The following is a 67,550-nucleotide window of genomic DNA, read 5'->3' on the forward strand; positions in this document are numbered from 1 at the left end:
GATGGGTAAGTGTTGGCATTAATGTGGAAAAGGATGGCTATTTGAGTTCTTAAATGGGTTGGAAAAGAAGTCTGCGTGACTGATGTGTGGTAGAATTTCACATCATATTTTGGCCTTGGATAGTTGGATGGTGTATGAGTTCACAGTGTCGCACCAGTACCAGAAATTCGAAACACCAATTTGGTAAGTCTGAAGAGTGAATCGAGGTTCTTGTTGGCTAAATAGCCTGGAAAGAGAAACAGATGGTAAGCACTCTCTTTTTCTTGGTTCAACATTCAAGCTGGTGCTCATGAATCAGGAGTGGCTATGGCTTACTACAATAGCTGTTTATAGACTGAGCTTAAAAGAGTAAAACCCATCTTGAAGCCGTGAAGTAGTTTCTTTTCGAAATTATTATTCATAGGTGAGTATTACTGATTGTTGTTGGTGGTGGTTTTGGTTTGTTCCTTTTTTAACTAGCTACCAGTTGTATATTAAAGTTATTTTTGTGTTAAGGGTTCAATGCTAACTTAGAGCTTAGAACTATAAGTGTAATGGGAAAGAGTGATGCCATAAGAGGATGCTGGCCATCTTATAGGGACAAGAGGGATACAATGCAGTATTCTGTGCATTTGATGCATGACCATGAAATAGACAGTAGATTTTAAATATTTGTATACAGCTAGTCAAACTTTTTCATAGAAAGGTATGGGGGTGGGCAATCAAGAAATAACCCATAAATAAAGTAGGATGGAGAGATAAATGAGTGGCGAATTCTAGAAATGATGGAAGAAGAATTTTGGTGTGTTTAGTGGAATTTAGCGATTGTGCTGATGCGGAGATAAGATGATGGTAGTTTTAACTCAACCAATAGTTCCTGCATATTGGAGTGAAAAAGCACTTGGCACCTTTCCTGCCATCACATCCTGTGGTGAGACATTTTGTATGCTGTATATATCCTTCCATTCACAAAATTAACAATTTAAATGATTGCATGTGTGACTTTTTACTCAAGTGAATTATTAAAGCGCTTTTTTTTTTTTTGGATGAATAAATAATATATTAAAAGCAACAAGCAACACTACAGGAGAAGGCTACATAGGAGCCGAAAAAAGGGGGGGGGGGGTGGAAGCAAGAAGCTCAAGAGGGGGAGATGAGAGAGCAGTTGAGACCCCAAAAACTAACAATTAACATATTTCTAGGGTTGTCGGCAACAGGGGGATGGGGAAGGGAAAGCAACCTAGAAGAAACATCAAAGTATATGGCTTTCCAAATCAGGTCTAAGGATCGAGATTTGGAAGTCCATTTTCTAAGGTTGTGCTCCCACCAAATGTAATGGTTGGTGGCACTAAAGACTAGCTTGCCTAGGCAATCGCAAATGGAGTGACCGGCAAAATTCCTCGAGATCCAAGACCAATCACTTGTTTACATTGAAAACTTATATTGTTTGGATGCCTCTTTTGTTGTTGGTCCCTTTATTTGATGGGATCTGTCTGTAAACTTATAGAGTACAAATGATGGTATTCCAGGAAGAAGGTTAGATCAGTGTTGTCTTTTGTGCTATTTTAATCAGACATCATGTAGTACAAGTGAGTTGCCCTTTTTGCAATGGAGGGTTCTTGAAAGGAATTTGAGAGAGAAATCTTTGTTAGGAGCATGATCTCTTTGGTAGCATCTCGGTCATCTCGAAATTAAAGTTGCCTGGATTTAATTAGCTTGTGCTGGATTCTACTTCAGTTGGTAGCTTTGAATTATCTGTTACAACCTGCAATTACTAATATGTGGGTGTTGCTTTCTTTCTATCCATTCCTAAGGACCATGTTGTTTTGTAATATTGTTCCTTGGGGAGTTAGTGTCGATTGCATCTTCTCATACTGTCACTTTGTTGGGGCCTTAGCTCTTTCTTTCGGTTTTTTGCTTAAAGATCTTGTATTCTTGCTTCATTGTCGTTAATATATTATTTATTCATTAAAAAAAAAAGATTATTAATTATTATTATTATTATTTTGAGTTGAAGATGATCAACATTATTTTTATAGGTTTATGGTTTCCATCTTGCTCATAATCTTTGGTGGCCTACTTATAATTGTTTATCTAATACTGATTTATAAGTTTATAAGAGGTACCAGAACAGAGTCGAAATGGAGAAATTATCGACCAGATTGTTGTGAAGATCAATTGAACAAGGTCAGATCAGAACGTAGGTCAAGTTCTCCTTTTACTGTATAACATATGCTGAAATTCAACTCAGTCCAAGAGTTGGATCTGATGTTACAGGGAAATTTAGTCATGTGGGAACTGTATATCAGCCAAAGCACAAACCTGAATGCTAATTAAGCAGCAGAACTATTATCTCCAATTGAACATTAAATATTAGAAGAATCAAAACAACGGGTGAGTGAACTGAATTCAGCCATTAAATTATTGAAATTCAAACCCAGAACAAAGAGCAGAATTGTATTTTTTAGATATCTCCAGATCAGCAGACCTGATCTACACAACTTCTTGGTCAAAGACCTCTTTTAGGAGTATCATGAATGCCCTAAAAATGGGGATGATCTGCTGGTCGGATCTCCTTTAATAGCCAGTGTCCATATCAATGAGAAAAAGAGTTACGTGTATGGAAATTGTAGGACTGAATACAAACTCTGCAGAAAATGAAAGACTATTTGAACAATGATAGAAAATATGAAGGAATAAGACTAAGAGCAAGGGCTAGAGTAAGGTTAATAGTACCGAGGCTTCCCTTCCCACTGCAAGGTGTTTGGTTGGATCAAACACCAGATGAACCTTGATCAGACCCAAGGAAAAAGCACACTACGGGGAAGCAAAGACAAAGCATTTATTTAATAAAACATCGTGTCCAATTCTTGACTTCCTTACAAACTTATATAGAATACCCAACAGAAAACTAATAATTTGGTGAAATGAACATAGACTGCTACACTAAAAGAGAAAGGTCTACCTGAACTCTTAACTAATCAAGTAACATAAACTGACTAGGAAACTGAAATTGTTATGGAAACTTACTCAAAACAGGACTAGACCTTTTGAATCCTAATCCAGCTTAAATAAATACACTTGATAGCAATTAAAGAATATAGAAATAGAGACACTTAGGCCCATTACAATAAAAGGTCGTAGGCATAGTTTATATTCAATTAACTAATCCCATATGCCTTGTCTCTTTCCATGTTATAGGCCCATTACAATAAAAGGTCGTAGGATCAAACGCTCAAGTGCTCAACATATGCATAACCTAATCCAAAGCCTTTTTAAATAATAACTTTGCTTTCCATAGGTGATAAACATTTTTTTTTATTTTTTTTTTATTTCTTACCTATATGAGTTGAAGACTTTTAGTGTTCACTAAGATTAGCAAAGAAATGAATATTCAGTTGGACATAATTTAATGTTTAAAAGAGCCCTACCAATTTTATTTGCTTGAATTTAAGATAACTATAGTATTTATATATGGTATTTTTGTTTTTATCTTCTGTCTTTTATTGCTTCGTATCTAATTGAACTTCTGGCTTTACTAGATATGAACACTGCATAGTAATGCATATGCTTGCACTTGTAGGGGCCATATATGTTACATCCAAATTATGTAGCTATATTTTTCGACGTGTCATTTTTATGCATAACGTTACAAGATAACAGTTCAAAGCTGAAGGTTGGCTTTGCCTTTTAAAAAAAAATGATATTAATAATAAAATAAAGAAGAAAGTAAGATTCTGCTTGTGCAGAAGCCTTCGGCACCGGGTTTGCCTTATACGTAAAGTTTGAAGTTCGTAAGTCGTGTTTAATTTCTCTGTTGCTAAAATGCCTTCTATTTTTTATTTTTTTAAATCTCTCTATGGAAATGGCTATTTTGACCCTTTGTTTCGCATCTCAGTGATTAATGTTCTATCTTATTTTGGTATCATGTTTTGAAGGTGCCTACCGGTGGTATACCATTGCCTGAAAAATCCCAGCCTCTTGGTACCATTTCAGCTGCACCCTGGGGTTCTGCCCTTATTCTTCCAATTTCCTACTCCTACATTGCCATAATGGGATCAAAGGGACTGACAGAAGCATCAAAGATTGCAATCTTAAATGCAAACTACATGGCAAAGCATTTGGAGGTTATAAATCATCCTTGTGCATTTGCGTTTGATCTTTGAAATTTGCTTAAGGTTTCTGACTAGACAGTTTTCAGTATATTATGCATCCCTTGTTAAGAAGATTAGAGCAAGTTGTAATTGTTGTTTATAATTCAAATGAGACAAATACCTTCAGAAGGTGGTGCTAATTGAACCAGGTCTTTACCTGGAGATGTTTCTTGAATGTTACCAACATGAAACAGAAACAATTAATGGCTACCTTCAGAAACTTCGGTATTTACTCCTCCATATTGGAATTTGTTGTTGCATTCTGCTGTACTGATTGTGCTTTTGGATCCCGCAGGATCACTATCCCATTCTTTTCCGTGGTGTTAATGGCACGGTTGCCCATGAGTTTATCATCGATTTAAGAGGTTTTAAGGTACTTTAACTAGAATGTTCTGAGCTTTTTGTTCTATTCACTCTTTAAGATTATATGTTCCTTAAATCAACACTTTGTGGTGGTTGGTTCAGAATACTGCTGGGATAGAGCCTGAAGATGTTGCAAAGCGACTTATAGATTATGGATTCCATGGACCAACAATGTCATGGCCAGTTCCAGGCACACTTATGATAGAACCGAGAGTGAAAGCAAGGTATACTGCTTTGTTGAATAAGTACATCGGGTCATCCTCCTAATGTGAAACTATGATTAAAGATGACTTAGCCCCAATTAAATCCACAAATCAGAAAATTAGAAATAACAAAATAGAAACAAAGAGAAATGAGAACAGAGAATAGGGATCGGTGGATTTAGCTCTTGACAAAAAGGTTCCTTAAGCTCTAGGTGTTTGGCTCTCGACATCAAGGTCCTCACCCTTCTTATCACTCAAGCAAAGAGACAGAAAATAAACTCAAAGCAAAGTGTCAACTTAGCAATTCATTAACATTTGTTTGTGACTGAGAACAGCTAATGACATATATACAGAGCATAGACTTTTAAAGAAAAATAAGAAACTGCTAAATTAGAAAATAGAAACTACTTTTTTGAGTTAGCTAAGATTCTCAGAAACAACAAAAATGGAGACTTCCTGATTCTGATTTAGTAATTAAGAGAATCAGAAACTAAGAATAACATATTTAGAAATTTCTGTAAAGATTTTTAGTCTTCAGTCTTCATAAAAGTTCTTCAAATAATATTCCTTAAAGACCCAAAAAGGGATGTGACATTGTTTGCACTACTGTTCATATGAAAAGTGTTTTGGCCTCTTTCTGGTCCTTCTAGACCCAGCTGGGTTGATTTGACCTCGTCCAGTTGATCCGTTTGAAGCTGGTTCAGTGCAGTCCAAGTTCAACATCACCTCCGTTCTTGTTCACCATCTTTTAGCTTGAAGTTAATTTAGTTTAGTTTTTACTGAAAATGAGAAGTTAATTTAGTTTCTTTTCCAGGCTGAGCTAGACAGGTTTTGTGATGCTCTTATTTCCATCAGACAAGAAATTGGACAGATAGAGTCTGGGAATGCTGATATTAACAACAATGTTCTCAAGGTACAAAGAAGAAATTATTTTTATTTCTGACTGAAAGTAAAGATATGAATTACTGGAACACATCTTCGTGCATGAATTCAATTTAACGCATCCTGACATGATTTGATTTCTTTGACTAAGTATTTAAAGTGTTAAAACTAAGAAATACATGTGCAGGGAGCGCCTCATCCACCATCATTGCTCATGGCCAATAATTGGACAAAGCCATATTCGCAGGACTATGCAGCTTTCCCTGCTTCGTGGCTCCGTGCTTCTAAGTTCTGGCCTACAACAGGTATACATGTTTAACCTCTCCTTATCCCATTGATGGCATAAATTAGCAAATTCTTCTATTGGTGAGGATTGTACAGGTTTCCCTATAACTCTTGGGTGTTTTTTCCTCTCACCATTTGAATGGCTAATTGGAACTACTATAGTTGTGTTTAGAAATTGTATTTTTGATTGACCCTAGTTTTATTCCAAAAAGTTCTTAAGTCAAAAGGTTCAAAAAGGGTTCCTCAAAATAATGAAAGTGACTCATTTTACATTAAGAAAAGGTAGTGCATGTTTGCAGACATGTGAAATCACAGGATGTAACCTCATTGGGAGAAAGTTTGATTGGAGAAGTGGGAAAGATTAGGTTTACAAATTATTTGACACCTTAAGGTGTTTCAATTAAAAATCCATTGAAATTTGTTTAGCCTGGACACCTCTGCTGGTTTAGAGAGAATCTTGACCCAATTTAAAATGGAGCATATTTGGTTTGGGTATTATAGCCAGGTTCTTTGCTATTCTTACTATCATACCATTCATGAAGCTTGATGGCGGCAGCAATGAACGCTTTGACTGTTTTTGTATATTAGTTACTTTCTGCTACTTAATGTTAATGGTGGGGTTTGATGTTAATCAGGACGAGTGGATAATGTCTATGGTAACCGGAATCTTGTCTGCACCCTTCTCCCAGCATCAGACGCTGTTGAAGAGCAAGCTGCAGCAATTGCATAATCTTCAAGATGCTCTGTATATTACTTGATTTCATTACAGGAAGGAAAAGCATTTTCAAGACGCTCTTAATTGTATATAGAAGGTTCAATATTTATACACTGATGCCAGTGGCCGACTTCCAAGCTTCATAATATGATATCTGATCACCTGCTTCTTATAACATTTGTTGCTGATTGCAACTTAAGTTTCTGCAATTATGAATTTACGGGTTCCCCTTTTTCTTCAGTTTCTTAGGTTTTGCAGCCACTCCAAAAATTCTTTCAGCATAAATCACTCGCATCTCCTCTACAGCTTCTTAGTTTTTTCAAACCCAAAATTTTTATGTCCAGACGTCTTGCAATCATACAGTTCCATGACACTCATCTCTTACAGACATTTTTTTTTTGGGTCAAAGGATTAGAGCTTTATTAAATAAAACAGTTTAAGCAAGGAAATCTGGACAACAACAATGACTAATCAATCATGAAAATAGGTGGGGGCATTCCACCATCCCTAAGCAAGAAAATCAGCAAATCTATAACTGGACTTATTGATGAAATTAAAATGAACATGGTTGAACTTTGAGGAGAGTCTCAAAATCTCAAAAACTAAATTGGAATATATCCCTACGGAATCATAGGCTGATAAGCACTTGATGTGCCAAAATTGCAGGTAGAGAATCTGAATTTCCTTGGAGATGGAAATTCCTAAGATCTACCCAAGAAGTAAGTCATCTTTAATAGCTTGGAGCTCAAGAGTTGTTTTTGAGCTACCCAAGCAATCAAAACACTGTGCTATTACAAACATGCCAACCGAACCCCATGAAATGCAACTCCTATCGCCCTTGCTAGTGTCTCCATCCCAAGAACTACCCACAGATACTTGAAAATACTTCACATCTTCCATAGGAGGAATTATAGCAATCGGTTGCCTTCTTCTATCATCACAATTCCTTATGTTGAGGATTTTGTATATTTGCACACAAAAAAGAAAAATAATTCATAATGCAAGTAACTGAAGCATCAATACCACAAAATAGACTAGCATTTCTAGTATTTCAAATAAGCTACTAAGCTAAAACACTCCAAATTTGATTGATTATCTAAGTCATTGTAATCCTTAAATTTTGTGTGGATAAAAGTCATTCAATCATGAATATGACTTCTTCTAAATTCTAACGTGTCAATGCGCAAAGGAGAGAGCTCCCAACAACATTTTACGTGAGAGCAAAAGAATAAGACATGACTAACACTTTGTTTCCCACAACAACAAACTTTCCTTCCCACAACAACAAACTAAGCAAAAAGGAGCTAAAGTGAGATGTCTAACGAGTAAAGAACTGCTTGTGGCAACTACTTCATGAGATGATCTCCCTAGAAAATGCCAGAAAATGTCTGATTTTGGGGAGGGAGGAGATGTGTCATATTTGCTCCCAAAATATAGAAGAGGAGGAGGTTGAAGCAATGCTACCTCAAGAGTCTACCATAGAAAGGATGGGGACACAACGATCAGGTACAAACTCAGTTTCAGCCATGGAATTCCTCCAATTCATGAAGGGCAGTATCCTTCACGGATATCACCTCAGCAAGCTCTTTGCTTTCCCATCACCGATCTCTAACAGACATTTCATCGAAAACTTGCGTAGCGTCAACGAACTAGGACATAAGGATCAGATACGAACCCAGTTTTTGTGATGCAGCCAGCAGCCTTCAGCCTTGGACTTCCCTCAATTCCATAAACATGAACAAGTGCTCGACGGTGCAGGCCAACATAAAAAACGAGTGCTTAACGCTGCAGGACGAAACGCCAAGGCAAAAAAAAAAGACAAGAACGCCGTTGCCGGGGATCGAACCCGGGTCACCCGCGTGACAGGCGGGAATACTTACCACTATACTACAACGACCTCGGATGTTTCAAGGAACACAAAAAAGTAAGAATTATACTGATAAACCAGGACGTACCCCTTAGGCTTGATCCATAGCGTACACACTTATTCTAAGAGCATGTCGAGTTGACTGTACGAAGGTACTGGGGGGTTAGAGGATCTGAATTAGTTATTCAAATTTATGGGAAAAGAATTTTCAGGTTTTATGATAAGTGAATGTAAGTGAAAAAAAATTTGTGATGGGAGACTGTTCTTGTAAAATACTTACAATTTGTAATTAGCTGAATCTGAATTCATTAAAATTTCCCAAGTCGTGTGTATATGTTGAGTTTATTTGAGAGGAAGAGTTCCCACTGGCATTATTCAATAATCCATCTAGAGGGACATATGAGAGTTCGATCATTTATGTATGATTCCTCGTCCACTGAACTTTTCAATACAAAGGGTTTCGAGGAGAAAAAACCGTTCTTGGCCCCTAGCTGACCTAGGAAGAATCTTGTCTTAGATAAGGTAAGTTTATCATGTTTATCTTTCATGTTCTTCCTTCTACGATAAGAAGACATAGAAAAGTTCAGTAAAATGGTGTGTTTGTTTTCCTTAACCTCAAACTAACGTTTTCAAATTGTTTCTTTTTTGGTGTAAACTTGTGTGCCTTCAATGAGCAGACAAAGCGGAGCCCTGAATTAGAATGTCGAAGTTAAAATTTTCCCAATCAGTATGTTTAGATCATGAGAACTGTTGCATTTTGGATTTTATAGGTTTTTTTATTTGTTTCTTAAACAAGATCTTTTTTTTATCCCTAGACCATTTTCATTTGTTTACTGCTCTTCGAAGTTGCATGGTGAAGAACCAAATACGATGAATGCAATTTTTTAGTCATCTTGGATGTTAATTGAATCTTTTTAATGCTTCAGGCTTCATATTTAGGTAGTTCAATGGATACCAGAGGTGTTGGTTTGAAGCAGTCAGTCCAAATTTTCTTGGAAATGTTGAGAACTGTTTGGTGGAAGATATCTATGTACATTTCCCTATTCTTTTCCTTAACGTTTTCTTCAATTGTCATCCAAGGGTTTTTATTAGTATCCATTTTGGTGTTTTTTTGCAGCTATACGTACATTGGCATGTGAAGGTGCTAAGCTTAACCTCTTTGATAAAAGAATTGGCTTTGTATTGCTAAACACCTTGTATAGTTGTTTAGAGTCTTTAGACCTAGGATTAAGTCTAGCATTTTAAGTTTCGTGTTTTACTCCTACTGTATCGGGCTTCAAGAATTGAGGCTTTGCAGTTACTCGACTTGTATTTTCAAGTAAACACACATTATCTTCTCATTTACGATCAATTGTTTTCATGTTTGGTTGTTACTTTTTAGATTTATGCCTTCAAAAAGATCTGAAGCCTTAATCTCAATTTTCAGTCAAATGTATTGTTGTTTCTCCTAATCTGCTCAGAAATCCAACCAATCCAACCATTAGTCTACTCTTGTTGGTTCCTCCTCCTGGTCTATAGTTAGTTTCTAGGAGTATCCAGTTGAGGGTTGTTTGTTCACCAGTTTCTGATAAGAATTGCATCACAACTGGTGACTATACTATTTGTGGTGGTAGTCTAACATATGCATGAATGAGGGAAGGCAAATTCTGTAAAATTTATAACTCATTGTCAGCAAAATTTCATGAGAATTCTTGGAATGGAGAAGGAATGTTGATCTAATGTATGGTGTAACTTTGTTCTTGAGCTCTCACATGGGGGATTCTTCTTCTTGTTCTTCAACTCTCATATGGGGGATTCTTTTACGATACCAATAAAAACTCTTATGTGGGGATTGCTTAATTCTGTTTGTAAATTATATTTTAATTTCTGTGTCTTTATTAGAGTTTGACATCAGAAAAACTTTTTTGAAGTCAAAGTTTCTGTGTTAAATGCATACTTACATCCTAAGATTTCACACGTTAATTGATCTAATCAGACAACATATATTCAGTCATATATTATCTATGTGATGTTACTTTTGTCTGTCGTCAAATGCTTGAATTTTAATTAACAAATACCTTGTCACCCTAAAACTTTCAAGAACAATTGAACTCTAACATTCAGGGTGAAGTAATAATTAGATTGAGTCTTATTGGGACCAACTGAATTGGGGAATTGTTTCAGATAGGATTAATGTCCACTCTCAGGCAGGTCTTATTGAGGTAGGGATTTTAGCAGTTTAATTAGATTGAGTCATCTCTTGATCTCTTATTCATTTTGAAGTTGGAAAGCTGATTGTCCATACACATTCCAATTCCTTTCATTTTGAACAATATGCATACTTGAATATGTTTATTGCTACGTGTTATGTTGATAGTGAATGTGATACTTCAATGGATGTGTAGGCATGCTTTAGAGAACTTTCAAATGGGGTGCTGGATTCTCACCTGGTGCCAGAAAGAAGAAGGCTCTTTCCCCCAGCTGAAGCTACTCTGCTGGATTGGGCCATCAACCTGATGTTGAGTATTCAAGTTTGAAGCAAAGTAATGAAAGAGTAGAACCATATAGGTGTAATCCCAGGAAAGATCAGATTGCAAAGGGAAATGATAAAGGAAGTAGGTTCAAAACCATGCATGCATGGTTTAAATCATCACACTAAAACAATATCAGAGAGTAACCAAATCATATTCTCTTCTTTTTTTTATTTTTCTATTTTTCTATTTTTTGGTGTGTTGTTTGTCTCACTTGGTATTAAGTACTGTATTATATTGGGTCATTCAATATGTAGCAATACTACAGATATGTGTGTGAAACGTTTTGTGAGGACAATTGAGAAAAAAGAGAAGTCCTAATGCATTTTGATCAGAACTTGTAAGGAAACCAGTTGCCATTGGCAGCAGTTTTCCATTTATATTCACCTGCAAGGCTTCAAAATACAATGATCCATGAAGTAGTTCAGTTGCATTACGAGAGAAACTCCCACTGAAATATTGTAAAAATTTGAAAGCAATCCACAACATTTGCCTTAATTAATAGGATAAAATAAAATAAAAGGGAACCATTCCGTGCACATAACATAAGCATAAAAATATAAAGAATATAAATAGCATTAAAAAATAGATAAGCCTCTTCAAGAATTGTAACTGTCCCTGTCCACCATGATCCCTACCAAGCAACATGTGCAAATCAACAGGTGCAAACCAGACGGGTCGAGACCCATGGTTATGTGAACAAGTTCGGCAGAAATTGAACTCAATGCTGTTATCTTCCAAGTGAAACACACCCAAATTATAATATGCACTTATGTCCCCAACTTTGTGAAAGTAGTCATAGTCATCTGTGAAGTACACGGAATTCCCTCTAAATCCATCATAGTGAAGTGCTGAGAGAGAGAAGCCATTACTTGTGCCAATAAATAGCATTTGATCACCCAAGTCCTCAACCTTAACCCAATTTCGATGTTGGAAGTCTAACCTGAATATCCAGAACATGTCAATCATGGGAGGTAAAACACATCTCCGTCTTATAAGCATTAGCAACTCTCCACAAGATTCCACCAAATAAAGAGACCTCACATAAGGAGACTCCACTAGATCAATATCAATATCTACTTCTGGAGGAGCAATGTTACAACTTGTTTCCTTTACTTGAGGAAGTAATTCCAAGAGTATAAGATCATAGCTAAGCGTGATGGCATACAGTTTTCCTTCATAGACAATAAAGTCTTCAATTTTACGTCTTCTACGAGGAATCCACGCCCCATCCCCGGGCCTACAGAAGTTTAAACGACAGGTAAAAGAAAGAGTTACGACCAAACAATCATCCATTGATGCAACCTTGTTTTCATCCAAAGTAGAATTATTGTTAGTAGCAGCAGCTGCTGACAGCAACATAGCCTTGCGAATGTAGTTTACCTGAAGCGTAGATTTTGGCGGAAGTTCAATGCGAACCCTAGTAAATGGATTGTAAAGAAACATGCATCCCTCCGTAGCACTCAACATAATCAACCATCCCCAATTAGACCCACAACACCGAGCACCCCGGACTTTAGGCATTTCTAACTTATAAACTTTATCATGGAAGGCATTGTAAAACCCTTCATGATCAGAATTAAATAAGGTACTGAAAATCCCATGATGACATTTGGATTCTGTGAAGGGAAGCATCAGCCACGGGAATTCAGGTTTAAGGAATTCAGGCTTAAAGATAAATTGACGCCATAATCTACAGACTGCACCGACACGATGAAACTCCACCAAGTCTAATTTGTTTAGTATTAGCATCAAGATATCATCCGGAAGTGCTGCAATCGTAGTCATATTAGGAATGGATCGATATGCCATGGAAGGAAGCAGATGGGATATCTATTATATAGAACACAAACAAACAGAGAAACTATCGAGGAGGAATGGTCCGGTTATCTGCCTCTGCCTTGTTCTGATGAGTTCCAAACCATCTCCTCCCCATTTATCTGTGTATAAATAAATCTCAAACGTAATCTTCTCGTTTCCGTTTCCAAGTAAAGTTCAACCCCCGATATATTCTCACATGATAAAGTTAGAATTTCATTTGAGAGACTTTTTCAACAATCAAATTAGATATATATTAACAGTATTTGAAACAATTTCCAAGATTCCACTCTCTTAATCCTTCATACATGGTCACGTGCATTTGCACATGTGTAAGTTTGCTAGTATATATATATATAATAGAGAGACTTTTTCAACATGATAAAGTTTGAATTTCATTTGAGAGACATTTTCAACAATCAAATTAAATATATATTAACAGTATTTGAAACAATTTCCAAGATTCCACTCTCTTAATCCTTCATACATGGTCACGTGCATTTGCACATGTGTAAGTTTGCTAGTATATATATATTTATAAATATATATTTAGTTTTTTTTTTTTATAATATTTGAGGTTCATCCGAGCCAACTTGCGCGCACCACGAACTGTTCTGTAATGCACGTTTATGACTCTGTATATTAGACTCCTCCCAACCCTTCTCAACCTACCCACCACACCATCTTGGGGCCTCTCTCCTTGCCCCTCCTATCTAGCAACCTTGAGTTGGTCTTCCCCTCTGCCTAATTCCCACCCTTTTTGGTGGATGGACAATCCTTTGTCTTTTGCCCAACCAGAGCTCTTGACGAAGAAGTCTCCCTTTGGAGTTGTTACATTGTAAGCCACTTCCTTGGCTCCCGCCCCTTTTCCCCATCTTCAAATCATCTCTTACCAAGTAATGGAAATCGTTCATGTTGTTTGACTCTTTCTTGTTCAATCATGGCTTCTTTCTCTTCAAATTTTCGGATGAAGCAAATAAGACTAAGGCCCTTTGAAGGAGGTCCCTAGATGGTGGGGAAGAAACCCATTTTTCTCCGACAATGGCATTGTGAGCTGCATCTTACCTATGACCATTTCTTCTCCCTCCCTCTCTAGGTCTCTTTCCTAGAGCTTCATCTCCATTATTGGTGCTCTAAGGGACTAAGTCTTGTTGGTTCTGCAATGGGCACTCTATTGTTATCAGTCACTAGAAACTTGTTGAAGGACCATCTATCCTATGCACACATTTGTGTTGAGATTTTAAATCAACCTCTCCCCCTTCAACCACTCTCGCGTATCTCCCTTCCCTCTTGACTCATCTTTGCCTCCTCCTTCTAACATGATTCACCCATATATGTGGCAAGGTTCACTCTCGACCACTCTCCCTTATCTCTCTCTCCTCTTGGCTTGTCTTCACCTCCTGCTCCTCCTTCTAAAGTGGTCCACCCGAGCCCCACAGCCAACCACTTCGCTTATCGCCCTCTCCTCTTGGCTTTGTAACCCACCTACCTCTTCTCCCTTATGCCTCCAACTGTAGCCTTCTTCCTAATCCCACAACTTCTAGGCTAGGCTTGCCATCCTTCGACTGGGCTTTCTTCTCTCTCCCACCCTTATTCATCTGGGCCAATTCCTCCTCCCCCTCCTCCACTCTCTCTTGGGCCTTTTGCTAGGCCTACCTATGCTTGGCTTCTCTCCTCTTCTATTGGCCCTCTTTTTGAACCTATGTATTGTCATCCTCTCCTCTTTTCTCCTGCCACTTCTTGGCCCACCTCTTGCCGAGCCCTTTGTCCCTCTAACCCTCTAGTTTCTAGATCAGCCCTTTGTTCCTCCTCCCCTCCCCCTCCTTTGGAGCCTATTCATCTCCACCTCAATGAATGCAGGTCCGGATCTGCAACCCATCGGGGGAGCACAGACGGCTTAACCACCACAAAAACATGTAGAGTCACCAATCCCCGTGGGCCCCACATGTTTTTGTGGTGGTTAAACTATCGGGGAGCACATAGTGTTTCCCGACGGGTTACAGATCCAAACTCAATGAATGCAAGTGACTAAGTGAGCATGGGGTTCTTCTGACATTGAGATCCCTTCCCCACATTTTTGGGAGCAAGAGAAGTATACAAGAAAAAGAAAAATAAGAAGAGAAAAAAAAATTAATTTGAGCCTTAGGTTTGTCTTGGCTTTTTGTTCTCGGTCTATGCTTGTATTTAGCTTTTCTTTAAGCCTTGTTGGCTTCCCTAGGGCCCTGGCCTTGTTTTCCTATTGTGCTCGATCTCCCCTCCCCTTCTCTCCTTTCCTTCCCTTTTCTCCTTTTGACTAATGAACTATTTATTCATTCAAAAAAAAAAAAAAAAACGATTATAGTCAATGGAAATCGGGATTGTAAATTAGTTGCAGAGTTCAGATAGAAATATTAGGTGTAGTCTATACAGATTTTAAAGATATGAAGAAAAAATGTTAGCTGCTTTGAAATCTTAGAATGGCTCAAATCTTTATTTATAGTCCGTGAAAAACATAAGTGCAAGTCACAGAGGCTTATTAGTCAATGTTTCTATATGTGTTAGGCCTTATGGGTGACCCGAAATGATATTGTGTTTCACAAGAGATCCTGGATCCCTAAGCGTGTAGCTGAATAGGCCCAAATGGCCACTGAAGAATTAATTCTTTGAAGCCCAAGATTGTTTCCTTACCAATATGGATCATACAACGAAGAGAGATGACATAATGTCCATTTCAAGCAAAGCTGGGCTGGGTTTTGTCATAAGGGATTGTATAGGTGTACCTACTCTGGGCTTCACAGTTTCAAGCTAAAAGACACCTAGCCCAAACACGGTCTGTTAGCAAAGTAACGGTTTAGGGCCTGTTTCGATTTGGTGCGGTTTGAGTTTGGGCTAATGGTTTATACTTGGGGCTGACTAACGATTTGGGCTAACAATTTATGATATGCAAGAAAAAGAACAAGAAGAAATAGTTGAGTATCATGCAACAAGAACCAAAATTCTATGAAAAACAAAATTGCTATTGATCAATTACCAATAAAAAACGAAAAGTCATTTTACATTATAAAAATTCTACCCACCTTATAAAATCAATAACTCTTTTTTTTTTTTTTTGGTACATAGACGGGTCAAAAGACCAAAAAAAAAACAGAAATAAGATTAGCTAGCTTGAAAATCAACACGGAGAATCTCCATCAAATCCGGAGGAGGCTTCCGAATAAAAGACCATGAATTTCCTGGATCCATAGAGAACCTAGACAACCAATCTGCAGCTTGATTATCATCTCTTCCCACATGACTGAAACAAACATGCCCTCTAGAAACGAATAGATGGTGAATTCCTTCAATTATCTTGCCATACTTTCCTCTCTCTTTATGACCTGGATCGAGCAAAGAGACTGCTTGCTGGGAATCAGACTCAACTTGGACTGGCCAAGCTCCCATATTTAATGCTAGTGACAAACCTTCTTGGATTGCCAATAATTCTGCTTCAAGAACTTCACAAAGGGAAATCCTTTTAGTGAACCCGCCTTTAAAATTACCATCCTTGTCTCTAATGAGTCCACCTAGTTGGGCAAATAATTGTCGACTATTAATAGCAGCATCAATATTACATTTAAACCAGTCCTTTTGGGGGGCTTCCATCCTATAGTGTATTTCATCCGCATGGGTATTTTAACCGAAGAACAACAACTTCTCCATGCATTTTGTATTCCATCAAAGTATTCTTCAATAAGAACTCGACCATTCCCAGGCCTCACAAAAGATTCATCATGAACATCTAATCAATAACTCCTATACTAAGGCTCTTTTTGGTCTCAATTCTCATTCTCTATTATGCCTATTTAAAAGAAATAAGTACAAGAATTCATTATTGGTCAATAATGAAAAATGGTTTGGTGAATTTTGTCAAAAATAAATTATTGAATGAAAAATAAGTTTGGTGTCAAAATAAAAAATTATTAAAGTTATAAAAGAGGGAAAAAGTATGATTTATAAAAAAAAAACATGTGTATTGACTATTTTACCCTCATCTTAACTATAAAATTTTAAGTAAACTTTTTTTGATAAGAAATTTTAAGTAAACTTGCGCATAAATGAAGAGAATGAAATTCTCACCATAATTCATAATTGACAAAAAGTTCGTTATGGATTTTGGAAGATTTTCTATTATTTTAAATAAAAATAAAACTGATAATAGATGCCAAACAACTTAAAATAAAATAAAAAAAACCTCATAATAGAGAATGAGAATTGATACCAAAAAGAGCTTAAGTAATAACTAGAAATTGCAAACTCATTTCTCAAGCTTCACCAGATAATCCTCCTGAAATAAATCTTCAAATTAATAACTCTTTTAAATTCCAACTTGTGCTATAATTGATTGTTTTGAAATTGTGTCCTTGAAGTTTGTGAGCATGTTGGTTTTTTCCCCTTCAAAATGAAATACGTCTCTTTTTTGAGTTGCAATTTAAATTGATGTGCAAAGAAATATCTATAGATTGGATAAATATTTACTTAATTTAAATAAACTTAATACATTTGATTGGGCATTCAAACAATATTTAATGTAAAACTATAAAACGGGTTGTAAAATAATTTATAACGGGTTGCAGTTTGGGTTCGGTTGGTGCGGGCTCTATCGCCTTCAGCCCAAATAAAACCCATTAAGGTTTAGTCCGAGCTGATTAGGGCTATGCCGGTGCAATTCGGTTTTAACGGTTCGGACTGCAAATTGACACCCCTAGTCCTACACATGCATAAACTCATAAATTGAGGAATGCCACTTCTACTTTGTTCTTAGGGAGATCAACTAAGTTGCTGACCACCTAACCCAAATGGCCAAATAGATTGCGAGTATGACTATTTAGCCTTTATCCATTCCTTAGTTACAGAGTCTTTGTTTATCTATTTCCTTGGCTTTGCAGCTCGAATAAGGAATCACCCTCCCCCCACCTCCCAGAAGAAGAAAAAAAACAAAAAAAAAAAGCATCATGACCCCACTCCACCGAAAAAAAACAAAAAAAGAAGAAGAAGCAGCCTGAACAAAATGGTCCTCTCACATTACACTCTCATCCAATTACTCCAGAAACTCACTGGAATCAATTTTTTTGTTGGGTAGAACTTAATGGAGTCATCTTATGGGTACTACATAAGAAACCCCCTCGTCCAGTTACTCCAAGAACATTATGGAATTAGGCAAGAAAAACAGCAGCAGAAGCACCAACTTGGTATTGAATCGCTCTTCCAACCCTATGTTTTGTGTTTGTTCCTTTTGATCGATCTGAGATTTTTAATCATATTCTACTGGTTTTGCTTTGTTGTTGGTTCTTCTTATTTAGGAATTGAAGAAGTCGCACTCTCTAACGATTGGCGAGAGGTTGTGCGTGGTGATCTTCCCTTTTGTGGTCTTAGTCGAAGTTGTAATATTCGCTGTAAGTAGTTGTTTTGATTGCCGGCCAGAGCAGAGAAGATACTGCTTACCAACCCCTGATGATATTGCCCAACTCGCCAAGAACACTCCATGTACGTTCTTCTCTGTCTTATTTCTTATCCAGGTTTTAGGTTATGCATTTGTTTGATTTCTATTCTCAATCTTTCTATTGGGTTTGATTTCTGAAATTGTTTATCTGCCAAAAGATTTCTGAAATTGTAATAGGTTTAGAAGTTCTTTCATCAATAGGTTGGAAGCAATTCCAATTCCAATTATTATATTTTTATAGGGATTTACGTTTTATTTTGGTGCAATAAAGACTCTTTAATGAGCACGCCTTAGAATGGCCTAATTATAAGCTCAATAGTTTAAAATCATAACCAATATAACAAAGGTGATCGGTTCTTCTTTTCTATTTCTTTTCTCTAGTTTTTTTATTTTATCCAAAAAAAAATTAGGATATTGTTATACATTTCCTCTCTGGATCTTTTGCTTTTTTTTTTTCTTCCCAGCTTTTTCTTTCTTTGTAATTTTTTGTTTACTTTGTGTTCTCATTTTTTTCCTATTCTTTTCTATTCTTTTGATCTTATCTAAATTTCGTCTTTTTGACCATTTGTTGATGAAAAAAAGGAAAAAAAATAAATTTAATGCTACTCCTTTTGCATATATGAATACAAGGTGGTAAAGTTAAAAAAAGTTGCAGAAGAGAGGCATGGGTATTGATTTCGAGTGAACTAAAATATATATATATATATATATATATATATATATATATATATATATATATATATATATATATATATATATATATATATATATTGATTTGGATTTTTAGTTTTATTTTAACCTTTACTGTTGGTGAATGAAATCAGTTTACTTATTCACCCACTTCACAATGGCTACTTATATGATATATGGTATTTGAAAATAACATATATCATAAAAGAAAGAAAAGAAAACCAAAACAAATTTCATTTATTTAGCATTGAAATTTAATGAGTACATGCTCACAAAATCCTAAACTCAGGAATAAATTTGATATTTATCGTTTAAATTAGAATCATAAGCCTTAACCTATTTACTTTTTCCTTTTTTTTTTTTTTTTCTTTGTTCAAAATCACAAGTCTTCATCACTTCTTTTGTTTCTTCGTTTTACAATCTCACCTAAGTCAAATCTATTTTTCCTCTTACAAACCTACCCTCCTAAATATCTTCTTCTTCTTCTTCTTTCCACGCCATTGATTGCCACCATCAAATTTGCAGTGGTGAAGTTTTCTTCTCTTGCTCAACTTTTAATGCTTGAATTCTTATCAAATAAATAAATAAAACTTAGGCAATCTATCTAAAAATAATTATTTTCATCAACAAACTTATAGACCAATCGCACCAGATTAAGAAATATTTAAAGAACTAAAAAAAGATACATTCTAAACCTCAATCCTTCAATAAGCCAAAGCCAGCCATTTGGCATGCAGTTTTCTTTTGATACCCACTCCCTAATTGTACAAAAAATTATAAAGTACACAAAAATTATGAACTAAAAAAATGGATCTCTTCATATTTTAGTTTTTTAATTTTTATTTGTATATGACTAATTAAGATGTAAATTCACCTTCTACATAGTCCTTGACCAAAGAAATTAGAGATGAGATGAATAGGGAGTGTTAAGGGAATAGAGTGGGTGTAAAATATTAATATCAAACAACTGATCAGGCTCATACAATTAGATATTTCTTTGCTTATTCTTCCTATGCACCGCTAGCCTAGCTAGGTTCCCATGCTCCCCTTTACATCTCTCTTTTGGGTTATTTAATTCATTTAAAAAGAATTTCTTACATATGAAAATTTTCAATTTCACTCTTTAGAACATGGAAGAAGAGCGAAAAATTCCCATTTTCAGCATATTATTGTTTTAAATTGATTTGAGAAAGATTTTCTCCAAAAAGGATTTGGGACTCTTGAATGAGAAATTTCTTTACCAACTTTCAAAGAAATATTTTATACTATTCATATATACTAAATTATCAAACTTGCTTTTCATTTTATAATCACTTATGGACAATTGTAGCAAAACATTTTTTAGTCAAAAATGGTTTTCAAAATTAATTTTTCAAAAGTAAAAATTGAAATGAAAATTGATCAAAAAATAAAATCTCAATCTTTCAACTGTAAAATAGAAATTTAATTTTTATTAAATATCAGAGATTGGTGCAAAAATTTAAATTTGATGTTTGAAATCAATCCAAATTTAAAATCAAAATTTCATTAAATCATTCCACTTCTGAAGAGTGAAGTCTAATTTGTTCGTCTGAGTTATCTTTGTAGTTACCATCAATGAAGTGGAAGCACTCTATGAGTTGTTCAAGCAGTTGAGTAATTCCATCATCGTCGATAATTTAATACACAAGGTACTTTCTTCTCAACAGAAGATTATATTTCTATTCCGATCTATTATGATCCACATGGATATGATTCTAAAGCTGATCCAGGCCAATTCTGGAAAGAAAAAGTATATCACGAATTTTCAAAAAGGGTTTTTAAAAAAATTAGAATCATCAAGAGGTCATGAGTTTAAAATCTCTTGAGAACAAGTCCTCTACTTAATATACAAAGCTGGGCCAGACACATTAGGTCATCCTGAAAAAAAATGTCACTATATTGAAATGCAAACTGTATTCATCATAAGCATACATGTGACAGGAAGAGCTTCAACTGGCATTATTCAAGACTTCAGCTGGAGAGAATCTTTTTCTAGATAGGGTAAGTTAGTGCCATTTCTTTCAAGTTCTTACTTCTACTTAAAAGGGTTCTGCTAATTATTCTTTCTTTTTTATGTCACAGGTTTTTCTAGATAGGGTAAGTTGTGCCGTTTCAAGTTCTTACTTCTACTTCATAGGGTTCTGCTAATTGTTCTTTCTTTTTGATGTGATAGGTTTTTGATCTTTTTGATGAAAAGAAAAATAATGTTATTGAATTTGATGAATTTGTCCATGCACTCAGCGTCTTCCATCCCTGTGCTCCACTGGAAGACAAAATAGACTGTAAGGGTTTCAAAAAAAAAAAAACCATGTTTTAGTTGGCTATACAGTCAAAATGCATTATGCCCATAACTTGTTTGTGTTATTTTATCGATTTCCTCAGTTGCATTCAGGATCTTTGATCTCAGACAAACAGGGTATATTGAAAGAGAAGAAGTAAGTCTCTTGCCTTTTACCCTTTGTTTTTAGGTTTTGGTTTTATAAGATGGAAACAGATTCTAACACAAATTATTGGTAATCTAATTGGGTTTTGCTCATATAACTTATGGTGCAAATGCTTGCATTATGCAGAAAGATCAGAATTTATTATTGCCTATTCTCCTGAAGCCCCTTGCTCTTGCATCAGATGTGCCACATGCACAGCATTGCCCCTTTTCTGTAGTTTTCCCTCTGTAGAGAAGGTCAGAAGTGCACAGGAGATAGCTTAGAATGTTGACTAGGTCCTCTAGCTTGATAGTAGATACTTGAACATGAGACTTCTGACTCTAACAAACCAATTCAGCAAAATCAGATTTAGCAGTAATTCTGTCCTCTATTTAGGAGGCAATAGTTTCTGATTTTTGGTCTGTTCTCTTCGAAAATTGCTTCAGTCCTGCCCATTAAATGTGTAGGACTGTCAAGCCAAATTTCGGATCGTCGGGTCCTAAATTTCGGTCGAGATTTCGATCGGGCGGTCGAAAATATTTTGCTTGACAGTGCAGACTGAAGCAAGGTCCGTTTTCTTCTCTCTGTTGAGAAAAGTATCATCTAAGCACTAGCTTCTTCCTGCAGGTTAAGCAGATGGTGGTTGCTGTTTTGTCAGAGTCTGGAGTGCATCTGCCAGATGAACTTGTAGAAACCATCATTGATCAGGCATGGGTTTGGAGAACTGGGTTTTTCAAAAAGGATATTCATTTGTTATTGCTTCATCTTCTGGAGGATCATTTCTTATCACACCCTCATTCTCTGTGCAGACTTTTGCAGATGCTGATGCTGATAGGGATGGTAAAATCAACAAGGAAGAATGGAAGGATTTTGTTACTCAACATCCAATTCTTCTGAAGAACATGACTCTTCCACATTTGAGGTAATATACTTTCTCAGATCTAGAGAGTGTAAAGGTACCAGAGATTTTGAACTTATCATAGCCTATGCTTGTGTATCATCTTTCAGAGATATCACCACGGCATTTCCAAGTTTTGTGTTCAATACTGAGATGGAGGACTGAATCGAATTTTTCTTGCCCAATAATATCAAGTAACCAGAGTTGTTCCTTCTCTTTCTGTAATCTTATCCTCCTTGAACTGAGAATTGTTCCTAGATCGAAATGTTTTCTCCAAGGATGTGAGGCCGAAGCAGCTCTGGGTTGATGAGGAAGAGAAGAAAGGGGGAAGCCATCGTCGTCTTCATCTTTTCTCCCAACCCACCACCACTCCTACTTCTCTGCAGCCGGCGAGATCAGAATATCGAAGCTATATTAGAAATAAAATTACACTCCTATACATCCTTCTGCAAATTTCTGAAGGAGTGTTATATTCGAATCTTCAAGAAATAGCTATCTGTTTCAAGACTTTTGCTTCAACGAGCTTTCTTCTTGTTTGAGAACATCAACTCAACAGTGGAAGAACTTCAATCCATTAAATTTTAACTCAATGGAATTTGCCGTAGGGCAGTTTTTCAGACTATTAATAACATCATTTCCCAATTAATGCTAGTTTTATATTCTTGGGTAGAAACCCTTATATATTAAAAGAACTAGGACAAACCTAAGAGAATCTTAAGAGAATTGGTCAAAAAGGATATCTATAGCTTTGATCAGTCCATTGGAAGACAAGAATTCATGTAACTAACCCTATTTAGTTGGGAGTCACGGGGCAAAGGTTTTTTCTTGTGGTTATTGTTGTATTCTTAGGGTAAAATTCCTAATGTATTGCACCTTGAAGATAGCATTTTGTGTCATTCTTACGCGCTGAAGTATTCTCCTTGTCATCACCACGAATCTAGATAGGAAACAAGTAATTGAAACCTTAATTATTTGAAGCGAAAGGAATGGGGGGGGGAAAGATGGGGGGAAGGGGGGGGGAAAGGTGGGGAGGAAAGATCATGATCCAAAGGATCGATAGTTCAACTGACAAGCAAATGACTTTCTCAAAGCATAGGAGTGGATAGTTGAAAGGCAAAAGAGTTAGCGATCCTTTGTGATGCCAAAGTTGGTCTAATGATCTTCTCTAGCACAGCACTAGAAAGCTACATGATTTTGCAAGTACAAGATATTCTTCCTTGTGCTTCTCGATTTGCTATTCTAGGGTTTGATCTACCATTCTAGGGATCGATAGTTCGATTGACAAGCAAATGACTTTCTCAAAGCATAAGAGTGGATTGTTGAAAGGCAAAAGAGTTAGCAATCTTTTATGATGCCAAAGTTGGTCTAATGATCTTCTCCAGCACAGAACTGGAAAGCTATATGATTTTGCAAGTGCATGATCTTCTTCATTGTACTTCTCGATTTGCCATTCTAGGGTTTGATCTACCATTCTAGGGTCCTGTTTGCTATTGTAGGGGTCAACGCCCCCCCCCCCCCCCACTCCCAACCAAAAAAAAAATGAGAGGGAGTGATGGAGATGGTTGTTTCTGTGAGTTGTACGGTGCTTGGTTCAGGATGGATGGTTTATTAGTCCAACTTAACATGATAGCATGAGCAACATTTGCTAGGATGGAGCATTCTAACAAACTCCAACCAAAACCAACCTAAATCAAAACTGAAAACCCAATCAACCTTGTGGTGCCAATGTGCAAGATTTGGCTGGTTTAAATGGTTTAGTGTGAGGGATTGTGGCTTAGTTGGCAAGTCACGAATGATTGACACTTCTTTGAGGTCAAGGTCCCTCATTAAGTCGATAATTCTAAGCCGACTGCTAACTTAGACTTAAAGTATCGGTATTGATTATGGCATCAGTCATGTGTTTTTAAGAAACATGTTCCTCACACATGCCCTTAAGAAAAATGAAGAAAAAGAAACATATAGGTATTATATCGTATCATATATGCTTCAAAGTTCAAACCTATGCTTTCATTACAAGTTAACCGAGAAAAGGTTTACAAGAAATAAAATAAACCTTATATGGGCTTAGGGTTTGAGGGCGAGTAACGAGCCCAGAAAGACCAGGAGCTTAGGCCCATTCTCCTAGAACCTAGTGATAATGGTATGGTCACTAGTAGAAATACCTAAAATCGTTTTTCTCAACACTGAAACGATCGGCGTTAGGGTTTCTACTGGTGGTAGGGAAAGGAAACCGAAAAGAGAAGAAGATGATTAAGCCGACGAAAGCTGCCCCAAGGGGCAAGAAGAAGGGAGCTAGCTTCGTTGTTGACTGTGCAAAGCCCGTTGAAGACAAGATCATGGACATTGCATCTTTGGAGAAGTTCTTGCAGGAGAGGATCAAGGTCGGAGGCAAGGCTGGTGCCCTTGGTGATTCTATCACCATCACTCGTGATAAAAGCAAGGTCACTGTTACCTCTGACAGCTCCTTCTCCAAGAGGTATAGTGTAACATTTTTATTCATGCACTTTTTAGTTCCTCTGCAGATTTATTCTTTTCGTCTGCTTTGCGTTATAGATGAATAATCGATATGATATTGGTGTGGGTTGGTTGTAAATATATAACTTTCCTCCAGCCACGCTTTAATAACATTATTGTGTGGATTTGAAATGGGAAATCTTCGTTGGATCTGCTTAAAAGCTGTTTCAATGGTTTTTCTTGCAGTTGATACGAATTTGGAATCGCATTCAGAATGTAGGATTTGCTAATTTTTGTTGTGTCGTTCCTTGGTTTCTTTTTCTTAGTTAGAGTGGATGATGTTTGTGTTCATTTGTTTCTTGCTCGTTGGGTTTAAGATTGTGATGGTACCAATCCTCCTGGATGTCGGCATAGCATGTTAAAATATAGCTGTTGAAGTGTTTTTTCTTGCTCGTTGGGTTTAAGATTGTGATGGTACCTAATTCCTTGGATTGTTCTGGCATTAGCATGTTAAAATATAGCTGTTGAAGTGTTTTCCAGGTAATGCTTTCAATTTAGGATTACAATGTTATCCCCATTTGCCATGGCCACGGTAGAGAGACTTTTATTCAGCCGTGGTTCTAAGAGGAGTAAGATTTTTCTTTATTTAGATGGGAGAGAGAGAACACAAACCTGCTTGGCTACTTACTCGATTAAAAAATCATCATTGAGGACATTGCTTCGATGCTGACTTGATGTTAAAGCATTTTCAGTTAGAACATGCATTAGATACACTTTGATTTCTTTTATTTTGTTGACTGGACTTCTCCAGTATCTGATTCTTTTCAGGTTGGCCTCGTAGCAAAGAATACTTAGTGGTGAAATATTATTCCTGAAATATTTTGCCATCCTATATCTAATTTTATCTGCCTAAGCCGATTTGCCATGTTGGGTTGCATTTACATGGTGGGGAAACTCGGGGTTGGTTGGTTGGAGGTGAGTAGTTTCTAGGTCCTTGAGAATTGAATTCCTAATAATGAAACAGAGGGCATGCCTTCCTCCCCTGGTTTGATTTCGTATTAATCCCGATGCTATTTTCTCGCCAATTTCATAACTTAAATGACTTGAATGGTAGACGATGTGAAATTTGGGCTTAGTTCTCACAATGTACTAAGTGGATGTTTGCTTCTTCTTGTTGTTTATTGTTAGTAGTTTATTAATACTTCTTATAAGTTCCTCTTTTGTTTTGTTTTTTGGGAGGTATAGATATAGAAGTTTGTTTGAAATTGATTTGTCGTCTTGGTAAATCTTGGTTATGGACAATATTTTTTGTCTTTTATTATGAAATTGTATTCATTCTGGTCTCATTTAATTAAAAACAATTGAATTTTCGTGTGTATAATTCCAGATACTTGAAGTATCTAACAAAGAAGTATTTGAAGAAGCATAACGTGAGGGATTGGTTGCGGGTAATTGCATCAAACAAAGACCCAAATGTCTACGAGTTACGATACTTCAACATTGCTGAGAATGAGGGTGAAGAAGAGGACTGATTTCTGTGTTCCTTCTCAATTGCTCAGCTTTTGTAGGGACATGGTACGTTGTCACCAGTTTTGTTTGAAAGAAATTATCAATACTCCTGATTTAGCTCAATTATTCCATTATTGTTGCACTAAGCTTGTTACATTGAGTATAGTAAGCCGGTATGTATCTTTTTGTTTCATTAATTTTTTGTGATGCTATTTTATCTTCTACTCTTTAGGTTATAATGAGTGGATTGGAAGGGTACTGAACTAGTGAACAGCTGCCTAATAAATTCATCAAACTGTAAATGGCAAAAGCACTTGTTTCACTTGAACACAATCTTACAGTCTTGGTTATATTTGGGTAGTTTTAGTTTATGTTTAAAGGATGTGATTTCTGAGTGGGATGGCTCACCTCTAATGGGGTATAGGTCTCATCTATGAGTTAGATGGTTAAGTTATCTTGATTACGATTGTCAGTGTGTAGAACTTTACTGATACTCTATCAACCTTATTAGATCAATGAAGGTAAATGATGTAGAAAACTTAAGATGTGTTTGGTGACGTTTTCATTGAACAGTTCTGATATTCTGTTCTTCAAGAAAAACCCGGTTTGAAAAGTGTTCTGCTGAAGGATTTTTGCAGAACATGTAAGATTTGTTTTTTTGAGTGAACAGAAGGTGAAGGTCTTCTAGGCCACTCCAACTCCTGCTCGTGAAACCCCCTCTGCCTTCTCTGACCCATGCCCTTGAATTGAGAATTGAAAAATATTTTCAGAATCGATTTATCAAATGTTTATTTTTAAACAAAGAATGGTCTCCAAATAGGTGACATGAAAAACTGTTGTACATAAGAACTGGCATCATAGAAAGAAAACATTACCATGGATGTATAAATTCAGTTCAGTGACGATTCTTTCTTTTTCCCTATCAAAAGTTGATATTTGACATTCAATAATGTTGCTGGTGTTTTTATAATGCATTTAGCAGTGTTTAAGTTTAACTACATTGGTACCCTGCACAGTTGGTAGCATTACATTACTAATCCCTAGTATGGATGAATATGTACTTTCTTTTGGTATTCCAAAGTTCATCTTCAAATTTGGAATTTTCTTTGAAAACTCTTGCTCGAATGTTTTAACTACATGGTAATGGGAACACTAGAGTCCAAGACACGAAGGAAAGAATCATCCTCGGTTGATTTGAATGATTTTATAGAGTTAAGCTTTCTCAATAATCTGTTTCACGGAATGATAAACAAACAATTTCAAAGCCTATGGTGCTCGATATTAGATGGACATCGTGGATTCCACTAAATCCCAGTCGCTTGAACTATAGTTCAAAGAAAAATCAGTTTTTCACTTAATTTGTGTTGATCGTATACGTGATGAAGAACAAGAACAAGAAATGCATAAAAGAAGACAAGGAGATACACAACATTGATTACGGAGTTTGGTCATAAGACCTACGTCTATGGGACTCTAGATTGAGTTTGATTCATTATGAGAAAAGTTTGAAAACCTTACAGATCTTGGGTAGAAACAATGCAAAAAAAAGGGTAATCAAAGAGAATCAAACTCCGCCTCTGATTGCCTTCAAATGCACATCAATCGCCGGAAAATCCTTTGAGTTGCAACGGCAATGCCTTCCATCGGAGCAAGATCGCACGAACAATAGGAAGAACAGAGAAGAAAGAAAACCCTTAAATTCGAACCCACGGTGATGAGCTTCACAATTCCTTTCAAACCAACCCAAATACATATATACAAAGGAATGAACCAAACCGGTTCACCAAATGGCTCACCCGAACCACAAAATGACAGATTTAACCCTTACAATTTGGTTATATGTGCACATGGTGTTTTGAGCAACATGGATTTAATAGAATCCATGTGGTGTCCATCCAATGTTGGGCACCACAATGTCAAGAGCACTAGCCTAGCAAAATCCCTAATAAAGCCACGCCCTCAATGGGAATAGGATGTTGGGTTGATGGATTGCGGAACTAAATCTAAATCCGTCATGACCAAGCTCAATTTTCAATTCGGTCCAAGCGAAAGCCGTGATCCTAGATCCAAGACGAAATTTGAAGGAATATCTTACTCCCACTTCCTCCTTTCTTCCTCAAATGCAAGAGTTTGGATCACCTCCTTGAAAAGGGAGAACAATGAGTTTTTTGATATTTCTTAACCATATAACCACGGAAGTGATGGCGACGATATCGCCCTGTCGCTATCGCCCTATCGCTAGGGGGCATGTCCCCCAGTGATACGACATATACCAAATATCGGTGATATATTGCGAAAAGTTGATTTTTCGGCGATATATAGTCAAATTCACCATATTTAACAAAATTTATTTTTGTTTTTCGCCGATTTTTCATTCAATTTTTTGCCAAAGTGATGTAAAACCCCGTGTCTGTCGGCAACAGAATGTAAAGCATGAATCATACTCAACATAATTGTATAATGAATTGTAGACATTAATATTTCTCTTCACCAATTGTGTATTTGTGCTCTTTACATGTTTACATTAGTTTATATGAGTTTTCTAAACTTTCATTTTTGTTAGCATATAGTATGGTATGTGCCAATAAAAAAACATTAGATTAAGTGATGTTTTAAGCCAAAATAATGCTTCCAATGTGTTTATTAACCTCAAATTAGATTACATGCAACAAAATTCAAAGCAAAATAACCTTAAATACCCGCCAAAACCAGGGGTCAAATTTTTATCGACCACCCTACCAAAAATCGACAACATGTCGGCAAAATGTCTTCGTGTCGATGGTGTCGCCAATCACCAACATGGCAACACTGTCTGATATTTTGGACCTTACATACAACAAGGGTGGGACCCACGTGGGACTCACTAGGGTATTACATTTGATCCATTTTATTATCATTCAAAGGTAGGTTTTAAGTTTTAACGGTTTTGGGCGATTGAAAAACGTCAAAAAAGGGTACATTGTTGTTTCTAGAAATGTGAGCTGACCCCAAACCCAAATGCCATTCACCAGAAAAGTGGGAATAGAGCTTTTTACCCTAAAAAAAATGAAAAAGGAAAAAAAAGAGAGTTGATAGAAGATAGAACCCTCCTCCGAGTCATCCGCGTGCACCTCACTCTAACAAGTAACAACGCAACGTAACTATCTTCATATGTTTTTGGTGGGAGACAACGACGTCAATACAAATTCTTTCTTTCCACTCAAAGCGAGGAAGATTTGTAGTTTTGTACCCTGCTTCCTGCATTCCCTGTGGAAAACTTGTGTTCTACTCCAATCGGACCAATCGACGTTCTTCCCTCTCGTCCAGAGCATAGCTTGAGCCCCCTAATGGTGCTCTGCAAGAGAAGAGACTAGTAGAGGTTGGCAGAGATCCAAGACGAGAAGCTTCTTTAATGGGTTCTGCTACGCTTCCCGTTTTTGTCCCTTCAAAGCCCACCTCCTCGCCCAAACCAGACGAAGATCCTCCTAACGCTTCCACTGCCCTCCTCTCCCTCAACACCGACTCCTCCTCTTCCTCCCAAAATCACCCTCCTCAGAAACCTACCCCTGCAATCCTCTTCATTGCCCTTCTTTCCATCACTTCCATCTCCCTCGCTGCCACTGGCGCCTTTGCCTTCCTCTTCTTCTCTTCATCTCGCAGCCCCAAATCAGAAACCACCGCTCGACCCCTCACCAAGCTCGATCATCCCATTGTTCTCCTCATCTCTTCCGATGGGTTCCGATTTGGGTATCAATTCAAGACCCCTACACCCAACATGGGTCGTCTGATCGCCAATGGCACGGAGGCTGAGTTGGGTCTCATCCCTGTCTTCCCAACTCTTACTTTCCCTAACCATTACTCCATTGTTACGGGTCTCTACCCAGCTTATCATGGCATCGTCGAAAATTATTTCACCGATCCTGTCAATGGCGATGCTTTCAACATGCACAGTCACGAAACCAAGTGGTGGTTAGGCGAACCCTTGTGGGAAACCGTAGTCAATCATGGAAAGAATGCTGCTACCTATTTCTGGCCAGGCTCCGAGGTACACAAAGGTTCCTGGAACTGTCCTTCGAATCTCTGTAAATATTACAATGGTTCCGTGTCTTTTGAAGAACGAGTTGATACAATTCTGGGTTACTTCGATCTCCCCAGTAATGAGATCCCTGTGTTCATGACTCTGTATTTCGATGACCCAGATCGTCAAGGTCATAAGGTTGGACCTGACGATCCGCAGATCACCGAAGCAGTTGCCAGGATTGATAGAATGATTGGGAGATTGATTGAAGGGCTGGAAAAAAGAGGGATTTTTGAGGATGTTTCCATAATTATGGTAGGTGATCATGGAATGGTTGGTACCTGTGATAAAAAGCTCCTCTATCTGGATGATCTCGCCCCCTGGGTGGATATTCCGAAGGAATGGGTTCAGTCCTATACTCCTCTGCTTTCGATTCGGCCTCCTGCAGGTGTTTCACACTCAGATGTTGTAACCAAGATGATGAATGGCTTGAGCTCTGGAAAGGTTGACAATGGGAAGAATCTCAAGGTTTTCCTTAAGGAGGATCTTCCTGAACGACTTCATTATGTTGAGAGCGACAGAATTTCACCCATTGTAGGACTAATTGCAGAAGGGTTCAAGGTGGAGCAGACTAGATCCAAGAGGAAAGAATGTGGAGGAGCGCATGGATATGACAATGCATTCTTCTCCATGAGATCCATCTTCATTGGTCATGGACCTCAGTTTGCCAGAGGTCGCAAGGTCCCATCATTCGAGAATGTCCAGATATACAATTTAGTCACTTCTATCCTGAAAATACAGGGAGCCCCTAATAATGGGTCAGCTTCGTTTCCAGAAACTATTCTTCTGTCCAGCCCCTGATATCCAGTTAATTAATATTCTTAGAGGGATGCCTGTTTGAACAGTTAGGGTGAACACAGAGCAACATGAATTATCACGGACCTAATGCATTATATCTGACTGAAACACTGCAGCAATGGGTTTTCTGAGCTTTTAAAGTTAGACCAGACTGGGTTTTGCAGCAGTGAAATATTGTTGAATCTGTTGATAAAGGCATCCTTGTAACTCTCTTCCATCCATCTTTGATTGTTGCTGAAGGGGTCAGCCGTTGGAAGATTGTAACCCAGCATTGTAGTTTAAAATTTGAAATTTTGTAAAGTGATATATTGGAACTTGATATTCTTATGTTACAACATTAATGTTATATACCATTCTTTCTGCAAGACTAATGGAAAACCTAGCTATGTTAGTAATGATTTGGTTGCACAATGCAACAGTTCAGTATCTATGGACTTTTAAAAGGCCAAAACCTGTGAGGAACTATCTTTGATTTTTGACTGCGCTGCTGTGGTTTTGGGTTTTTGTACATTGCTATTGTATGTTATTAAGTTTGCCAGTAGATGACATGTTGATGGAAATGTCCCAACAAAATAGTCTGACTTGGTTTTCTCTGTTACTTGGTTAAATAGAGGGCTGATTTGATTATATTGAAGGGTGTTGTATCAGAAGGGGAAAGGGGAAAGCACAGGGGAGATTATTGTTATGGTCATTTCATATCAATCTAGTATATGAGCAATTTGTGCTGTCAAACTAGGGTCAGAAGAATGGTTTTCCTGTCATATCCTCTTGATCAGGCTTGATGCCTTCGCTTTGTTCTCCAGATATGTTGTAGTTACACTTTACACAGGAAATGTTTGACAAATTCCATTGATTTCTGGATTGTGAAATAAGAGATTCTTCATTGTATAAGTCAATGCAATGTTGAATGGTTTCTGTGATCTTTAACAAACAAAAGCATTGACATATTGATGCCTTTGTTCATGGTAAAGTTACAAAGGTCAGCAATTAGTTTCAGTTTGCTGGTTGGAGGGTTGTCTGACTCATTCGCATGTTAATTTATCAAAATTTTATTCAATCAAGAACATCTTCCACTTCCACACCTCTATTCTGTTCGCAGTTTATCCTGGGTTTCCCGAACTATTTTATCTAACTGGGATGCAGATTGTCAATCTAAATTGCCAAGAGCCCTCCTGGCAAGGGTTGATTCTGAAATGATCCAGATGTTGTAACTGAACTTCTTGCATTGTGGGAGCTTTCTTAACTAAAATATCTCTAAAAAGGAAAAGAAAAGCCCCTACATGACTTAGATCTTTGGTCTGCAAATTGTTGGTGGTTCACACAACTTGGAGAACCACTAATTCCTTTCGTGTGAGCTAGGAAGTCAAGAAGTGACGAAAAATGTGACCTTTGAACAAAATCAAGGGGCTGGGAGTTTTTTCAACACTTGTTTCATCTGAAATGCTTTTTAACTGCTATCCGTTTTCTAAAACCTTTCTGCCACTGAGCTCAGTCAAGAAAAAAAAGAGGAAATATTTCACTTCCTTTCATAAATATTGTCTTAAATTTTTTGACCTTTTAGAATCCCATCGAGATTCCATTTCTGTATCTGCGAACGCGTGGCGGCAAGTTCCTTTATTGTAATTTCCGGAAGGAGGAGGAGTCAAAATTGTGGACAGGGTTCCTCACACGATTCCCACACAACGCAGTTCGCGAGATAAAACCCAGAGTCACAGAAGGAGACGTGGGGGCCTGGGAGTTTAACTTCGGCTACCTTCTAATCTCTCCCATGGCCGAACTTCTTCGGTTACCTTCTTATCTATTCCGGCATTCCTCTCCTTTGCTACACTCCGCTTGCTCTTTCCGACTGAACATCAGATCGAAGCGATACCCAGATGGCTGGATTTGCTCCGCTGCAGATTCTGCCGCTACACCTGCTCCACTCTTCTTCAGACAGACAAGGCGACTACTTTCTTCTAAGGTGGGTGATAGGTCTGTCTCAATGCCTCCCCACTCCCAAATTCTCTTTTAATTGAGATAAAACCTTACCCGTTGGAAATCCTCTTCTTCCTGCAACAATTTTACCCAATTTTACCTACCCTCTGCCGTTTTAGTAGAATACTGTGCACCCATTGCATTTTTTTTCTTGGGCTTCTGCAATTTGCTGTAAATAGCTCTCTTAGAATTATGAGCACCCATTGAAGCTCTTCCGCTTCTGCTATAATTAGAATTTACTTTTCCGGATAATTTGAATGGATGATTAGGTTCCCATGTCTTCGTTCTGTTATATTATACTTCTAGCCACTTGATATGCAATTTCAGAAATTCTGGCTTTTAGTCCTGTTTTGTGTATGATCTGGTGCGTAACTTGTCTTTCGCCAATGTGAGTATCTTTTTCAACGTATTTCGTTGTTTATTACGTGTTTCATCCCCTTTCAAAAGCATACACTTTTTATTTTAGTTTCTTTATAACCTCCCGCGAACTCTACCATGATTTCTTACCCCCAAAGAATATCCTACTATGGTATTATCATGCTTGCAGAGGCTTGGTCAATTTGGGTACTTCTTAATTCATCGTCAAAAAAAAAAAATGAGTACTTTTTTCATTCTGAGCCTGTATCTTTGTTGTGTTGGTTGTGAAATTAAATTTTGGTTTTATTTAGAAATTTCTACCTTTCCTCAGAATGACCAGGATTGACAATTTTTTTTTTTTTTTTTTAAACTTCTCGTTTTTCTCCTTCTGAGACTTGATGTGGTCGATTGTTTTTTGCTCTTTCTTCATCCATGTTTCTTTACATATATCCCATTAATGAGATAATAATATGGCATGACTGTGTTACATGGGGCATGCTTTTCAGTGCCAGACAATTTTAGCCTTAAACTTGTTGATGAATATCTGAAATTTACATTTGTTGTTTCCTTTGATTTACGATGCAATGCAAAAATATGCACTATGCTATTATCTTCTCATTTCTCATCATGCATATGTTCAATATTTCACTGCAGGTACATGCAACGATTGCTGAAACCGATCAGCCTAAATGGTGGGAAAAGAATGCTGGCCCAAATATGATTGATATTCATTCGACAGAAGAATTTTTAAGAGCTTTAAGTGAAGCTGGAGAAAAGTTGGTTATTGTAGAATTTTATGGCACTTGGTGTGCCTCTTGCCGAGCACTGTTTCCCAAGGTTACCACAAATTCTGTTTTTCAGTAGACATAATTACTTCATTTAGTGTCTTCATAGTATCCTTTTCCTTTTATGCCTACATCTGCCCCCAATCTTGAAAGCAGTAACTTCTTAGTTTCCAACATGGAAAAATCTCTAAAAACCAAGAAGTATCATACGAAAATGTATTGACGAATAAAACTTGAAACATAATGAGGAATAAGAGGGTGGGCAGTGCATTTTTTATTTTTTGGATGAATAAACTATCATTGCCAAAACCCTCTAAAGGGGAAGCAAGAAAATATACAAGGAGGGAGAAGGGGGGAGGAGAGATAGTCTTTAGCTAATAGGCTGAAAGGTTGAAGCTGAACCCCAGGTAACAACAGTGAGCTTATTCGTTAAGGTATCCTCAACTGGGGATGGGGGGAATAATTGGAGCTTGTTGGAGAAATCAAAGCAGCTCGAGTCGAAGGACCTACAGTTGGAGGTCGATCTCCCAAGGTTTTGCTTCCACCATAAGTGATGAATGGCAGCTCTGAAGACCAACTTACTGACAAGATCACAAATAGAAGAGCTAGGGAAGGATCTTAGGATCTAGAACCAGTCTTCAGCAAACCCTTTGGAGTGTCTAGAGCAGGACAAATGGAGGACAAGACCTTTCCGCAGATGTAGCAGGAGAAGGCGGCAACGAAGAAAAGATGGTTTAGGCCTTCCATGCTATTCCAACAGATAATGCAATTAGGGCTACTGGTGACATGGTGGTGGATAAGGAATGACCAGGTGGGAAGGCAATGATTGAGATATCTCTAGAGAGTGAAGGGGTGACAAGGAATGTGACCTTTGAACCCATCCAAGAGTATGTTAGGGACTGTTTGAGCAAGGGTACGGAGGCTAAGGAGGTGGGTGCCAAATGATTTTTTCCTAAGGGAGGGTGCAGAGGGTGGGGAGAGAGTTCCAAACTTGTATGAGACCCAAAGGGGAAGGAGTCAAGGGGTCCATGAGCCATTAGTGATAAAGGCAGAAAGAGTGATAAACTTGGGGTTGCGGTTGCGTGAATCATAGACTATAGGCAGTCCAAAGATGTTAGAGAATACCAAGCGGATGTCAAGGGTTGAGCCAGGAGATTGAGGAACCATTTGAGACCCAGGTGGAGATAGCCCAAAGAGCAAGAGGTCTAAAGAGAAGAATTTCCTAAAACCTAGAAAGGATAAGAGAGGAGGGAGATAGTCCAGATGGAGTCAGATTGGAAAACATGAGAGTAGACCCAATTAACCCAAATAGAGTTGTGTTTGGAGGAGATTTTCCCGATTCGTTTCATCAAGCTAGCGAAATTACAGTCATAAATTCGGTCCAAGACCTCTTTTTGCTTTGAGTTGATAGATAGCCAACCAACTGGTGGGTTGGGTTGGCTCATGGTCTAGAGAAGGCACAAAAGAGGGCCTCCATGACCCTAATGGTGGCTTTACCGATGGAGAAGATGCCACACTAGTAGATAGAGGAGGATTGGAGGAACGGTTTGATGATGACTACCCTACTAGGGAAGGATAGAAGCTTTCCCTTTCAGAGTTGGAGTTTCTTCTGGATATTGTCAAGCATAGGGGTACAATGATGGTTGGTGAGTCTCCCAAGGAAGAAAGCCCCATGTAGACAATTGGAATGGAACAAAGAGAGAAACCTATAAGATGGTGGAGGGTGGGCTTTATAGATTCCAAGACACCGGCCAGGAAGAGGGTAGACTTTTCTAGATTAATGTGAAGATCAGAAAGGGATTCAAATAGGGATGGAGAGGAGAGAATGGAGAGGAGAGAATGGAGGAGATGGAAGAGGAGGAAGCTTTAGAGAAGCTCAAGAGGTCATTCACAAATGCGAAGTGGGTTAGATTTAGGGATTTGCAATTGGGAAAGGGGAAGAATGATTCTAGAGAAGACTTCTAAGGCCAGAGAGAAGAGGAAAGAGGAAAGGGGCAACCTGATGGTTCTCCACACACACAAAGGAAAAACCCTGCTGGGGAGCTATTTGTTAAGATGCAGAAGTGAGGGGTTAAATACCTCTACAGTCTACTGTTCAATGGTAAATGAAATTCATTTTCTTCCCCTCAATTTCCTACCACCCTGCTTCTTTACATCCTCTCTCATGTCATCTCTTGTTGAGTTAATTCCTTCGTCTTAGGTGTCCTTCCACTTTTACAATATTTTTTCAATGAATAGAGAATATCATTACCAAGAACCCCAGAGGAGGAAGAGAGAATGTGAGAATAAAAAAGGCAAGAAGAGAGCTATAACCAGAAAGCCAGAAAAAGGGAGAATCTGGACCTAGGATTAACAAACTACCTATTCGCCGGGGTAGCCAAAACTGGGAAAAGGAAAGGGGGAGGAGGAGAGAACGAATAACTGGGGCCAATAAAGAAGAACCGAGACCCATGTAACAATCAATTTGTTCCTTGGGGTATCCAAGACAAGGGGCGGGGGAGCATCTGGTGTCTTAGAGAGGTAGAGGGTCTAATTTGTCTGTCTGATTCTTGAGTTCAAGCCTTTTAAGCATGACTTTTTAATTTGGACAGGCTAGATAAAAACTTGTTTGATGTGATACAGTGAAGTGTGTTCTGACATGTTGGAGCTGGACCATTAGATTGCAATTGTTGTTGGGATTCTGTACTTTGACCCCCCCCAAAAAAAAAAAATATTACTATTCCTCCTTGGTTTGTTTCCGCACCCATTAGAAAACCCTTTTTTTATGGCTTTCTAGGACAAGACGGTTTATTCAGACTGGGGCTTTCAGGGTAGAGAATCGTGGGAGGAAAATCAAGTGGAAAGTAGGAGAGAAATAAAGCAGCAAAAATGGGGGAGAGAGAAGGATGATGGGATTATTTTTGGTTGTTTCTCTAGCCTTTTGTACTTGGGGACTTGGAAAAACTTTTCAAAGTTGCAACTTGGGATTGTAAAATGTAATGTGCATCTGCCAGCCTTGTAACAGTTTTGATATCTGTGGTAGATCCAGGTAATTCTTGAATGAACCAAAATTTTCTTTTCAACCGTTTAACCACTGCCATCTGAGTTCACAGGCTTCAGCAAAAGACAAGGAAGAAGAAAAAGGGGGAAAAGGCAGAAAAATAAAAGGCAAGGGAAAGGGAAAGGGAAAGGGCCGCACCAGAGGATCCCGGTAAAGCTTGGTTTGGTTAAAAAAGTGTGACAAGCCGCTGTAAGGCTTAATGCAATCTGAAAAATCCAGATTATGATGTGAACGCAAGCAAGTCCAATAATCAAATCTGTGATCAGATCTGAGACAAAAGAAGCAATTACATTGCTAAGGAATAAAATTGCATCAATGGAAGTGAAGCAAAGGAAGATGAGACTGATCCTCTTGGGAGGGAGAAGAAGTAGAGAAGAAATTGTGTATGGGATACCAATCCTCCATGCACTGATCAACAACCCCAGAACACTTAAAATGAACTCACATTCCTTACTCATCTGTCTTTTTCATTCTGAAAACTGAGTTTGTTGGTTACAAATAGATAAAGAGAGAAAACAAGGATTCCCATATTGGAATATAAAACCCAAGCCAGACTAACTCAGACACTATCTCCTATTTTTTATGTAGTCTATGCAAAGCAAAACATGATATATAAAATAAACCACTACTGGATTTTTTTTATCAGGCCAAATATCCAGAGTTTCGTTTAGTTATGTTTGGGTTTGGTTTTCCAAAGCTGGTTGTATTGTTCCAACCACTCTGGGGCCAGTGCATCATTTCTTAAAGGTAGGTGGATTCCTTGGATAGGTTATTTTTTCCTCTTTTTCCTCTTCTACTTGCTACTTTCTAGTTCTGATACAGTAAGTCTTGAACTCCTAAAACTGTTTCTTTTCCACCATTAAACAACTTACACGTCCACCCAAGCACTGTCAGGAACCGTATCACATTTTCATCAACCATCATAACTGGTCCCAGTTTGACCCTACACTTTCCTTTTTCTGTTAGTACTGTCATTAACTAAGCTGCAAACTATCTCTCCCTTAACCTGGGGTTAGTTGGAATTCACCCACCCATTGAAGACGACTTCCTTGAGGAACCTTGTCAATTTCTTTTGCTTCCTTAGGTTGTAAAGAATTTTGGGTTGTCAATCACTTTCCTGTTGGAAGACAATCCACTTTTATATGTCGCCTTAGAATAGTTTTCTGAAAATTGTACAGTACTAACAGAACGCTTTTGCTTTCATACTATTTTTCTATGCGTTAGGTTACCGTGCACCCTTGTGCCAAACCCCAATCCAACACACCATTGCAGGGTCGCAAGGGGGAGAGAATTTCAGTTGGTCTGTTATGCTTCTCTATGTGTGCCTTCTTTCTTATACTTCTATGTGGTGATTAGATTAGGAGGCTCTAATATTTCTTTTCCTTTTCTCTTTTTAAGCCAAAATTTCATTGGTTTTGGTGGATGTTAAGCTTTTTTCTTCTCCACTTTTTTCTAGACAAATTGTATTTGTAGAGTAATGGTTGTTAGTTTTGCATCTCTTCTCAACAAAGGCTCTGTTATTTGTAGGTTACTTATCCTCATCACTTCCTATAGGAATTTTTTGATATTATCTTCCAGTTACTGGTGATTTCTTGTCCTGACTTAACTTCATTTCCCTGTCAGCTCTGCAAGACTGCTGCAGAACATCCTGAAATTTTATTCCTAAAAGTGAATTTTGATGAGAACAAGCCTATGTGTAAAAGCTTGAATGTGAAGGTGCTTCCTTATTTTCACTTCTATCGTGGTGCAGATGGGCAGTTGGAGTCATTTTCGTGCTCACTTGCAAAGGTTAGACTTAAATGATTTCGTGGGTCTTTCATTGTGAATCGCTTCAGCACATCTGTACTTAAAATTATGTTTAACATTTCCATCCCCAGCCACTTTATTTCATGCATTCAAATTATACATCCACGTCTGTCTTGAGAGCTTGAAATGAAAAATATAGGAAGAATAAGCATGAGAAAGACCTTTGGAGGTTTTGCTGGGGTGTCTACTTGGACACGTACACATTACTTCTCTCTTCTCTTTCCATTTTCTTAGTCCATGAATTAGATAATATTAAATTTAAGAACTAAGATTTTCTTGTCTTTCCATTTTCTTAGTTCTTGACTTAGATAACAACTAATTTAAGTACTATATGACTCAGTTCTCTTTAGGTTTTCCTGGTCTTTAACTCAGATAACAATTAACTTTAAGATGTTCGACTCTATGGAATCACGGGTTGTACTTGATACTAACTTAATCCAAATTATTCTGGATTCTGAACTGAAATTTCTGTCCTTCAATGAACAAAAACATTTACTCTTCATGGTATGTTAGTTTTACACTATCAGTTTAAGGAAGGGGGGTGGGTGGGTGGGTTAACACATGAGAAGAAGGAAAATAAGGAACATCATCCCCAATATACAAGGATATTCTGTGTAAGATCATCTGCAAGGCATGTACCTTTTTTGTATGTGTCAGACATGCCAGCCTAGTCACTTATTTTTTCAACTCTGAAACCGAATTTTTCATGAAAACTTAAAAAAAGCCTGATGTAGAAGCTAACATTGGACGAATGAGATGCACTTAAAAGAAGGTTGTAACATGTGACTTTCTGTGAGTGGGATTGGGAAGTTACATTGGATCTCCCAGACCGTGCTGTAACATGAGCCTCGTGCAGTGGGATGCTCTGTAATCATATAGTGACATAACAAGTTGGGATACACTATTGAAATTAGAGGGATGAAATGTACATAAAAGAAGGTTAAAACACGAGAATTTCTGAGGTTGAGCCATCTTCTTATCTACGTCTGCATCTGCTTACATTTTTTTGTTGATGTACACTAGTTACAAGAATGTAAACTTGGTTATGCTATTTCATTGATCAAGTTATCAATGCATTCTGCAGTTTCAGAAAATAAAGGATGCCATTGCAACACACAACACTGATCGGTGTAGTATCGGTCCACCCAAAGGCGTTGGAGATCTTAATGTCGCTGGGACTTCCAGAGCTGCAAAGGACAAGACTCTAGATTCTAGTTCAAGATAATCCTTTTTCCTCTATCCTCCAATCACTGGTCTTGTTTTTGTACCTTCTGCTCCAATGCTGATACTCCATGCTCACTGTATGGTGAGAGAGAATTTTTCACTCTTAACTTGTATATGCTTATTATTCTGCGCAGTTCTTTCCAATTTGCAATGTATTATATTTATTTCTTGGCAGAAAGATAAATTCTATTGTATTGAATATTCATTCAATTTACTTCTTTTTTTCCCTACTTGGTATTATTCTCTCCTCTCTTCTTTAGGAATGGAGAACTTTTGGTAGTTACTTCTAGAGTGAAAACAGTTCTGATTATTGAAAGAACCATGCACTGGGTTGTTTCATGGTAGCTCAGCTACCAAACACCTAGTGATATTTGGGCACCAAATGCTTTAGGTGCTGAAATGATTGAATAAAAGGTGATGTGTGGGGAGCCACTATCAGTCATGATTTCTGGCTGGTGGGTCTGACTTAAAAACATACATTGAACAATGTACAGACCAAGTTGTGAAAGATGTATGATCTTAGCCATTCTATCCAGTACTGAATTGCAATCCCCATCTCTTCCTCTTTCCTACTTTTTCTTTTCCTTGTGTGTGGTGTATGTCATTATGCTTTTGGTTTATCTCTGTTGGTGAGCGAGATTGTAGGGAATTTCTGAAAGTCTGATCCAGCACAAGCTGGTTCCTTATGGGTGGGGCTGTATGAGTCCCTGCTCTAACTTGTGTATCAACTTTGTATGAATAGCTCTACATTTTCTTCTTTCAAAGCTTGACAATAGAGTAGGATTGAGTTCCAAACTGTTTACCATGGCCCTGATTTTTTTATTTTTTTTTTTGGTGTTTTTCCTTCAAGAAAGGAATAGGTAGAGAGGTAGGGGTGTGGAAATAGAAAATGATATTTCCTTGTTTCATTCTTCATTAGACTGAGGTCTGATGACAAAGGGAGAAACCATCACCTTTGTTGTTGTTGGTTGGGACTCCTAGGGCACCAGAGAGGCAGATTTAATTCCATATGGAATGGTAAGGAGAAACTTTCTCCTCCATTATTTTCTTCCTTTTGTCCACTTCTCTCGAACTCATTCTATAGGTCCAAATTGATGCGTTGTTTTATTAGGTTATAATCAAGGACAGGAGAAAAGTATCTATTGAATTGGTATTTTCTTGTTGGTTACCAACAAGAACATGTGGCTGCACAATTCAGGGATTTAGTGGATGCCATGTCTTATTCTTTACTTCAAATTTTTTATATTCTTTACTTCAATTTTTTTATTCTTTACTTCAATTTTTTTTATTGAAAGAAAATTTTTATATACTAAAGAAGGAAAAATGCTCAGTCCACTGTCACAAGAGACATGTAGCCATTAATAGGGGGGATTTTATTTTTAATTTTTTATTTTCTATTTTATAACAAAACACAATAGTCACTTTAAAGAGAGGGGGGAAGCGTGGATTCTGCTTCTGTTGAGGGTAGTGTAAATAAAAAACTATCTTAGTATATTTCATTCCCATCGCCATACAATTAAGAGGTAATGCTAATTTGAGGTTTAAAAAAAAAATCTCTAACTTGAGGGAAATGAGAGGATAGGTTTTCTAAGCACAAGGTGTGGGTGTGGGAATTAAATATGTTGAAAGTGATTTTTTTTCCTAAGTTATTAGGCAAGTAGGATACATTACCATCATCATATCTACCTGCTTTAGTCTCACATGGTTTTTATAAGACGTCGTTGATGTATTTTTCTTTGTTATTTGAAATATAATTCACTTTTTTACTATTTAAGAAATTTGTATTAGAAAAATTTATCATAAAAAACTATGTGAAAAGATGATCATATAAAAATCTAAAAAGAATGAAGAAAACACCAACTGGATGAAAATCATCTCATATCGAAGAGAGTTGATGCTTAGCTATGAAGATATTGTAATAACAAAGATGCATAAAATAAGTCATGAAGAAAACACCAATGCTGGAGGGAAATCATCTCATATCAAGAAGAGTTGACACTTAGCTATGAAGATATTGTACTGACAAAAATAAAATACATTAAAATCATGAAGGAAGCCGAATATATGTGTCAAGAAATGGCCTACTTTGAAGGCATGGTTTGTCATTGGTGTCAAACTAAATAGTAAGCTTACATTTGTAGCCTTTTCACACCTTTGCACATAAAAAAATAAAATCATTTTATCATAGAAAATTGTATAAGTTTAAGAACCTTCAGTTTTAGTCACAACTCCTAAGATGTTATTGAGAAAATCATGAAAAAGAATTTCTCAATTTTGTATTTCCATAATTACATAGTATTTGATAGTTATCAATATCAATAAAAAATATCAATGAGCTATCCTAAATAAAGATTTGCCTTTGTTTCTTCATATATTTAGGTATTTCTTGTTGTTCTAATTGTTTCCAACTTTAACTTGCATTGTTCAATCGGTCTTTTCTCTAAAGGGTTATTATGTAACAAATGCATGATATCTACTCAAACACTCGTGAATTTTATCATCAACTAATGATATTAATTTCACAATACAACACTTTCCTATCCGAATTATTTGAAAAGAGCTCCCATTTTTCCATCACATAATCTATCGTTTCCGAATACTCGAGTTCAAATAGATATGTCATCAACATGGTATTATATCGAAGGTGACTAATGATATCAACATGAATTGGTGATAAAATAAATGAAATACATGTACCTCTAATTATGGGAAAAGTAAGTACGTGATCAACACTTCAAAATATAAAATCAAAAGTTCAAATTTCTTTAAAACTAAGATGAACGCTTGTATATATAAAATAGTTATCTTTCTTAATAAACAATTATCGACTTGTAAAAATAAAATAAAAATTTATCAACAACCTTGAAGATCTCAACTTTCTAGATTATTTTGACATACCCTATGCTAACTAGACAGTTGGATTTCCTTAAAAATTCTGAACATGGTCATGTGAAACGTCCTGTGGCTGTCGGTTGAAGAAGGTCTTTGTAATCAGTTATTATAATGGCTTTTTCCTTTTTCTTCTTTCGCATGCCTTTTGGAGTTTGGACCATTCTTCATTATTGACTCCATCATTCCAACTCCTTCAAGAACGGTATTTTTTTAAACTTTCCCAAAGCGTTCAGGGAAGGGAAGCCGTCATCATCATCATCACCCATCCTCCTCGTCCACTGTACTACACCATAAAAGACGCGTGACCCACCGCCGGACGCCAGTTAGGAATTAAATTCCATGATCTTTCTTGCTTGTTTTCGTCAATCTCTATAAATCCATGGAGGCGAACCAGACCTAGTTTCCAATCTGATCTACTCTGTATATCACTGTTTCCTCTGTTTCTTGAAAAACCCATTCATTTACTTCTTCGATTAATACTCCATAAGACTCGAAATCGAAATCGAAATCGAAAACCCTCTTGTTTTTCACTCTATTTGGCACGAAATTGACAGAAGATGGCATCGTACGGCACAATACCAACAGGGTCAACTGGGTCTTCACGCATGGAGTTCATCTCCACGGCCAAAGAGCGAATTCGATTAGGGCTTGGAACTCGACGTCCATGGAGCGAGATGATCCACCGTCATGCCTTAGGAATCCCTGCGAACATGGGTGAAGCAATCTTGCGTGCAAGAACTAACGCTGCTTATTTTCGGATGAACTACACCATCATGGTTCTCTTGATTATCTTCCTCAGCTTGCTTTGGCACCCCATATCTCTGATTGTGTTCGTGGTCATGATGGCTGCTTGGTTATTTCTCTATTTCTTGCGTGACGAGCCTCTGGTTGTAGCAGGAAGAACCATTGGTGACCGGGTGGTGTTGATTGTGTTGTCGGTGGTTACCATTATTGCTCTTCTGCTGACCCAGGCAACGCTGAACATAGTTTTATCGCTGTTGATTGGGTCGGCTGTGGTGTTGCTTCACGCTTCCTTCAGGAAGACAGACGATCTTTTCTTGGATGAAGAAGCCATGGGTTCTGAAGGGAATGGCCTCACACGTCCTCTCTCTGCATCTTCTTAGTAGAACGCATACCAGAGATTTTCTGTTAACCATTCTTCTATGTTTCCTCTAGGTTTGAGTACCACAGCATACCAGAACAAGACATTAGAGAGGTTTTTCTTTTGGGCTGGTAGCGGTTCTTTTGATTGATAAGCTGTTTGCCCTTTTTCTGTATGATTACTGTAGAGAAAAAGAAGTGGAGATTTGTTTTTATTTCTGTGATTAGGTTAGGTTTCGTTGGGTTACTTGGGGATTTGATTTGATTGATTACTCTTCTGTAAAACCTTTAAATTCATTTCACATTTTTCTTAGTTTTTGATTAACCCTCCTGTGCCCTTCTGATATTTGTTTAAAAATGGTTTAGTTTTCTGCAATCAGGGTATTTTCCCTTACATGTGGAAAATGCTGAAGCCAAATGGTGAAATGTCTGCAACAAAATCGTCAGGTTTTGATTTGCTGGAGGAGTAGTAGGATGGTTAGGAACCTGCTTCTCAGTGGAGAGTGGAGAGATCTTGAGTTCAACTCCTACCGGTGGCATATGTAATATCCCTATCCCTTTGTATCAAAAAAAAAAAAAAAATCCTCAGAAGAGACAGCCAATGGAAGCCAAAGCCCTATCTGCTTATCCAAGTTGAACCTCATGATTAATTGTATACCAATCTATGTACAGTCATTTGCACGTATAGCCAATGATTCAAATGAAAGCACACAAACATCAAATCTTTTTCATGTCCCAGTAGATAAGATACCTATTTCTACCACAAACATCATATCTTTTTATGATCTTATCATCCCAACAGGTTGCATTCATATAGCGAATGGTTGTTCTTCTGAACATCTGCAAGATGCTTGAACTAAACCAATTTTCAATACTGCATTGAGCAATCAGCAAGTTTATCTAACAAACCACAACATCCTATTGTGATTCTGTACATAAAATGAAAAAAGAAAAAAAAAAGTGAAAAATATACAGCAACAAAAGCCAAGCCAGAGGACCATAATCATAACTGCTGGTCCAGGTATGGATCCCTTGGTGATCTTGCACCGGGAGAAAGATAATCAGTAACAAACTTGTTCAACCAGGAGGTGCTGCGAGTCAACCACCCAAGCTGACCTTGGCTGGCTTCTTGTGCGCTCTTTTGTTCTTCCTCTAATAAGATGTCAAGCCACCTTTTCGCCATATATTCCTTGACAGCCTCTACTCCTTTATTCACTATTTCCATTGGCGGAATGACCAGTGGGTTCCCCAACAAGTTGAGCTTGGTTAAATTCTCCAGCCGACCAAACGTATCAGGAAGAGCATGAATCTGGTTGTTGCTGAGATCAAGTTCCCTGAGATTTGTCAGATCTCCAAATGTCTCAGGAAGCTCTGTCAGGTCACTGAAATTATTGCTCAGATTAAGGATCTCAAGATTTGTCAACTTCCCAATGGCTTGTGGCAGACTATGGAGCTCATTGAAATGGGCATCGAGCTGGCGCAGAGACTTCATTTCACAAATTGAAGTTGGTATAGATCGGAGCTTATTGAGAGGGACTGAAAGCCTCTGCAGATTCATTAATCCATACCCAATTTTTGTGGGCAAGTACGTCAGAGAATTGAAGCTTGCATCCAACTCCACCAATGAACTGCAACATAATAATCCACAAACAAAGAGTTAGGAAAAGTTGGTGATGACATAATTCTTGGAGGGAGTGAAAGAACCACAAAGGTGTTGGCTTACATGCATTGTGAGATGCTATCAGGTAGGGCTGGAAGTTTATTTGTTGACACATCAAGGATCTTTAGGTTAGTCAACAGTCCAATGGAATCTGGCAGTGATACCAAAATGTTGTTTGAAAGATTTAACTCCTCAAGATTTTCTAGTCCACATATTGAATCGGGAATGACCTGTTTCCTCACACAAACAACTCAGACAAATCAGGAAAAAGAATCTGATCTCTGGGATCCCAGACCGCTAATAGCGAACCTGATCATTCATAAATAAAACATAAAATCTTTGGAGAGATGCAATTTCATAATTCTGACATCTCACTATATACAGAATTAGTAGCATCATGTCCAATTCCAAAAATTTAGCATTTTCCAGGGAAATGTTAGTGGGAGATTGGCTTAACAGAATCACAGGAATTGAAAACTAGAACCATAACTAAAGAAAATTTAGCAACTTGATAGAACTTTTCTGATAAGCTTGAAATTGAAAATCAAATGGTTACTCTCAACCGGTAGAGAAGGCCAGTAAAGTCTGATTCATTCTAACGGTTGGAAGTTTGGATACAAAGCAAAGCTGTACAGCTAGATCAGAAACACAAGAATTGCAGAATCAATGGAAACTTCAGAAATATGAAACAGAGTTCAAATAGGAATTGAATGTCAGAGCAAAGCTGTACAGCTAGATCAGAATTATCCCAAGTAAAATAAGAATTGGATAATAAAAGAATTTGAATTGAACTAGCAAACCAGAACCGAATAGGCATTTAGAATTTTGAGTAGAAACTGAAATTTTAATCTGAGATCAAGAACAACTTGAGTTCTGGATATGGCAGATTTTCCATTATACAAACCAGCAACTAGACCCGAGTCTGAAAGTTAGGAATGGAGAGTTTAAAATTCTGATTGGGAGCTTGAATGAAAGAGAAAAAATAGACAAAAGATAAACGAACAGATATGATTGTAGGAAAAGGGGCTGGAATCCACCAAAAATAAATGAAAAACACACTCTTTCCACTAATAAATCCACCAAGTAACACCACAGAATCCACAAAGCCAAAATCTAGGAAACTAAATTATTTATTTCATAAATTAATGTGCCCGAATGGTCCCAATGTTTGACTCCAAATATGTCAAAAATAATCTAAACTAACTAGTAATAAAATAGCTATCAACAAGTAAAAATTTCAAATAACTGCTATTCTAACTAAGACTCCTATATGTTTTTTTTCTTCCAGAGAAAGCAGTCGATGCTTCTTTCAGAAGTTGATCAGCTTGTTTATTCAAAGGTTTAAGAGTACAGACAATTTTAAAACTTGGCGTCCACATAATGGAGAGTGCTTTAATGAAGCCAACCCCATTAAGTTTGCACAAGGCTAAGGCTGTTACTGTTGTAGAGAGCATCCATTGCTTATTTCAAAAGTTGCTAAATTGTAGGCTACATCAGCTCTCATTTCCTATTAAGCAACATACATCACAGTTTGTTGGCATGCATCTACATGTCCATGCATGTCTATGGTACTATGACCCCTAATGTGCAGTCTCATAGACTGACATTTAATGCTTGAACATTCGACTTTGGCACTCTCCATTTATATTGAATGATTGCTCTGTGCATGTGAGTGTAAAAAACCATGCTGTCAAAGAAGGAAAATCTTGACTGGATTCCATAGTGGAGATTGGTGAGAGGCTAACTTGTAGTCAGTGAGACCAACATATCTCTTCTTTTTCTTCATTGGTTCTAACTTTCCACTTTGGCACACTCCATTTAGATTGAACAAATGCTTTGAGCATGTGAGTGTATGGACCAGGGAACGAATGTTCGCCCAGTTCGCTGGGTTCGCTACCCAGCGAACTGGGCGATATGGCGAAATCTCGCCGAAATATCGGCGAGATTTCGCTACCTCTAAATGCAATTTCGTTTAATAAAAAATAATAAAAATATATGAAAAGACCTTTACAGCAATGTACAGCTCCACTTCCCTAATAAAAGTATTTAAAAAGCAAATATGTCAAACATCGAGTACGAGTCCCTATGCACCATAAATGTGAAAGTTCAAAAGCTAATAAAAAAGTATTAAATATCCTTGCAAAAGTTGCAATACATCAATCAGTCATTAATCAGTCATTTGAAAATAATAATAAATTGATATTCAAAGCAAGGAACGAAAGTTCGCTCGGTTCGCCGGGTTCGCTACCCGGCGAACCGGGCGAACTGGCGAAATATCGCCATTATTCGCTCGAAACTCAACTCTCGATCTCTTCCAAATTTCAATATTCATTTCGATCAACCCAAAGTCACTGACTCACTATCAAATCAAATTTTGAGTTCACGTGGTATGTAAGTGGTATGTAAGAGAAAGTGATGGGTCCCATATATAGTTAATGCTTTGTCTTTTGTTTTTGTTTGATAAAAAAGTCTTCCTAAAAAGCTACGAATGGCGGTGGAGCCTTGCTATGCAAGTCTCGCGCGCCCTGCGATGCAACCCGCTACAAAACGAAAGCATGGAATGTAAATTTCAGGGATTGCAGGGCAAATACAGGTGTGAAAGAAGTCGTACTCAAGGTTTTCAAGAGCGAAGCAGTCCTCTAGCCATGCTACAGGATCGCCGGAAATTTTATCTGAAATAATCAAAGCAGCAGCAACAACTAGAACCCTGGTTCGATGCTTCAACAACCAATCTTTCTCTTCTTCTTCTTCTCCTTTCCGGCGAAAGTAGCAGCAGCCGCTGCTGCTTGTTTTCTACTTCAACGATCCGGCAGCAGCTTTCTTTCTTCTTCTTCTTCTCCTTTCCGGCGAAAGTAGCAGCAGCCGCTGCTGCTTGTTTCACTCAACGATCCGGCAGCAACGATGTTAAAATGGTTTGAGTCGTTGACGAGTAAGTGAAAAAATTCGAAATTCGCCAGAAAATCGACAAATCTCGCCGAAAACTTAGTTTGCCGGAAAATCGTCGATTTTCCGGCGAAATCCTGAAATATCGGTTTCGCTCCCATTTTTAATTCGCCCTCTGGCGAAATGGGCGAATTTCGGCGAAACTGCGTTCCATGATTCAAAGTTTAAAGTGCAAACAAAATACCCTCCTCCCACTCCGCCCAAACAAGTCCCGCAACACTCCCCCGCAACTATCTTTGAACTATTTTCCTCTTCGCAACTATTTCTCAAGAACTGAGCAAACCAACACCAAGCTTTCTTTCTTTCATTTTCTCTTTTCTCCTCTCTCTAGGAACACCAAAAATGCTACACCAACCGCAAGCATGGGACACACGCGGAGACCGCGCGGCCCACAGCAACGAAACGCCGATAAACGCAAAGGCGAGATATCGCCGATTCCGGCGATATCCCGAAATCTCGTCGCCGGAGCTATCGTTCGTGTTCACCGAAACGCGAAGTCGGCGATATTTCGCCGAATGTCGGCGAAATTGCGTTCCATGGTATGGACACATGCTGTGAGAGAGAGAAGATTTAGCTAGATTTCATGGCAGAAATTAATTAGTGAAGCCATCATCTAGTCAATGGGACCAACATACCCATTGACTAGAAAGGAAAAACTAAGTCTCAGGTATGTGGGACCATTTGAGATTTTAGAAAGAGTCAGAACAATGGCATAGAGACTTGCTCTACCTCCATATTTGTCTAACATACATGATGTTTTCCATGATGTTGAAGAAATATGTAGCAGATCCCACACGTGTTGCAATATGAACCACTAATGTTGAAGGAAGATCTCGTTTGAAATGAAACCGATTGAGATATTACAATGATCAAAGAAGAAATTAAGGAACAAGACTCACTTGGTGAAAGTATCGTGGAGCAATCACACAGGTCAAGAAGCTTCGCGGGAACTTGAATTCAACATGAGGACCTGATATCCCTAACTATTTGCTTGATGAGGTATGCAAATTTCGAAGACGAAATTTATTTTAAGGAGGGATGGATGTGATGCCCCGCATCTCATTATATTATTTTAATATTGCGTTGGCATGCTCCAATACCCTAAATTAATAGTGATGTTTGGACCATTGGTCTATAACTAGGTCGAAACGTATTTTCATCCGTTGGTCTCCCGTACGGCGAAATTAGACTAAACTCAATGACCATTATAATTTTCTGCACTCGGAGATACTAAAAGGTTAACCTTGAAATAAACCAAATAGGTAGACCACAAGGTGGGCCTACAACTCTCTAATTAAGGCTCATTATTTTAATTTTACTATATAAATGATATTATATGTATGTTGACCAATGATTTAGCTGATGAAATGTGGCAAGAGAAAGTGGTGTAGGAAAGTGGTATCATGAGATTGGAATTGAAGGGCTATGATGATTACACCCAACAAGAATGGGTATCACCATGAAGAGAGAGAGAAATTGAGGTGTCAAGAAAATAGAAAAAGTAAATTATGTGTAACAAGGGAAGGAATGAGAGAGAAAAGAGTGACACCTAAGTGCATAAGTGTCACCCAATTATCATTAGCCAAGTGATAAAGTAATAAAATATAATAGAAGATGTGTAGTGTGTTAACACCTAACAAGGAGGGTATCAATCATCAACTTAGGTGTCAACAAGAGAGAGAAAATGAAGAAGAAAAAATGAATGAGGGACAAGTGTGGCATGAGATGCCAAAGCTAAGAGAGGAGTAATTACTAAGAAAATATAGAAAAAATAATAACTAAAAGTAGAAGTTTGAAGAAGAAAGTAGAAGTTTGAAAAAGAAAGTAGAAATTTGAAGAAAGCAGAAGTTTGGAGGAAGTAGTAGAAATTTGAAGAAAAAATTTGTTATTTTATTTGTATTAATTGGTTTGCAATCCTTATAAATAGGAATGAATCTTGCCCCCAAATCTGAGTATTGTGTTGATTCAATATCTCTACATCCCTTCTATAATTTTCTCACTCAACTTTCATTGTTCCTCCTCTCTCTCAAATTTTTCTTTGAATCTACTGCAATTTCATGTATTTTCTACTCTCTCTCGATTCTCTCTTCCTTCTCTCTCAAACAAACTCCCTTCTTCTCTCTTTAACTCTCTTTCTCTCTCCTCTCTCTCTCTACTCCTCTTTCTTTCTCAAATTTCTATCTATGCAAAAACCTCCACTCTATGATTTACATAAGAAATTACACCCTACAAAGGGGGAGATACCTTCCTATTTATAATGATTGTAAACCAATTAATACAAATAAAATAACAATTTTTTTTCTTTCTTCAAACTTCTATGTCACTCTTTTCCCTATCGTTGCTCCTCTCTCTCTCTCTCCCTCTCTCTCCCCTCTCTCTCTCTCTCTCCTCTTTCTTTCTCCAATTTCTCTCCACGCAAAAACCCCCCACTCAATCGTCTATATAAGAAATTACACCATACAAATGAAGAGATTCATTCAAATTGCAAACTAATTAATACAAATAAAATAACAATTTTTTTCTTTCTTCAAATTTCTTCAAACTTCTACTACTTTCTTCAAACTTCTACTTTCTTCTTCAAATTTCTACTTTTTTCTTCAAATTTCAACTTTCTTCTTCAAACTTCAACTTTCTTCTTCAAACTTCTACTTTCAATTATTATTATATACATATTTCCTTAATAATTACTCATTTCTTAGCTTTGACATCTCATCCCATACTTGACCCTCATTCATTTTTTTTCTTCTTCATTTTCTCTCTCTTATTGACACCTAAGATAACTATTGACATTTTCTCTCTCTTATTGACACCTAAGATAACTATTGACACCCTCCTTGCTAGGTGTCAATACACTACACCTCTTCTCTTATATTTTAGTACTTTATCACTTTACTAATGATAATTAAGTGACACTTATACACTTAAGTGTCCCTCTTTTCTCTCTCACTCCTTCCCTTGTGACACCTATAACTTATTTTTTCTATTTTCTTGACACCTCAATTTATATCTCTCTTCATGGTGATATCTATCCTTGATAGGTGTAATCACCATTGCCTCCAATTTCAATATCATGATACCACTCTCGTACACCCTCTTCTTTTGCAACATTTCATCATCTAAACCATTAGTCAACACACATATAATATCATTTATATAGTAAACTTAGAATAATGGGCCTTAGTTAGAGAGTTGCACCTTGTGATCTACTTATCCAGTCTACTTCTAGGTTGACCTTTTAGTACCTCCGGGTACAGAAAATTATGATGGTCACTAAGTTCAGTCTAATTTCGTTGTACGGGAGACTGGCGAACAAAAATACATTTCGACCCAATTCTAGACCAAGGGTCCAAACGTCATTATTAATCTAGGGTATTGAAGCATACCAACTCAACATTAAAATAATGATATAATGAGTAAAATGTATTTAAGGCTTTTGTGCAAGTGAGTGTAAAGACATATGCTCTAAGAGAGAGAAAAGCTTAGCTAGATTTCAAGGCAGAAATTAGTGAGGTCATGTTCTAGTCAGTGGAACCAACATACCCCTTCCCTTCTTCTCTATTGGCTCTTAATCTCTATTTTCATTGTTCTTTGCAACTGGTATGCTGTTCTACTGTTGTTGATTGTTCATTTCCTTGTTTCTACCAATATACATCTGAGCTTTACGTTCTGCTGTTTGAATTGTATACCTTCATTTCAGACCTGTGCATGGTGCCACTGCTACAGGGTTAGCTAACCTTTCTTACTGTTTTCCAACACGTCCCAATTTAGTAACTTTTAGAGGTTTTTTCATGCTGCCCACTTAAGTTGGGCCTAACCTCTGGTTTGCCCACTTATGTGGCCAATATTACATGCTGCCCACACTAGTGAATTTGAGAAATTATAAGTTACCCACTGTTACTTTTTGACCTTTGACTGTTAAGTTTTCAAATTTTGAAATTTGTTAAGACTCAAATGCCCTTACCCTATCAAATTACATTATTGACCCCTTCCAATAGCCAAACCCCTCTCACTCACTTCACTCACAACTTTGGAGATGCAGAACAAACGGAATTATAATCCGGCTTTTTTCAATTTTGAGAGGTTTGCTCCTACAGCAGACGATTCACCTTTTACCCTTAAAACCCAAAAAGGTAAAAAGTTTTTCATTGCAACAGAGACTGCAATGCTGTTTCTTGTTTTAGATAATTAATTTCATGGCAAGTAACCAATAACAGAGACCCATAGATTTCAATCGACGTTTCCGCATTTTCAACACAACCACCATTAAAGCTGTTGTTAAGTGACCCTCGCGAAGTAAAACGTTGAACTTTTAGCTTTTTCTAACCACATTAATCACCACCATAAGACCTTGCTGCTCAACATTTTTTCAGCTCTTGGTTGGGTTTTTCTTAACTCACAGGTAGCACTGTTTCTCAAATATCAAAGAGCCCTTGGCATGAATGGCATCGACCACCTTCTTCCAAGCTTCAACTAGGTCATTCTAGGGTTTTCCAGCGCCGGTGGCTCTTGAGTGAACAGGGAGTTCTGTTTGTAAATTTGGAAAATTAAATGGAGTTTCATAATTGAAAAAAGAAGAAAAAAAAACTTATATTTCTATTCAACCCATGGGCAAAATGGTCAATTCCAAATTCAACTTTAACAGAAAACTAACAGTGGGCAACTTATAATTTCTCAAATTCACTAGTGTGACAGCATGTAATATTGGCCACATAAGTAGGCAGAACAGAGTTTAGGCCCAACTTAAGTGGGCAGCATGACAAAAACTCTTAAACTTTTATTTCTTAGTTCTCTAACCAGCTATCTTTTGGGATTTCTAGTACAGCTATTAACTCATATTATTAATCTCTGTTTACACACTTTCACATTTTATTCCTGGTTTAGAATCTTTGCCATCTCTGTACCAATAACTTCATATCCAACTGTCAAATTTTGATCAAGTTTTGAGGATGTGTTTGCCACCCAATTAGCACATTCCACCAGTGTTCTACCTTAATCTCAAAGGCCTGCAGTGAGTTAGAAAAACTGTTTCCAGTTATTTACCCCCCAAAAGAAATTTCTAATTTAATCTCCTCATTGCAATAAGGACCTAATCAAGGGGTCTACCTACTTGTTCATGAAACTTGGGACCCATTAAAGTTTCTCACGTTACAAACTTTGTAGCTGGCCAGATACACTAGCCCATAATGTATTCTCCAATGGGCAAAACATTTTCTTCTCCGGCAAGAGATTAGAGAGAATCTTTAGACTGACATTTGTTAAAGTTGGGAATGACCTAACCCCAGGTAGGATCTCTTAACGACACAATAAATCAGACAAAAGCACTGAACAGTGAACAGAATACATAAATAACCAAAAATAAACTGAACAATTGACTAATGTAAATCTAAGGTTCATAGTCAAACTAGAGAATCACACTCAGAGGCTTTGGTTAGATTCAAACCTCCATCGAACATGCTAGCTAGGGTTTCAGCAACTCTACTTCAAATAGGGATATCAATCCCAGTTAGCTAAACCTTCTCCAGAACAGAATCACAGGGTTCAATTCAAGGTCATTCCAGTCAAAAGTTCCAGCAGTAGCATCCCAGCTACAATGTACCAATTACAAATTTTTTCTTTTATCAGCAAAATCTCCTTCAAACCAATGAGAAGATTCCAATTTAGAAAAGAAAATCACCCATAACTATACAGAAAATAGGCTGGGTTGAGTCATCACCCACTCCAGGATCCTCTCCTATTGGACTGCATTTAACAGGTTCCAAGGTTTCAGTACCAAAAGTCACATTTTTTTTATAGTAATTGTCTGTTGAGATGGGAAGGGTTTCTTTTCTTGAATTTTAGTTCCATAAAACCAAGTCCTTGAACTACCTTGCTCTGATTACTGGAAAATTTGGGCAGCTTCTCTCTCTGAAGCTCACAAGTAACAAAGACAAAGTGATTTGGTCGAGTATGTGGCAGGCAGGGAAGGTTCCTCGGGTTCCTACTGCAACACAATGGCTCTTGAAGCAGGAAATATGAAGCTGCTGGTAAAATATGGGACAACATTAAACATTGGACCAGTTGAGAAACACCACCCAGTACAGAGAAGTAATACCTCTCCTACTTGAGATTCTAGTCTCAGCTTTCCTTGTCTTTGACAAAGTCAGCATCAATGACAACACATGGGTCGTGAGCTGGAAGGATCAGCTGAAGGAGCAATTGCATATAGGCATCCAAGTACTCCCGCATGCAAGGCTACAACTCCAATGCAAGTTCCTACGAATCTAGGTGGAAATGCCAAAAAAACATAGGCACACACTGTTTTTGAACTTCTCCTTCATCTATTTTTGTTTTTCTTCGTGTACTTCAGTTGAAGTAAAATTCGAGCCAACTTTGCGATTTTTTTTTTTTTGGGGGGGGGGGGGGGGCATTTTGATGCTAGTCACAGTAAATGGGGGCCACAGGCCCTAGGGCAATGGGAGAGGGGAAGGGAAAGGTGTGGTAGGAACAAAGGACTGAACCCATGATCTCCTTGGACTTTATGCCTCCATATAGAGGCTGCTACTCATTGTGCTAGAAGCACATCCACAACTAAAACTCATTTTTGAGACTTGTAATTTTCCCAAGAATATATGAGCACTCAAAAGTAATATACATAAAGAGAAAATCTGGAAGAAAATAACAACAATAAGCAACTCAACAGTTCTAGAACATAGAATGTCCCCGAAGATAAAAGAAATCTGACAGGTAGAATTGTAATCAAAACGAGGGAGCAAATTTCCTTCCAGCATACATACATCTAAATAAACAAATAACGGAAAACATAAAGTGGGAAAAGAAATAGCAACAATGACCAAGTTATACTTATAGAGAATATAAGGTCTAGGACTTTAGATAGAAAGACAAACCAAATACAGGAACCTTTTTCCTGACTGTATGCAGACATCTAAATGAATAAATAAAGAGAGAAGCTGCTTTAAACTTTTCAATTGTCCTCAAGTTCATAACCTAAGCCAGGAAAAGCATGCAACCAAACACGTCTTACTCAGTGTTTTACTCACCCATCCACACCAATAGAAGTGTCAGCCTCTACACTCAAGCTCTAAAAGCCCCAAACACATTGGCTGGCAATCCTCAACCATGGTTGTTAAGGTGTCCACCTAGGTGCCTAGGCCCATTTTTGGGTTAGGGCAACATGGTGTCCCCTTGATTTTCGTTGTCCTCTATCGCCTCATCTTACTTGGTAGCCTTGACAACATGTCCTCAACCCTTCCTCCCCCCCCAACCCCAACCAAAAAAAAGAGTTGGAAAAGAAATTTTTACCATCAATTTTTTTCTTGTGTTGCTCTTAATGAAGATGCATGTTCATATCAATGATCCTATGTTAATACAACTAATATAGAGCTGGAAGCAGGAAGCAACCTGCATGGTCAGCTTGACGGGTTAGGGGTTATATATTCTATGTTTATCCACGATTCTGAATGTTTCTAATTCAAAACCTCACAAGAAGCTTTGATTTTATTGGGCTCCTTTATTCAAAAGGGACAGATCTTCTAATCTAAGGTATGAATGAAATTCAAAAAAGATTAGATAATAACATATAAGATAGCATTTACGTCTGCGTGCATCCAAACAACTTGCATTTTAGATGATCTTCGAAGATTTTTACAATCCTTCCCGTTGCTTCGTTCTTTATTCCTACTTCTAGTTGAGAGAATCTTTAGAAGAGCAGATTAGATTTTATTAGAGGTGAGTCAAAAACAATTTTCCCTAAAGAAATTGCTACAGAATATAAGCAGATTCAGCCTATACGAAATGATCGTGACAGGTCTCAGGATCAGGGGATTGAAATTTTATGTGGTGTTCCATTCGAAATCTCCAGTTTTTGAAGAAAAAATCCATTGCCAAATGCAGCATGCATAAGAAATTAATCAGACTTCAACCATCCAGTGCACGGGTATGGTAAGCATGGGATTTTTTGCCGTCCAGTTTCTTCCTAATTGATCCATCATCTCTCTAAGCTACCTTTCATGATGGTTCAGTATCGATGCTGAAAGAGAGGCAGAAATAGAATATCTAACCTCGAGTTGATTGCTAGAAAGATCGAGAGAGACCAAACCACGAATTTTCCCGAACTCCTCAGGGAGAAACCTCAAGTGACGCCCCTTGAGCTCAACCTTGTTCAATTCCTTCACCGACGCCTCTTGCAAGACAGCAACAACAGCCTCATTCACTTCCTCATCTACTGGCGATGACACATCATCCTGAGCTTGAGAGTCTCCATCCTCCGGTTCGGGAGTGGCAGATCGATACATATTGATCAGCTTGTCCTCCGCATCCCTCAATAGCTTCTCGTAAGCCTGGTGCATCTCATCCAACTGCACCACCGCCTTGTAGACGCTCTTCACCTTCTCGGCTGCTAGCCGAGCTTGTTTCTCTTTCTCCGCCAGCTGAGCCCTCCAGTCCAACCGATCCACGCCCTCGGGGCAAGGCTCCATGACGATCTCCTCAAGCTGCTTGGAGAGATTAGAATCGATTTCATAGATCTTAGCCTTGGCAAGGTCGATTGCCTCGTGATCAGGGCGTTCACCGAGTGACTGGAGGACCGATCGAATCTGTGCAACCTCAGCGACGGCCTTTTTCATCGCGGCAAGGAGCTCTGAGTCCTTCAAAGGGGGCATCTGCTCCATCACCGGCAACGGTGGTTGCTCGATATCGACATGCACGGCGCCGGAACTGGTGACGGTCCCTGATAAGGGAGCCGATCTGTAAGACAGAACTGGAAAGTTCGTCGGCGATGGATCCATATCAGCAATTGGTAGATTATTGAACACACAATTTGGAGTGTTGAGACGATTTCTAGAACAAAAACAGCAGGAATCAAACTACAGGATTAGAACCCATGGTAGGGCTTTCTAGAACTTGAACTCTAATAAAGAATCAGAGGCATAAATCTTGATGACGTCAGCATCTTTGTCTCTGTGGGTCAGTATTCCGGTTCCGCAGCAGAATGAAGCAGTGAGTCTTTTTTTTAATTTTCTTTTGGTAACCAACCAGAATGAAGTCTTGAGTCAAGTTCAAGAGGAAGTTGGGAAGACCAGAAGAAGAAATATACCTGCAACTACGATTGCTTTCGTTTTGCTGACGATTGGAGCTTCGTCTTCTACACTCTGCTGACTGGATGATTTGATCTTTTACGATAAGGTTAGGTTAGGTTTAGTGAGTTGGGGCTGATGGTGCCTGACCAAGGCGACGGGATGATTGACTCATGTGGGAGTTTCTAGCAATTGCAAGTCGCTTGAAGCATTATTTTAGGGTTCATTACTAGTTAAGCCGTCAGTTTTGCTTATAAGCAACGTCTTAGCCAAAAAAAAAAAAAGGAAAACGATTCTCTTCTTGTTTTCAGAAAAGGAGGAGAAAACAAAAAGATGATACGTGTAAGGCATGCCTCCCTTATCCTTAGTCTATGTGGTTGGATATCTTTTGGAACGTCCGTGTTAGGGATGTCAATGCATTGGTCTCATCTCGTTTAGGTTTTGGTCTTTTGGATTTTTTATATTATTTTTTCTTTTTGGAAATTAATAGTCTTTTAGTTTTTTCTTTAGTACTGCGTTTGTTTGCAAAGATGGGGTTAAAAAAAAAAACATATAGGGAACCCATGGCAGTGAGTTTAAAAAGAAAAAAGAAAACGGAAAAAAAAAAAATGAAAAACAGAAAGTGGCGTAGGGAAGGATTTTTTTCTTTTTTAAATTTCTTTGAAATTAAGTCAAGTTTTTTTGGGCGTTTGTTTGCAAAAAAGTCTTAGAGTGAAAAAGAAAAAAGAAATTTGTGAAAAAGTAATGGTAGTGGGTCTCATTTTTTACTTTTCCAAACTTTTTCAAAACATCAAACAAATTTGATTAGATCACACCTCACCAAACAAGTTTCATTAATTCAAGTAAACTTGTCTCTCACTTTTCCACCTCAAGCAACCAACCAATATACACTTTTAAAGAAAAAAAAATTGTTTATTTCAATACTTTTTCCATCCATTTTTCCCACCCCAGCTTTATTTTAGCAAACAAACGCAACCTAGGTGATAGAGACTATTACATATATTTTAAGAAAACTTAGGTTCGTGACATTTGTTGAAATGCTATTACCACATGATCTACCCTTCAATGGCCATTTTTTTTTTTTTTTTTAAAGAATGAATGAGTTTGATGTTGAAAGCATTAAATTCAAATAAGCATTGCCAACAAAATTTATGCTTTGATTCAGTTTTAGGTTAGCGTGGTTAGAGTTTGAATTGGTTTGGTTTGGAGTAGTATCTTGGGTTCAGATTGAATCGGCTTTTAAGACCATTAATTTTACTCTATTTAAAAGTTGAAACTTCTGTATAAAATATGATGTCAAGGCCACTGTATAAGACAACACAGAATAACAAGTATTGTATATAAAATTTATTTCTTTCAAATGGCATGAATAGTCTTTTTATCGAAAAAACACTGTTGCGCACATCCATCAAGTGATACTCGAACAAAGTTGACGGAGTTGGGACGTGTCGATGGTGTTCGACATTTTCTTTAAGGTATTTAAACGCCCTGAATAGTGCACATGGATTCTAAGAGCGTTTTCACCCCCAAGATCAATCAACCCATCCATCGTAGACAGTGCACTCTGTAACGATCAATTAAGGGATCTGAAAACTATTTTCACCAATCCGTTATCGACACAAGTTTAAAAACAACTTCAAAACAATGTGTAACCCGAATAAACAATCCCTTGTACCTTTATATAAAAAAAGTAAAAGACACCATTAAGGATTGTCTCCAAGAAACACATCCCTTCTCTTTAATGTTCATTTGGTAGCTACCAAACTAGCCTCCCAAGAGAAACACTTATTGACAATTTAAGTGTTTATTAAGAAAAGATAAAATTGATTAATAAAAAAGAACTTTTTGAATTTTTAAATAAATAAAATTACAACAAACCCACCCAACCCCATGTAATTGCAAACCCAATTTGAAATATAAAATCTGCCACCGTCTTCATCTCTGCAAAACGTGCAAGAGTTGAAGATGTTATCAATCAAAGTTATTCGCTTAATTCGCAAAGGGCAAATATTACTCACCACAAGAACTATAATTGACGTAGAGAGAGCACCCAGCACCAAAAAAATTTGAAAGAAGATATGATTTTGAGAAGAAAATGAAAGGTTTCGTCAAAAGAAAGAAAACCCAGATTAGTTTTCTTATTTTACGGATAAGAATCGATCATTGTCTTCCCTCGGCTATTATCTCTTCTTCTGCTCTGCTTTGCCTTTTTATTCTCTCTTCTGCTTCTCTTTCAAACTTGGTGTTCAGTATTCTCTATTTATATCTCTTGGTCTCCCTGTTCATACGAAAAAATTTGAACATTCATTTTTCTCTCATTTATTTTCTCTGTTTATTCTTCTCTTATGCATCTTTTGAGAAATGGCTTTGGGTTAAACATCACTAATGGAGGAGAAACAGCCATAACAAGAGCTTCAGCCCTACCTGAAACAACTTGTGCCATCACAGCAGCGGTAAGGAGAAGGAGAAGGAGAAGGAGAAGATTTGAGTGTTCTTCTTTTTATCTTTGGTAAAAATTAGGATTTCCAACACTAGGCAAGTTTTGCAAAGAGGAAGACAAAAGCTCAAATCGGGTTTGTGATCCATACTTGGGTTGGGTGAATTTCAATTAAATAAAAATGGATTTGAGATTGGACCTACTTTTTATGAATGGAATAAAAATAGAATAATCAAGAAGAATATAGAGTTGATTAAATAAAAAAAAAAAAAAAAAGACTCGCATGAACAAAGAACAAAGAAGAAAAAAAAATCACCCATTTATTAGTAAAATTCGTAAAATACAATTGAAGTCTATACAAGGGGTTGTATTTATTAAGCACATATAGATATAGTTATTTGTGTATTTCTTCTTTTATCACAGATCTACTACTCAAAACTTCACATGTCGTTCTATATTATAATTTCTATTTTACTTGGTTATGTCTCTGTGTAACAATTTTTATTCCAGGTTTTACATATACACATATTATCGTTATAATTCAAATAAAATAAAATAAAAAATTCTTATTGAAGTAACTCTAACTATAGATCCACCAAACTTGTTCATCAAGTTGGTTTTTTTTGCTTTTTTTTTTTGGTAATAAAGCACTTCATTGATAAGGAGTGGCCGAGCAAAATTCTAATAATCACTCAGTGGAACACAGCCATTCCGTTGGTCCAGTAACCAAGAGGGCCTTCCGTTGGTTCATCAAGTTGGTGAAACGCATTAATGAGAACCAAGCAAATAAAAGCTACTGCCTGAATAAGCAAATCTCTCATCAACATAAATCTCAACCCAACAACATTATCAACAAAAAGCATCTCCAGATAAACATTGGGCCACTGAAGCACCAATGCACCAAAGTGAAGGAGTAGCAGAGCAAGATAAAGCCAAAAGGATTCAGCAGTGAATACATAACTTTAGAAAAATCGAAGGTGTGGAAAGTGGATCTTCCATTTCCCTTGTGGTAGTCTCATCAGCTGAAACGTTGATTTCAACAAGCCACTCTCACCAAACCACAATGAAGTCTCCCAATCCATGTCTGTCAATGCTTTCTGACCAAGCCTTTCAACAGTGACTTTGGACACTACCAAATTCCCTACCTGTTTATCAACTGAGGCAAGAAATGGAATAGAAATACTTAAAACTCCAGCAACGTGAACTCTCCTGGAGATAATTACCCAATCTCTGCTCCTCTTTTGCAAGAACGCCTCTTGAAATAAACAAATGGTGGTTTTCTGTAGTTGAGGCTTGAGCAGAATGAACTATCTTCCAACACAGATTTACTATGCGATATATCTGTATATATGAATCCACCCCCAAACATCTTCCAAAAATGTTGGTGGCATGCACAGATTGTTTTAGCCTGACATGAAACTTTCTGTTTTTTTATACTATCAAGTGTTGAAGAGTTAATTCTCCAACGAGTAGATCGAGCAAATCATGAGATAAGGAGGGTTCCTATATGCACTTATTGTATCATTTTTTGAACAAAAAAATTATTATATCATTATATGATTGGTTGGAAGGGGGAATATAAAGAGTTGAAAATTAATTTAAGGATAACAATTATTATATCATTTTTTCAACTAAAAATTAATTATACCACTGTAGAAATTAATGATTGGTTGTTGGGCAGAATATGAAAAGTTGGATTTAATTTTCCTTTTTGATTTCAACTAATTATTGATTGATAATAATTATTATTATTATATTCCATTTATGAGGTAGTTAGTTTTCATCCGACCGGTTGATCAACCTTGTGTTTTGGGTTTAGAACCCAAAACCCATCCAATCCTCAACTTGAGGTCTAGTCAAAAAGAGAAGTTCAACCTTGAGGATGTAATCGTGGTGCGCGTAAGCTGGTCCAAGATGAACCTCATAAAAAATAAATAAATAAATAAAATAAAATAAAAAAAAGGACAAAACTTGTAATCATGTTCTCATCCCAAGAACCTTCAATAAAACCATAATACCTTCAATAAAGAGTGCCTACTGAACTAAAACAATTAAATTAATTGTGTGGGTGCAAACCTCCCTAACCAATAATTTAGAAGCCACCGAACCAAATAATAGGGCAAGTTAATAAGACAAAAATGCAAGTTTAAAAAAAAAGGGAAAAGTATTGCCTAATATGGGGCACATATATGGGTGTCAACAGTTTGGGCTGCGCCAGTTTCTTGTTAGGCCTAACGGTTTTAGGCTAAAAAACACTCAACTCAAACACGGTCCCTTAGTTAAATAACAGTTTCGGACCAGTTTCGATTTAGTGCGTTTTGGATTGGGCTGACTAATGGTATCGGATTTATTGATGGATTGGGTTTAGGATGACCAACGGTATGGGTTCATTTATTACAGCCATGTACCAAAATACAAGGAAAAATGGGAAATCTTTGCATGTTTCTCATTATTGACCACATCAAGTTTTCCAAACATGAAGCAAAAGAGGGAGGGTAATCATGGGTGGTAAACCCAATACATTGTCTTTTTTTTTTTTTGGGTGAAACCCAATACATTGTCTCTACTCTCTAGAATAGAAAAAGATGCTCCGTCATCTAGATTGAGAAATTAATACCAAACATCACATCGCATTAAATAAACCTGTGCAATAAATCTGAATAATTTGTAGAGAAGACACTTCTAGAGAAATATTATAGTTCTTCGAATTCTTTTCAAGGTGTGGCAATGGGTGAGGTTCTTGCAACTTATAATAAGAACTTCCTATGCGGATTATGGAATAAAATTTCAGTGTGTTACGAACTGAAATTGCGATGATATGGTTACGCGTTTGACTGTTTCGGTCCCTTACTCCTACGACTAATTTATCTTGGTAAATGAATTAAAGTTAGGCTAAAATTATGAAGAAATCATCATGGGCTTAATTCATTAAAATCATCCTAACACGCTTAACGGGTTGTGTTCAGTTTCAGGCTGATTCAGGCCTATCGGTTTGGGCTAGTGGATTGCAAACAGGTTGGCCCAAACCAGCCCAAACCGTACGGGCCAGTTTGGGTTATAACAGACCGATTCGGTCCGATTTTAATGGTCTGCATTGGAAATTGACACCCTTAAGCACATACTTTCACAAAAGCTCCATGGGTCCATGTCTTCATCATCTACTGCATAAGGCTTCAAAATTTGTGAGCCTAGATTGGCAGTCACCTACAAAAGAAAACAATTTTATCGTTAGGAAGTTCAAGCAGATTGCATGATGTATGATGACATTGTCAAATATGCAAGCTATAACACAAGAATGTTTTGCTCATCCAATCATCGATAAATTCAAATATAGTGTTAAGGTTCATCACGAGGTTAAGCCATTAAAAAAATGTTTAAAACAAAGCACTATAATATCAACATTAACCAAAAGAAAGTAATTTTACCAGCCGATTTCATTTATAGACCAAGCAATAACACAAGAAGAAAATGTTCATCTAGCTAAATAATGTAAAAGAAAAGAAAAAATCCAAACCTGATAATACAATGATCAAGTAAGCATCTTGTCAATACTTTAGGGCCTGTGTGGTTACATGAGTGGAGCGATTTCAAATACTTAGAGATTTCAAATATATGGAGTTATAATTTATAAAATTAGATGTTTGGTTGTGGAATGAAATCTGTGGATTCATCCTAAAAAACTATTTTATCGACGTGATTTTTGTGAATGTGCAAATGTATAGCTTCTAAAATCTCCGGATTTCACCCCTTACCCAAAATCGATTTACATTTTAGGTAAAGGGAACTAGATTTCATGAATCTAGAGATTTTACAACCAAACGGGCATCTGGAGATTTGAAATCTCTGGATTTATGTAACCAAACAGGCCCTTAGAGAATAAGGGAATCAATTAAATGTTCAATAAAATAATCATTACTCAATACTACAATTTATTACATTAGCAAAAAATGGATTTACATTAACCAAAGAGATAGTCAAAGAACCATAAAAATTATCCTAATATAGCACGTATAACCATGACCATGATAATTAAGCGAATAGCATGCACACCTATGCATCCAATAAACAATCATATATGTAGAATCCAATAAACATGTGGAAGGTCATTTCCTTAAGAATCATATTCCAATCGTAGCCCTATGTATTTTTAGCTAAGCCTCTTTCTAGCCTTCATCCTAATTCAGGGTTTAAAATTCTTGTCCCTTCCTAAGCTCTACAAGCCAAGTCCATTTTCAGCATAATTGTCTGTAATTAGGCCGGATCAAGACAGGTTGACCATGTCTCTATCACTGTCTCTAATTGTCCTTTCCCTTGATTGCTTTGCTCCTGTCACTCTCACCTAGAATGGTATTATTGCATATTTTTATAATAGAATGCCCTAAGTATGTTTTCAAGCATAAATAAATAAATATGCCTTAAGTTAAGAATAATGACACATGATCTTAAACTTATGGTCTTTAAGATTTACCGCCATTTAATTAGAAGTTTGATTTTAAAACATTTTAATTCAAACAAATTATATAATTTTAAGTGACTCAACAATTATTAAAAATAGGAATAAATTGCACCGGCACCCCAAAATGGAGGCCTTAAAAGAATTGACACCCCACTTTCCGTGAGAAAAAAAACAGAGATCCTAAAATTATATTTTCATTTGATACATTAGTTTAAGGGTGTCAATTTTTAGTCTGAACAGTTAAAATTGGACCAAATTGGTCTGTTATAGACCGAACCAGCTTGAACTGGATCTTAATGGGCCATGTTTAGGATGAAGGTCCTCAGCTCAAACGGTATTGAGCCGGGTCAGCCGTGTGTGGCCCACTCGCCCGAATCACAGCCGGTTAACCCATTAATATAAATTAAATTAGGGATAATTACTATTGTCCCCCTGTACTTTGATTTTATTATTACTGTATCCCCTGTACTTTTCAAAATTACTAATCTAACATTTAACTCTGCCTATAATTACTATTGCCCTCCTACCGTTAAGTTCCGTTAGTTTATTGATGATGTGGCATCTTTATATTTTTTTCAAAAACCCAAAATACCCTTATACTTATCTTTTTACTTATTTACCCTTTTGTCAAGTTACAGTGGTATCCTTAATTAACCATGGAGAAAAAAAAAACCCCCACTAGATAAAGAAAGAATGATTGAATAAAATTTAAATAGAAACTAAAGAGGAGGAAAATCGAATTCAACTCAAATTGGAAACTGAATATCACCTAAAATATTTTCAAAATAAATGAAGTTTAGAAAGGTGGGAAACCAATCGGATTTAAATTTTGCCCATTTCATTAATTCAAAATAAATGAAATTTAGGGTAAAATTGACATTTAGTTTGGTTTTATAAGTTGGGTAATATCATCTTTTGATTTCTTAATTTTAATGAAGGGCAAATTAGACATTACATATTCAAACTTAACGGCTACTTAACACCGTTATAAGGAAGGGGGGCAGCAGTAATTTCTTAAAGAACAGGGTTTTATTAGTAATAAAATCAAACTACAAGGGGGCAACAGTAATTATCCCATTAAATTAAAATATTAAATGAACCATTGAATTTGAACCTGATAACTAATAAGTAATAACAAATAACCCTTACGATTCACTAGTTAAAGAGTGTTTCAAATTTCATTTCATTTTAAGTTTTAACCGTTTCACTTTCAATCAGGGTTTCACTTTCACCGTCTGGAGTCTCACTTTTCCTGCTTCACATTTTTACCTTATCTCCTGTTCATCCTAACTACGACGGCAGCAGCAACAAGCAAGCAGCGTCAACTCCACTAGTAGCAAGAAAGTAGCTCCGACGATTGTGCTCGACTATTTTGTAGTCTTCATATTCTTGGTTTTTCTTTCTCTCACTGTTGGGGTAATTGTATTACAAATTCTTCAAACATACAAAAGTGAAATTGCAATACAATTGAGAGATGAAGATCTTTAGCAAATTTGAAGAGCTTGAAGTAGCAACCGAACGAACCACTGATTGATGAGGTTGAGTCACACCTTGATGTTGTCTTTAAGGTAATTGATACACCCTACTACCAAGGGTTCTTCGCACCACCACCTCCAAGATAAAGCAACCTCCAACTAGAAGATGAGGTAGTTCTTCTAGTCCCTTAAAGGAGCCAAAAGCTAGAGCACAACACTTAGACAACTCAAGAAAGAAATGAACTTTGTAAAACAAATAATGTGAGTGAGGAGAGTCACAATAGCCCACAATATGCAAGGAAGGGTTGGGTTTATATAGGCCCAAACCACACCTCACAAGGGGAGAATCAATTCTCCACTAATGGAGAATCAATGGTTTGTCCCTCCTCCACTAATGTGAATAAACCCCCTTGACCTAACCTCCCCACTACTTGGGGAAGTAACTCTCATATTCACTTCCTTGGAATGAATAGGTTTTAACCCATTCAAAGACCTTAACCCCCACTCATGGTAATGGCCATGAATGGTCATGAAGTTGAAATGAGAAATAAAGATCAAAAGTTAGAATTTGAGTAATTCCACCATTCAAGTTAGCCCACCTCATCACCATGATCAAGACCTTTAAGACCCATGACCAATGTTATGAAGAGCCTCATAACCAAGGTCATGAAGGGCCTCCTTTACTCATGGTGCCTCATTACCACCCTTACCTCAAGGGTCCCACACACAAACAAAACAATTAAATAAAAGAAATGCAAAAACTAATTTTGAAACTTAATATATAGATAATATAGATTTTAATAAAAACCTAACACTCATCCTTCATCTTTTCAGCGATTAAGTGACTCCAACAACAAGCAAGCAACGGTCAACAATTGTGCTTGACTACTCTTCAGTCTTCATCTTTTTAGTTATTCATTCTCTCACTCTACATCTCGAATCCCTTGTAACTCCATTGCAATGGATGATTACTCTTCATTTCGAATTCTTTCTAACTCCTTTGTAATTGATGATCTTCTTAGTAAAAAGAGTCGGTTGGTCTTCATTGTGAAAGATTGGACAACGGTTTATCTTATTATCGTATATTGCAATTCAAGACCACAGATGCGGTGATTGTTCTTGCACTTGCAGTTAAGGCAGGGTGAGTTCGCTTCTCTTGCCTAATACATATATTGGTTTTCAAGAACTCATAGAATGTTGCTGTTAGAGCCAGAATGTCACGAATTCAAACACACCCATTGGTAT

General features: G+C 37.3%; 7 protein-coding genes, 1 non-coding gene and 1 pseudogene across 9 annotated transcripts; 6 read left to right on the forward strand and 3 right to left on the reverse strand.

Moving 5' to 3' along the window:
* Positions 1-3,890: 3,890 nt before the first annotated feature.
* Positions 3,891-6,741, forward strand: LOC149021633 (glycine dehydrogenase (decarboxylating), mitochondrial-like; the record flags this gene model as incomplete). The annotated part of the gene is made up of 7 exons (XM_089150961.1): positions 3,891-4,106; positions 4,429-4,506; positions 4,599-4,720; positions 4,985-4,988; positions 5,514-5,612; positions 5,769-5,886; positions 6,502-6,741. Coding segments are annotated over 7 exons (732 nt in total), but the record flags the coding sequence as incomplete, so codon positions are not given.
* Positions 6,742-8,406: 1,665 nt separating this feature from the next.
* TRNAD-GUC (transfer RNA aspartic acid (anticodon GUC)) lies at positions 8,407-8,478 on the reverse strand. The gene has a single exon. It is a non-coding gene; the product is annotated as a tRNA-Asp (tRNA).
* Positions 8,479-11,557: 3,079 nt separating this feature from the next.
* On the reverse strand, positions 11,558-12,746 carry LOC149021635 (putative F-box protein At4g22060). Its single transcript, XM_089147472.1, has 2 exons — positions 11,711-12,746; positions 11,558-11,592 (listed from the first exon to the last, which is right to left on the reverse strand). Exons 1-2 carry the CDS (start codon positions 12,744-12,746, stop codon positions 11,558-11,560), a joined length of 1,071 nt encoding a protein of 356 aa, XP_089003598.1.
* A 5,035-nt stretch (positions 12,747-17,781) lies between these two features.
* Positions 17,782-23,164, forward strand: LOC149021636 (calcineurin B-like protein 10). The gene is made up of 10 exons (XM_089149857.1): positions 17,782-17,983; positions 18,095-18,278; positions 20,512-20,594; positions 20,887-20,946; positions 21,028-21,042; positions 21,119-21,227; positions 21,328-21,380; positions 21,996-22,076; positions 22,178-22,290; positions 22,377-23,164. Exons 1-10 carry the CDS (start codon positions 17,942-17,944, stop codon positions 22,429-22,431), a joined length of 795 nt encoding a protein of 264 aa, XP_089005983.1. The 5' UTR covers positions 17,782-17,941; the 3' UTR covers positions 22,432-23,164.
* Positions 23,165-24,425: 1,261 nt separating this feature from the next.
* LOC149021637 (large ribosomal subunit protein eL22z-like) lies at positions 24,426-27,691 on the forward strand. The gene is made up of 2 exons (XM_089149859.1): positions 24,426-24,742; positions 26,108-27,691. Exons 1-2 carry the CDS (start codon positions 24,513-24,515, stop codon positions 26,250-26,252), a joined length of 375 nt encoding a protein of 124 aa, XP_089005985.1. The 5' UTR covers positions 24,426-24,512; the 3' UTR covers positions 26,253-27,691.
* Positions 27,692-29,383: 1,692 nt separating this feature from the next.
* On the forward strand, positions 29,384-31,461 carry LOC149021638 (nucleotide pyrophosphatase/phosphodiesterase 1 pseudogene; annotated as a pseudogene).
* A 1,232-nt stretch (positions 31,462-32,693) lies between these two features.
* On the forward strand, positions 32,694-40,525 carry ACHT2 (atypical CYS HIS rich thioredoxin 2). Its single transcript, XM_089149860.1, has 4 exons — positions 32,694-33,044; positions 34,070-34,252; positions 38,864-39,028; positions 40,131-40,525. The coding sequence occupies exons 1-4, from the start codon at positions 32,853-32,855 to the stop codon at positions 40,269-40,271; spliced, it is 681 nt and encodes a 226-aa protein (XP_089005986.1). The 5' UTR covers positions 32,694-32,852; the 3' UTR covers positions 40,272-40,525.
* Positions 40,526-43,146: 2,621 nt separating this feature from the next.
* On the forward strand, positions 43,147-44,708 carry LOC149021640 (PRA1 family protein F3-like). Its single transcript, XM_089149863.1, has one exon. The coding sequence runs from the start codon at positions 43,720-43,722 to the stop codon at positions 44,284-44,286; it is 567 nt and encodes a 188-aa protein (XP_089005989.1). The 5' UTR covers positions 43,147-43,719; the 3' UTR covers positions 44,287-44,708.
* Positions 44,709-44,769: 61 nt separating this feature from the next.
* On the reverse strand, positions 44,770-58,240 carry LOC149021641 (plant intracellular Ras-group-related LRR protein 3-like). Of its 2 annotated transcripts, none has more exons than XM_089149862.1 (4): positions 57,958-58,240; positions 56,924-57,701; positions 45,987-46,153; positions 44,770-45,891 (listed from the first exon to the last, which is right to left on the reverse strand). In XM_089149862.1, the coding sequence occupies exons 2-4, from the start codon at positions 57,647-57,649 to the stop codon at positions 45,267-45,269; spliced, it is 1,518 nt and encodes a 505-aa protein (XP_089005988.1). In that variant the 5' UTR covers positions 57,650-57,701; positions 57,958-58,240; the 3' UTR covers positions 44,770-45,266. The 2 variants fall into 2 exon arrangements, with proteins under 2 accessions (XP_089005988.1, XP_089005987.1); XM_089149861.1 differs by having other exon boundaries at positions 56,924-57,821.
* Between the last annotated feature and the right edge of the window lie 9,310 nt (positions 58,241-67,550).

The sequence above is a fragment of the Hakea prostrata genome, chromosome 3 (assembly GCF_041222555.1).
Source record: "Hakea prostrata isolate BN-2017 chromosome 3, UWA_Hpros_2, whole genome shotgun sequence".
Lineage (NCBI taxonomy): Eukaryota > Viridiplantae > Streptophyta > Magnoliopsida > Proteales > Proteaceae > Hakea > Hakea prostrata.

Excerpts from the sequence above, each read along its gene's own strand:
- LOC149021635 (XM_089147472.1), bottom strand. The coding sequence starts at position 12,746 with ATGACTACGATTGCAGCACTTCCGGATGATATCTTGATGCTAATACTA. Across the intron at positions 11,593-11,710 it reads AAGTGCATATTATAATTTGG|GGATCATGGTGGACAGGGAC; the intron begins GTGTGTTTCACT and ends GTTGCTTGGTAG.
- LOC149021636 (XM_089149857.1), top strand. The coding sequence starts at position 17,942 with ATGGAATTAGGCAAGAAAAACAGCAGCAGAAGCACCAACTTG. Across the intron at positions 20,595-20,886 it reads TCGATAATTTAATACACAAG|GAAGAGCTTCAACTGGCATT; the intron begins GTACTTTCTTCT and ends TACATGTGACAG. Across the intron at positions 21,381-21,995 it reads GGTATATTGAAAGAGAAGAA|GTTAAGCAGATGGTGGTTGC; the intron begins GTAAGTCTCTTG and ends TTCTTCCTGCAG.
- LOC149021637 (XM_089149859.1), top strand. The coding sequence starts at position 24,513 with ATGATTAAGCCGACGAAAGCTGCCCCAAGGGGCAAGAAGAAGGGAGCT. Across the intron at positions 24,743-26,107 it reads GACAGCTCCTTCTCCAAGAG|ATACTTGAAGTATCTAACAA; the intron begins GTATAGTGTAAC and ends GTATAATTCCAG.
- ACHT2 (XM_089149860.1), top strand. The coding sequence starts at position 32,853 with ATGGCCGAACTTCTTCGGTTACCTTCTTATCTATTCCGGCATTCCTCT. Across the intron at positions 34,253-38,863 it reads GCCGAGCACTGTTTCCCAAG|CTCTGCAAGACTGCTGCAGA; the intron begins GTTACCACAAAT and ends TTTCCCTGTCAG. Across the intron at positions 39,029-40,130 it reads TTTCGTGCTCACTTGCAAAG|TTTCAGAAAATAAAGGATGC; the intron begins GTTAGACTTAAA and ends TGCATTCTGCAG.
- LOC149021640 (XM_089149863.1), top strand. The coding sequence starts at position 43,720 with ATGGCATCGTACGGCACAATACCAACAGGGTCAACTGGGTCTTCACGC.
- LOC149021641 (XM_089149862.1), bottom strand. The coding sequence starts at position 57,649 with ATGGATCCATCGCCGACGAACTTTCCAGTTCTGTCTTACAGATCGGCT. Across the intron at positions 46,154-56,923 it reads TTTCTAGCAATCAACTCGAG|GTCATTCCCGATTCAATATG; the intron begins GTTAGATATTCT and ends GTGAGGAAACAG. Across the intron at positions 45,892-45,986 it reads GATAGCATCTCACAATGCAT|TTCATTGGTGGAGTTGGATG; the intron begins GTAAGCCAACAC and ends ATTATGTTGCAG.